Here is a 72089-nt window from a genome sequence, read left to right as displayed (position 1 = left end):
CTGAGGAGTTTTCAATGACAACAAAGCAGCTGATTACAGTACACAAGTACAGTACATACCTGTGTGCAGCAAACATCCTAACTTTTCTATTTGTTCTGTGCTTTGGGAAGGTATGTTTTTTCCCTAAAGTCAAGTTTATGTACACATGGATTCTTGTTGTTCTGTTATAGTATGTGGACTGTGATTGCAAGGTGCACAGGTTAATATGGACCAGCATGCCAGATAACCACTCACCTTGCTCTCATGTACAGCAGAGAGACCTCGCTTGAAATAAAATCTTACAGGGCTAGACTACAGGGGATTGTGGCCCATGTCTGACACTGGGGCTTCCAGATCATATTCCCCAGGAGCTCAGGAGACCAGGCTGGCGAAACAAACAGAGAAGGAGAGGCGGTTCCCAGAGATATCTGCAACAGAGGCACACAAAGCCGCCGCTTCCATCTATGATCCTCACAAATTTGAGGTCAATAAACAAGAGGATGAGATTTCATCTTATGCAAGGCACTGTTCAGATTTTCGAGAGGAATCACTGGTATGCTTCAGGAAAACTTTGTGACATTCTTCAGTGCCAGACTCCCTCTGTGAAATTGAGGATTTTATTCTAGAGAGAGCAGACAGAGATATCAGCTCCTGTAAAAGCAAAGTATCTGTGTCTTTATAAATTGTAGGCGTGTTGTCAGTACACAGTGAAAGGCAGAATATTTGATTATGATGCTGAGATTTTATACCTGACTGAGACCATTTTTCTTGCCTTGGGATTTTTGGATGAGTGCTGCTATTTGTTGTTTACGCTCCTAGCGGCAAAGTAACTAGAGCAACAGCTACTATTGCAGACTACATCCACATGCTGCAGCAACAACATCCAGACGCTCCAGCAATTGTTGTTGGAGACATGGACCATTGCAGATTGCAAATAATAATGGCAGGAATTGATCAATTTGTTAAGGGACATACAAGGAAGGCTACTATGTTTAACAAATGCTTTGTAAATGTGGAGGGAGGTTGTGTGGACTACCAAAGGCTAACTCAGATTATAATGTGGTTCATATTTTACTATCTTATAAATCTAAATAAACCAGGGGTAAACCAGAGGAAAAAAATAATGTTTGGTCTGAAAGCAAAGAAAAACCTAAAACATGCTTTGATTGTACCGTGTTGGAAAAGTTTCATCATCGCTCCTTGGACGAAATAACCATAAATAACAGACTATATGGAATCTTCAGTTGTCAACCAAAGAAATAAAGTCTATCCAAACAAGATGTGTTAAGTAAACTATCAATTTAGGAAAAAATGCCCTCAAGAAAAGGGACACAGGAGAATGAAAGCATGTAGAGTTAAGGGGGAATCATAAGCGAAGAGGGTACACAAGCTATAATTATAGAAGGCTTTAAAAGCAACACCAAACACTTTTTGAAATGAGGGATGAATTGTTCAAAATTTCTCTGGGCAGTGAGTTGTTAATGTAATACTGAGGCTAATTGGCTGAGCTGACCTTGTGATTTACCCATTTGTATTTTATTGATAAAGTAAATGAAACCACAGTAAGTGTTAAAATACAACTCTAGCAGTATGTGACAAACTGTAATTGTCATTATGGACCTCAAAGAGAATTATCACCCGAATCTGCAAGTTTACTCAGTTCTACTGAACTTTTTAGTGTTTTTCAGCACATTGTTTTGGTTTTTACAGGCCTTATCTTTACTGTTTTGGTTCAGTCTCACTGCTCTCATGAGTTTTTCCAGACACACACGGCAGCTGTTGGATATGTACAGTTAATAGGCAACTGCTTCCTAACACCTTCACCAGATCATCTTTATAAGGCGTTAATATGTTGCACTGCCCCCAAGTGGCAAAAAAAAAAAAAAATCTATTAATGCAGGTATAAACTCAAGTACTTGAGTCAATGCATATTTTAGCTTACCCTTCAATTTTATGACTTGCCCCTCTTCTCATGTTGGACTGAATAGTGGAGTGTGGAATACAAATTACAAATATTAGAGAGGAATTGGCAATTTGGTACATTTCTCTAATATATCATGCTCATACACACACATAATCAACAGGGAAACCAACACGGAATGTCTCCCTTGTGTGAGCTCTTGACTGGCAGCTCAACTAATCAGTCTTTCATCCTTTTCATTTTATTAGTTTGGGTGGACATCAAAATGTGCCCTTTGTACTTTTGTATGTTGACTGAAATACAGGTGGAATTAGGAGGAGTGTTCAATTAATCATCTATAATGCCCATTGCATGGCTCAGATGGTATCTATTAAGAAAACAACAGAATTGGTGGTTTTTGTTAGATTTTTAAAATTGAATTTCCCTAATTAAATTCACATCAGAAAGCCAAATACTATTGCTAACTTAACAATATGTGTTAATGTCAGATATTTCAATGTGATTAAAAATATTAAGTTTGCTGACTCTGAATGATACCTTATAGCTTGTAGCTTGTAAGCATTTGAGTCATCTTTTGGTCTGCTGATCAGACAACTCCAGCACATGCATTTAATCTACACATCAGATGGTGTGGCAATTTAACCAAATGATTCCTAGTTAAAAGACACGCACCACAGGCAGTGGATTCCCACTTAATTAGTTTATCGAATAAAATTCTTAGAGTAACTGACTAATGAAAAAAAATAATGTGTAAAATATAGCAACTTCAAATACATTCTAGTATATGGGGTAGAAAGTAGGAGGTAAAGTGCTCCAAAAACATTCTGCCGCTGATGCATAGGTAGCACTGCTGCCATCTCACATTCATCTGTAAGGCTTTAAAGAGTACACGTTATGACAAAAAGGAAGTGATGCACTATGTATACATACATGTTTACAATGCTGTAAAAATGCATTTAATTTTTCTTAACACTTTTTCAAATATTTTGCCATTTTAAAATTTTATATTTGAAAAACTATACATTTCAGCACCTCCATGTAGCCCTAATCAGTAGGAGAATGCAGTGGATCAGAACAGTTTGCTTATGGAAGCTGATGCAGGTAAAGCTGTATGCAATTTGGGGCATTAGAAATTAGTCAAATCATAAGTAAGTTTCAGCCTAATTATAATGTTTTTCAGACTTCCACACACTATAAACCAAACTTACAGTTTGCTGGTGAGAGCTGTTGGAAGGCAACTATACAGTCTGTGTGTGGGCCGATTAACCAAAACAATAAGCTAGATGTGGCAAAAACATGGGTTTTGCAGTACAGCGACTCTTTACTAGGTGGATGTACAGACTGGTATCAGAAACAAGGTATCCTAAATAAATGAGTAATTAGCACATTTGTCCTAAATTACATCATATACTATATGTTGGCATACATCTCTTAATGACAAATACAATACTGAACAAATACAATACAATTTCTGACAGGTGTAAAGAAAGCTTTCTATATTATATCAAACATGTCATATTTTCACAACTCAGATGTAAAACTGTGTCATCAGATACTATCAGTTCAAGGTACACTTACTAGCTTTTTATCAACTGCTAATAAACTGGTTTCATGGCAGCTATTAATGTACAGTGATACCATCATATAAACATTTTTGAGCTTTTTTGTTTGATTTTTTTGTTTGAAAACTGAAGTCATGACTGAGCCGTCTGCTGGAATACAGTCAGCCAACTAACTAAATAAAATCTTGAGTGAAGAGGAAGAAAGCAACAGCCGTCAAAACTAATCCCACAGACTTCTGGACCCCTGGAGCTTTGCTGATGGCCATACTTTGCTTTCCAAAGCATGCAAAAGAAACACACATGCTAACACACACACACACACACACCCACACACACATACACATAAAATAAATAAAATACAACTATACAATTTTATATATAAACAATTTTGCTATCTTATCAAGTTAAACTAACAATTCTGCTAACAGCAGCAATGCGCTTCAGGGTGTCAGCCCTACAAGCATACCACTGGATGTCTGATAACATAACAGCAGATAATAGCCCACATTTCTGTTGATGCTATAAGCATCCCACAATGTCTGGAGGGGAGGTGAGCCTAACAGCTGTGGTGCCAGCTAACAAGCCTGTAAGTAATTGGTGGCAGCGCTCTGGAACAATCCATACACACAACAGCAAACAATCGGATCAGATAAGCAGAATTTGTTTGTCCTCTGTGTGCTTTCAGGCCATAAAGCAAACGTTCACACACAGTAACTAAGAGATGTGTAGTATGATCCATACAACCTGTACCAACTTTCTATTTCTACATGGACCCATTTCTACATTATTATTTCCTGTAGCACAACAAATTGAAAGTGTTAATCACTCAAACATTTACTCCTACCCATGTAGTGCAACTTTAATAATTTAAGAAAAAAAATAAGTTCACGAAGTGGTGTCAAGTTTTCCATAAAAATTGGGTGACCTACACAAGGAATTGTTTGAAAATAATAAATGTTCTCTCTTCACTATGCATATAACTCACTGATAAATGATGTACCTTTCAGGTTGTCATTTTATTAATGACTCCATGTATTAGTTCCCAGACCTGCACATCTGTTGTTGAAAATGCATGTCTCAAAACTTCTGAATATGCATGTTGTCCTGTAGACCTAATACTGCCCGTATGAGCAGTTTGGTCTAACCTGTATAATACTGTAACATTAAAACAAACATTAAAACCTAATAAATAGGAATGTGTAATTACTTTACATATACTCATTTAAAAAGAATCATTAACCTTGAAGACTCAACCTGCCCAATACTGACTTAGCGGGCCCACATTTTTACTTTGGGCATGCTAAATTCTGATTGTCTGCTAGAACCCAGATTGTCTAAAAATATACCTGACTAGCGATTGTCGTAACTCAGGTTGTACTTCAGGTTCAGAACAAAGGTTTGAACAAGTAAAATATAAATAATGAGGTAGGTAATTCTCACATATCACATGAGGTTTTGGAAAGCAGGAGAAGAGGACAAAGGAGACGTTCTGTTGTACAGAATTTGGAGAAGACTCTGTCCTAAATCAGGACCAGGTAAAGCACAAAGAGGCATCATCTACTGCTTGTTGAATGTCTTTATGTTATCTTTTTTAAGGGAACGTCAACTGAATATCCATGTCATTTTCTAAAAATGTCCCGCTTCACACTTACGTAATGTCACAAATTCACACCTGTCAGCAGCAAAGTACAACTGCGGTATGGTGAGTGCCTCACAAGGAAAGAGGATCCAGGGATTTGAAATGATAACTTTCACTCACAACCCTTTGGCTTAATGGTAATGTAAAAGAGGAATTAAAAGGTTTACTTCAGTGTACATAGACTGAGTTCTACTCGTTGCTTCATTGGTAATATCAAGTGTCCGTCACAAAACATAAATTGATGTGGAGGACATCTCTCAAACCCTCATTTAAACCCTCATCTTAAACAGATAAAACACAACACTCTTTGATTTTCATCATGAAAGCTCATTGCTTGTCTATCCTGACTTGGATCCTGCAATAAAGACAATCTGCTAGTGAAACTGATCATGATTTTTGTGATATAAGGGCTACAACAGACTAATGCAAAATTCCAATGGAGTCACACTTAGACTGACTTATGGCTTTTTTAAATATACCATGTTTCTTTATACTCACATATATTCAAGAAATACCATGTAAAATTGAGCATTGCAAGAATTCAGTAATCAACCACCACAGTATAGCCTATTATAAAGAAAAATGAATATACAGTGCACTGCTTTTGGTGTACTAGAATAGATTATGTATCAACTTTTGTCAATGGATAACTTGTGTTTAAAAAAAAAAGAGAAAAAAACAAATCGACAAATGTTTAATATTTTATTTCCGATGAGTTATGCTAGTCGCAAGCACCAATCTAAAACTAATCCTCTCCTTTTGTTTTCCTCCAGGTTACATGGCTGCCTACAAATATTGAACCAAACAGCATTAAAGAGCTGAGAAAGGGAATGAGTGTTAATGAAGTGTGTTTGTCAATCAAGCCTAACACTGGTATGAGCATGGCTTTACATATCCTCCCCATGGGAGTATCATACCGGGGCATGCATTCTGTGTATTTGCACAGTGTAAGACTATGTGCGTTCACTGTTGGAGATATGTCTGTCACTGCCTCTCCTGAGGCTATATGCAGGAAGAGGCCATCTGTTTATTTTGTCCTGACATCAAATCTGCTTACAATACTTTAGAGGTCTATATTTTCTGAAAAGGTATAAAAAGACTTGTTATTTTTACAGAGATGAGTTTCGACCTTTTCATTTTGTTCTTACATATGACAAGTTTGTACCGTTAATTATAGTAAAAAAGCTTGATGTTCATATTTATGGCACAGTATATCAAAGGATCAGCCCATCCTGTGGATTGGCGGGCACACCGAATTGACAGCAACAGTTCATGATGTCTTCCTTGTCTTCTCTTTTTCTCAAGCCCACATGTCATGGTGTGACTGTGTACATTGTCACCACCATCCCACTCATCCTACTGTTGCCACTTGAACAGACTCAGACTTGCAAATTTCCATCGTAATTAAAACAAAATCATACTGTGAAATAAAATTCACAATATATTTCATAACACAAAATCTAATTATCTTTTATGAGAAGGGTGGCCACCACTGCAACAAACAACGGATTCAAGGATTTCTCTGTATTGTCAAGTGCAGCAGAAATTAAGCGTCCGTACTTGACTGCAGAAGGAGCGATGGTTTATCAGTCAGATTGTGATAAACCGACACTGATACTGATTTTGTATGCCTGAATTAACTCCTGAGCTGTTAATTGCTTTTAAGAGAAAGTCACAGTGTCAAACACAGCATTTGGAATATTATCCTTTTTATTATTGTTGTACCTTGTTAAAAATATGAATGATTATAATCAGCCAACACCATACACTGGCTTGTAAAAAGTCAAAGTTGGGTTCTTCTAAAAAGAAAAACATTTCTGCAGTCACCCAGATAGGCATTACATAACAAGTGGTTATCTTGAATTTGAAATGGTTGATGTCCCTACTCTTAAAAGACCTCTATTAGCCAGCCGAAAAGTGCAAAGATTGCCAAAGATGATGGAAAATGAATATCAAGTGCAATACATCATTCTTGTCTGGTCAGTGATATGGCAATCCCGGGTGGAAAATTAATTTGATTTCCACTACAGTCTGACATTGTGAGATGAGCAGCAGCAGCACTTTCTGTATTTTCTGCCAGCACTGATCATCACAGTGTCAAGAGTTCCAGATTTTGAATATATTTTCATATTTTTGTGTTTTGTTTTATTTGATATAATGTTATCTCATTTTCAGTCTGGACTGTCAATGGTTCTGTAGATGTCTATTAAGATTCTCAGTCATACAGATCATGGTTATCCAAGGTAGGTTGAATCGAGGGCAACTGGGCTTGGTTGTAGATACTTGAATACGTTTTGCCTCTCATCCAAGGGGCTTCTTCAGTTCTATCTGACTGCCGGGAGTCCCAGGTATTTAACATTTGTGGGGTCGTTATCAAGGTCATTGATACCACTTGGTTTGTTAGTGCTCCTGGGTGATGTAACAACAGTCTTTAAGAGTCACCTGAGGCCAGGTGTAAACGACAGTCATTGGAGTTGTCACATGAGGCCACATGTGAATGGCTGTTAAATCTCCTGGGAAGGGATGAAAGGACAGCATTGTAGGTTGGGAGTAAGTGGTCTCGCAGACCTCGTCCTCTGTTGAGAGATGGCTTCTGTACTTTGATATAGGCTCTTTCAAACCATCTGTCCTCCCTATAAAAATTATGTACATTGTTGTCCTTATAAGAAGGTCCCTTATCTTTCAAGTGTAGGTAAACTGCTGTGTCTTGACCTGAGGAGTTGGCCTTCCTGTGTGCCATGCGTTTGTTTAATGGTGGTTTCTTGTCTGGGTTGAGGTTGGGTCTGTTGTTAAGCGTATTGTCATGTAGCAGTCATTTCCTTGTGGTTTCAATGTAAACAATGAGGTCACATCATAGGACACCATGGTTTCATCTCGGTTCAGTTTCAAACCTCAAACCTTGTTCACAAAAATCCATGGTGTTTTGAATATGATGAGTAGTGTTACCAACCAAGGGGGCTAAGATGGTAGATATATGTCTAGCAATAATGTCAGTAACTGAGTTGATGCTGCTGATAATAGACCTGAGGGAGGCTCCTTCTTTGTGAATCTGGGAGCCCATACATGCATGGGATGGCTTCTCCAGGATACAAGCGATGATATTGTTCACGAATGATGGTTTTTTCCTTCTGTAGTCATTTTATGACCTTTTTCTTGTATCGACTGGTGGGATCTTGCCTCAGTGTTTCATATGTATTAGTGTGGTGACCCTGGCATGGTAGTCTGCTGTGTTTAGGACTACTGAGCATCTTCCTTTATCAACCAAGTAGGATGGTGATGTTTTGGTCCTTGCTCATTGACGTCACAGCCTTCCTTTCCTGGATGGTTGGAAGGGGGTGCCTTTGTGCTGGAAAGGGCCGCAGACACCTTTAACCTGAGCTGTTCTGCCTATGTTTCTGTCAAGGTAATTTTCCTTTATGGCTGATTCTGTTGCTGTGATGGGGTCTACTGCTGGCAAATGCTGTGGTGTGATGGCAAAGTTTAATCCTTTGGCTAGAACATCTTGCTGATTGGGTAAGTTCCCTGTCTGACAGGTTCTTCACCCATCTGTGGTATGTTTCATCCAGTGTGGAATTATCTTTCTTTTGCCCACACATGGGTGCTGGTGAGAAAAAAAAAAAATTGGCTGAACTTTTTCACTGGTGTCCAGGTTGTGCAGTAAAATGACGAGTGCTGAAGGTGCAAAGTCACCTAAGGAGGTCTGGGGCCATGCCCTCCTGGATTTTTTTTTTTTTTCTTTCTTTTTTTCAATGGTGCAATCTGGCCATGCTTTTTATCTCTAGCAAAGGCACCAATTTATGCATGAAAAGTATAAAATAAAACATTTTACCTTCAAAAAATATGCTACTAGTGATGAAGCAGTCCTATGTCTCTCCTCTCAAAAAACTTGTAGGCCTAATTATATTAACTATCCAACTATATTCTAGAATAAAAATAATACTAATATCTGTACTTATTATCTTTGTCAACTCTAAAGGCAACCAAACTCTACATCAGTCAGTAAAAGAAAAAGTTTTCTTGTGAATGTCATATGAATATATGTGACTGCACACTGTCATTTATTCCAACTGCACACGGTCAATAACTAGTCTTATCAATACTCCTTATCAGTTTGGTTCTTTATCAATGGTTCTTGTACTGGTACTTTTTCATTACTGAATAATTGCTTTTAATAATAATTGCTTTTTTAAAAAAGAATACATTCAGAACAGGATTAGAATTTATTTATATTTTAAATATGATTAAATGTTGTTTCTAGAGCAGCAACAGTTATGTTTACAACAGCAAAGTCACTATATAAACTCAATAATATCTCACTGGAAACAAATCTAAAATGTCAGTAAAATAAATAATAATGCTGGCATCAAAATACAGAGTGAAGTTTAGAAACAATGAAGAATGAAGTCATTCCTCCTGTCCTCTATCCTCCTCCCTCTGCTGCTGGTTGAGGGAGGAGGGCTGCAATCTCAGCCAGTAGCTAAGTTAACAAGAATTTGCCAAATTTTAAGATTGGTGGTAAACTAAGCTAAACAGTTACATACGGACAGCTTTTGTTTTAGCTTGTTTGTAACAATTCGCTATCAGCCAAGCTAGCATGCTGTGTAAGGCCTGGGCCACACTGTCTACCTCTACCTGAGCAGGTACCTGTGCATTGCTAAACTGCTGCAGCTCGCATGCGTGTGGTGTCTGCACAGACAGCGTTGCTGCTGCAGCGCTGCGACTGCCCAGCCCTATCATTGTACATAGAGTTTGACTTTGAAAATGGCTATCAATAATAAAATTTTTCATATCATTACATTATAAATTTAATTTATATTTAGTTTAGACAGAAAATGTTTAGAAGTGTGTGCTCAATTGTGAAAAATAAATAATATATGTGAGGCGAATGCGGCTCTCTTTCTGAAGGGCATGGTGGGGTCTGGTTGGGGCTACTTCTGTGTCAGCCACATACACTCCTCACACAGGACTTTTTTTTTAACATTGATTATATTGATTATTCTACCAGTTAAACCCCTGCTGTCACCGCTCCAAGTGAAGAAAATCCCTCCAGAGGACACCAAATTCCCCAAACGAGCCAAACACACTCGACAAACAAACCTCCAAACTAATTGTCAGGAGGGAAACGGACAAAAAATAAGAAAAATAACAACACCAAATCTCCGTCTGGAAGCAGGTTAAACAACAGGCAAGAGTCCCGGTTTGACTAATATCACAGAAAACGAGCAGGAGTCGTGAAAAGAAGCTCCATGAGTCACCGACTCTCCACACTTGAGTTCCCCACCAGAAAGGCTCCCTGTCCCAGTGTGCACTGCATAGGCTGACCTGCAGTGGTGACACTTCATATTTTTTTCATGTCTGTGACATATTCTACAGATATAGACATTGAAACTATAGTGAAAGGCGTAATGTTGCTCGTATGATGTCAATATGACTATACGCACTATGACTATACGCACTATAACAGATTTTCATCATCTTTTTTGCTGAGAACTATGTTCATCACACGGAAAAAAGGCAAGATGCTGAATCTCAGGCTATGTGGTTGCTCTAACCTGTTAACATGGGCGCCGAAAAAGCAAGAGACTCCACAACACACACGCTGCTCATGCAGGCAGTGTGTGTCCCTGGTATAAAACATAGTGGCGATGGATGAGAGACTGGAGACAGAGCAGATTGAAATATCGCTTTTCTACATGTTTATGCCTGTTTAACAGGTGTATTGATAAAGTATTGGCTTTTTACTTGAAGGTTTTATTGCACTTACAGTAATGGGCGTAGTTGTTGTCAGCTCGAGTTCTCTTCACTTCACCTGTGCCCTGCTGTTCGCTGACTTCACTCTGTGTGTGTGTATGTGTGTTTGTGTGTGTGTCTGTGTGTGTGTGTGTGTGTATATAGGAGCTCAGCCCCAACAGAGAGGAGGAGAGGCTGGAGCATGATAATAAATTACACCCGAACGTTAAAAAATACCGATAAAAGAACCGGTAATGTCAGAGCTTATCAATACTTCGGTCTTTAATAATTTAGCCCCAGGGCGCATTTTATACCAGGTTTCGGTACCCTTCCCTACAGAGAAATAAGTGCACATTAAATAAAAATGCCATACCTTTGATTATTTTGGAGAAAATAGACATATACATTGATGCATATACAACTGTGGGAAGCAGGAACAAGCATTGATGTCTGGCACGACAAGCATATCTTTCCTTTGCCCTTTAATTGTATACAAAGCGAAAAGCAGAAATGCAGTGGTAGAGTAAAATGTTTTTTTTTCTTTGCATTAAAGGTAAAATAAAAAGGACTATGACAGAACAAATATTTCACCTGTGACAGAAATCTGTCTGTAAAGAGGGCTCTTGCCTCCAGATAAGTTCTTCTGCTTTCCTAGTGTAACCAGCCCATGACTGTAGGTTTTGGATGTTCGATGTTTGTCTTTCCTTGCTTTTGGTATGTTGAGATAGTTGTGCCTTCTCAATGAAATCAGTGACCTTCCCCAGGATTGCACTGGGCAGATGTGATTTAAGTTTCTGGAGTAAGCCGTCAGCCTCTTTATTCAAACGCATTGCTCAACACAGGAAGGCCAACTCCTCAGGTCAAGACTCAGCAGTTTACCTACACTTGAAAGATAAGGGACACTCTTTCGAGGACAACAATGCACATATTTTGGATAGGGAGGACAGATGGTTTGAAAGAGGATTGAAGGAGGCTATCTACATCAAAGCAGAGAAACCATCCCTCAACAGAGGAGGAGGTCTACGACACCACTTATCCTCAACCTACAATGCTGTCCTTTCATCTCTCCCCAGGAGATTTAATAACCATTCACATGTGGCCTCATGTGACAACTCTAACAATGTCATTTACACTTTACACTGAAGAAGCCCCTTCGATGAGAGGTGAAACATCTTCAAGTATCTACAACCAAGTCCAGTTGCTCTTGATTTAACCTTCCTTGGAATGGTACTGTAGGCTAATGTGAAGATATTATTAGTCTTATACCCATAAACTGTGGCTATATCGCAAAATAAAGGACTGCAAACTGAACTACAAATCCTACAAAGCAGCCTGCCATGACAACACGAAATGTAACTATATGGAAAGATTGTTTGTGCGAAATGCTGACCATGTATCAATAAATCAGAGAAATTAGACTGGTTAATGTATAATGTGCACCAAATGGATTCAGCACAACAACCCCATGAATGGCAAAAAAGATCAGTATTTCACTGTGAGTATGCTTGTATTTGAGGCAGAGAATACACAGAGGACTGGTTAATTTAATGATGCCAACAAGCTGTTATAGTTTACACGATCTGCCTAAAGCTACTGATATAACAGTAAAAAGTATGTGTAGGCAACAAATACAGCATTACTGCCAATTCTCAACTAATTTGGAAAACTCACCTGTTGCAGCGCTCCAAAAAATGCCAACCATGGAGCTGATGCATTCAGCATTAAATCTTATTTACTAGTCTAGTTTGTGTTGTATTGAGTCCTGGCTCAAATTTGTACTGAATATAAATATCCTTATTCTTCCTCACTAATTTTATAGTGGAAAATTCAGTCAGATGGACAGGTTTCTCTTGTAATACTCCTTGCGTTGCTCAGCATTATACAGAGATCAAACAATTGCCATTCTCTCGTCTTTTAATTGCCTCATAATGATCTGTCAAACACCCATCAAAGTCAACACCCAGGAAAGAGTAGCAGTCCATATTTAGAGCATTCCTTTTCATCAACAAAACAATTGGCAACTATTCTAAACGGAATGTTCGAAACAGGAAATTTAATTTTTTTTTTTTTTTTTGAGCAGTTAACATATTCATATACCAGGCAGGTATATTCATGTTTATAAAGAATTCAGATCAATAGTATTAGTGAAAAAAGTATTGCTAAAGTGAAATTTGTTCCATTACTGTTCACTGAACAGTCTCCTTATAGTTATGATTTATGCTAGTGAAGATTTCTATTGGAATGACTCACCTCCTCATCCACTTTATTCAGCTGAAGAACATCAGTCATTTCAACCTGGTTATCTGGGACCAATTGTACCTTGCATATGCATATTATAAGTGGGATGATGGGCCAAAGGAATATAGCTTCTTAGGTTGAGTCTTATCTCAGTTTCAAGCCAATGGTCCTGTGCATGCTAGAATGATAGTAGGTGGTCATGCCACCATTTAAGGTAAATCATGAGTCTGCACATGGTGTTGGTGCTGCATCGTTCTATCAGTGTTTTTCACTGGTTCCAAAACCATTTTACAGATATGAAGCAAGTAATCTGCATTATTCAGATCTGAATTATGATTTCAGTTAGATTTCCCCATCAGTTATGTAGGTTAGAAATAGTATAATGAAATGATAAAAAGCTGTGTGCATGCGTGTGAGAGGGATGCCTATAATTATCAATTGAACCTTACTGTGTATATTTCTAAATTTCTAACTACAGAACAAAAGTAAGAACTCAGCTGTATATCCTTAATAACTGTGCATATTACTGGTGAAGTATGCTGGTTTGTGGCGAGCTCAAATGCATGATGAAAGAGACAATTAGTACTTGCACAATCAGAGGGAAACATATCAGCAAACCCAAGCAGAGCCTGATTGGAGAATTTATTTTTGTCATTAGAAGCTGGCAAATTAAATCAGTTCTTTAGACCGGTCCTTCTGACCACCTCAGAACCTAGTTCTCATTCAATAGACAACATCTAAAGCTCTAATCATGCCAGTCCCACAGCCTGCAGTTAGGGAAAACCACTCCATTCACATGGTTTTTAAACTGCATCTGTGACACTAGAATCCCCAGGGCATGCTCTCCACAGATGCTGCTGCCAGACTAGCTCTCTCGTCTACAGTCCCTATTTGGAAAGAAGAGATATGCAAGGAAAAAAGAACAGCGTTCTTTATATCTTTGACAGCTCATTACCACGGAAACAACCCCGGCCTGGCATCAATGGTCAGCCCCCCTCACTGGAGGAAACAGAAAATAAAAAGAAATGAGAGTGCAATATTACATACACTAACTGGACCTTTAATTAAAAGACGCTTAGATGCAGAGAGTGAAGGTCTGCTATATTTTGGGCTCCCTCAGCCTCCACTAGTGTGGCATTAGCACTCAAATATGATAGAGGGTAAGACCAGGTGCCAGAGTGTGTCTGACATAATAGGTAAACATGACTAATTTGGCATGAGTAGTATCACTTTCTGGGTCCTATCATGGTTTGGCCCACTCACCATTTAAAATGTAATTGTTCTTTATTCAGGCATGAAAATAAAGTGACAAGGGAATAGGGTAGACAGGTGGGAAAGCAGTAACTGGACTCAGTCCCAGCCCAGTGAGAGCACAGGTAGTTGCATATTCAGGTACTGTAACTTTAGCCTTGACTGTGTCAAAGCAAACAATGAAAAATATGTTTCCATGTTCAACATGAGCCCATAAGCATAATAAACAGCTGTAAAATGTTCTTCACAATATGCATGTGTTCTCACAATATATTAATTTAAAAATGGGACAGCTGACAAGGAGGAAGACCACCAGGAAAACTACAGAATATATCATGTTTAGACTGGTGGAGTGTCCATGGTTCTAAAGTCTCATCAGTTGCTTTTAGTTCCTTTTCTGAATCATGCTTAAGTTGAGCTGTGATTAAACCTATGACACTAGCTTGCGTACAAGTCCTCCTTCATAGATGTTTTTGAGGACTTTCCATTACTTTTTTCCATTATCAACCAGTTTGCTAATATTGGTCCATGTGAATTTTGTGTGGTGCTTAGTTTTTTACTTGCTGCCTGGATATTTTGTCTTCTTGTAGTTTCACAGGGCTCTTACGTCAGGGTTTTGTGGTTGATCCCTTAGATATACAGTATAAGGTGATAATCTCCCCACTTGAAAACTAAATTGACTCCTCTGACATTGTGCTTGGATATGTTACTAGCCTTGGATAATGTGGACATGGGACATACTTGAAGTTATTTCGAAGCAAACATTGGAAGACTCGCAAAGAATTTTTGTTTGTCAGTGGACTCTGCCAGAATCCAGTTTTAGCATCTAGACTTCAGAAAACAGTCCTGTCTGTGAGTTTTGGAAGTAGGTCAGTCTTTAAAGATCAACACATGCAAAGATTCGTCATAGCTTTGAGCAAGGAACCATGGGTGTACCGTTTGGTTTGTTCGGTTACATTTTAAACAACGTTACAACATTAAGTAAGATCTCTAGTTCTTCCTCTACCTTAACAAGCAGGACAACTGAGATGTGTTGTGGATGTACTTTACAGCGTGGGTGACATATGCTCATCTAACACTGAGTCAATACACAGATGCTACATGCATACATGCAGATGCAACACATTGGCCATATGGAGAAGTAAAACAAAAAAAAAAAACTAATCAGGTAGAAAAACATGTAATGGAATATTCTGACTATGATGGTCTATTCAAATTCCTTGCCTGACTTTTTTAGCTCTGCAATGTCGTTTAATGCCCACTTGTGGTGTATAGTGAATACAGACCATAAGGGGTAAGCGTAAAGGAAAAAAGGGCCCCAGCTGGAGTGACCGCTCACTTGTACTGAAGCAGGGTGGGCTGAGAAATATATATATATATATATATATATATATATATATATATATAAAGACCTTTTTTAAAAAAATGTTAAGCTAAATCCTAACAGATGACACACCCATAACATAGTGCATCAGTTAGCCTGAGGGGGTTGTCATAAAAGTGGGTAGGAGATTTCCCAAACTCCCTGTAGGAGCACAGGAAACAAGACATCAAAACAAGATCATAGTGGGCTATCGCACACTGCAGAAGAGTAGTTTGGCATGGGACACACACCTTAAGTAAAGGAAGAGCACCGGGGTGCAGGGACAGAGGCTTAATCTCTTTCCAACCTCTAAATACTCCACCTCCATTTGATTGTTAGAGTAATATAAATCTCATAATGTACAAAAAAAGGAACACTTTTGGTCCCTTTAGCTAAATATATTAGATTTTTCTTACAGCCATAAGCATGTTAGAGTTTGGTTTGGGAATGGGCCAGTATCTATCATTACTGACTATGTAAAATATGCTTTGTCTAAAATAATAATGACCAGTTGGAACTCACCATAGTCAGAGAATGCTGGAGAGACAAAGGGCTCCTGATGTGGACGTAGAATATTGAGAACAGGATCTGCATCTCATAGATAAGCTGAAGGTTGCTTGTGAGCCTCCTAGTGAGCCAGGTGATATGGTTATGGAGTAGATCTAACCTAAATCCTGGAAAGGTAGAACAAAAACACCAAGAACATCACTGAAGAGAGGGGAAAATAGAGTGTCGAGGAGGCTCCTCACAGTCCCACTTTATCATGGTATCCATGTCGAGTTAAGCTCCATGGCAGCAACAGCTGACAGGCGAGGACTCAGAGGTGTAATGTTTAAACCTTAATTCTGAGGGTGTGCCATTGGCTCATTTCTGAGTCAACATGTGTACAAAGAACAAGGTGGTCAGTTATCTCAGATTAGTTGCTGAGTTTTCCCATTAACAAGCAACAATACCAGTATGTTGCAAGAAGGAGGATGTTGAGACCTGAATTTATATAGGATTTCATCATTTCTTTATGTTTGTTGTCAATGTAACTACCAAAAGTGCTACCTTTGACTAGCACTGTCAGCAATGTGATGTAGGCTACACCTTCACATTGCAAAACTCCCACCCATATTTATGAGCCAAATGTCATGAACTGATGTCTGAATTTCACTTCATGGGGAGTCAAAATCGCTCATGTTTGCAGGAGGTTTTAATTGCCAAAGGGATATGTTTAGTAAATAGCTGGAGCAAACATGTGGTCCTCTCATTTTAATTAGCCTTAGATTACAGTCAGGCTTTGCTCTGTCTTGAATCATGAAATTTTCTTTATAAAATTCCATGACCTTTTTTTTTTTTTTTTTTTTAAAAAAAAAGGTCATAAAATGCCTGAAAGTGCCTTATTTGAGTTATTAAAATTTGAGATGATGCCCAGGAGCAGTGAGAAGTCTAATAATCCTACAGCATTTAATATAAAATCTCTGTTGGTTGTTGGGATTTGGTATTTGTTTTGTGTGTTCTGTGCTTAAGCCTTCATATATTTCTACTTTCCGCAGTAAGTGAGTGACTTTGGTTACCTAGGAAAAAAAGTAACATTTAAAATGTTTACTTGTCATTTCACGTATTCCAGCTGTGTCATATTCAGGAGCACCTAAGCTCATCTTGCTTTGGCACCTTCAACCAATAGCTCACCATCCTCACAAACATTAGTAGCATGATAGATTGATAGAGTACTTTATTAATCCCAAAGGGAAATTAAGGTGTTACAGCAGCCACTTGACATAAATTAAAATACAAAAGGAAGGTAAAAGAAACAAATACAATTAAAGGGTAAATTATGTACAATAGCTAAATAGACTAACTCAAATAGTTAAAAAAAAACAAATAGAATATAACTAATTGTAATATACTATTTGCTGAGTATACACTGATCAATAATGTTAATATCCTATAGTATAGTACACTGTACATTAGTGTAAGTCAGGTGGACATTGCTAAGGTAGTAAGGTACATGATTGTCCATGGATGTTAGAATCAAGTGTACGTTGATACTTGGTACAGCATAAATGTGTTTAACTTTGTAAAAGCATCATTACATGCTATATATTAATGTATCCTACACTCTAAGAAATGAAACTTGGATGTTGTTTGCATTGCATAGTTGTTTTATGGTGAAACTACTAAATAATTGCAGTTTTGACCACCAAAACAAGAAGGTTTCATTGCATTAACATAATAGTGTAAGGTATACAGAAATACTATGTAATCAAGATATTTAAAACGTACTGCTGGACTCGGACTGAATAAAGAGTGTCCCAACGTGCTTTCCATACTTCTCTGCAAATGTGCAGTATGTGCATGTTAGCAGCCATTTTCGCTTGCAACTGTAACTGGACCATGTGCTCACAGTGACCGTTGGTTGAAAGTTTTTATTGCAATCTACAGCCATCCATCAATTTTGATGGCAAGTATGTAAATTATTTCAACAAAATAATTTATGGATGCACTAACAGCAACAACAGATGATGCATATTTTTGACTTTTATGCAATTGGTCATATACCTCAATGTTAGATTTGAAAAGCCTTTTGTCACTAGCTTAACTCTCACACTGTTAATGCACTCCAGTACACCACCACTATCCGCAATACCCCAATAATCAACATTAAGTAGAATTATCATGTTTCTGACATCAACAAAAGCTGTAAATGTATAAGCTTTGTAAAAGTAGAATTCATTACAGAACTGTTGTATTGGATTGTATTAGATTGCACAAGTGTTCCTAATAAAGTGCTCAGTGAATATATTAGTTAACATTAGCTTAGCTCCAATTCATTCTTCATGTACTCATCTTTCATCTTAACTCATTGTTTTTTATATGTTTTTAACGCTGTAGCACTTTGAGATTCACAGCAAATGAAAAGTGCAGTACAAATTAAATGCATCATTATTTATTATTACTAAGTTACCTAACAGATGAACCACAGAGCTGAGCAGCAGTTTCTTTGGAAACTAAACTCAGTGACTCTGCAACTCACCGTCATAATACGGTGCTTTGTGATCAGTTTGTGATATTTAGGCTGAAAAAAGTTGCCAGGACCATGTGTAATGTGAACATGGTATAGTCTGTGTAATAGTGTGTAGATTGTCAAGGTTTTTTCATCCCCACAGAAGAATATGTCCTAAAAGGGCTTTGCTGTGACATCAGTGAAAAGCTTGACACCCTCATAAAGGAGTATTTGGTAAGATGCATCATAGAGTATGAACTATAGTCTAACCAAACATTTTTGATGAGAGTCATGACAACATAGAAATATACTGAATGAGACATTTTACAATGTGAAAATCAACTTGTTTGTGTTCCCCAGTTGACAATCTACATAATAGTATTTTTTTTTCTAAATTAGCTCAAACATCATTGTGCAACTTCCATGGTCACACTTGCAAGGAGGTGTGCTCTGCACAGTAAGTCTTGAATAACTGTAGGTGTGCTGAAATGTCAGCTTGTGGAATTAAGTCTGTGCTGCACAACTGTCAAAGTGCTCCTGCCTCTTTGCAAATTTTTATTCTTGTTCGCTGCCTACAGCTCAAACATGTCTTTGGAACTAATGCACTCCTATTTCTTACTGGTAAATCAACTGGGCACTTTTTCAGGCAGAATTTAGTGAGACCTGTTCCTACTTGTGTCCACTGTATTTGTGGGTTGTGCTCAATTGATTTCGCCAATGCTGACGGTGCAAGTCCAGATCTTCCATGTTCTAGTTTGAGATGAAACAATAAGTTGATTCATTTGATTAGTCGATAGACCACAGTAATTGGTTAAACTATTTTGATAATATTATTTAAAGATATTTGCAAGCAAAACTCCCAACTGTTGTAAATGTGAAAATTTGTTCCTTTTCTGTTTCTATATTATTGTAAATCCAACATCTTTGGGTTTTGGACTTTTGTCTTCAAATACTGTGTTGTCCAAATGTCTCAGTGGGCTTTGGGAAATTCTTATGGCCACTTTTTACTATAGTCTGACAATTTATAGACATTTGAGAAATAAATTAGAGTAATTCATATTGAGAATGACAGATTCTAATTAATACTATGTTTTTCTTTCATTTTGAGGATACCGATCCTGGTGCAAGAAGAGGAATGGAGGAAATGGTCTTGGGAATCTCTGTCATTTGACACGATGGAGCAGAGCAAACAGATCCCCCCTGAGGATGTTGCCATCATAATTCAGGAAGTGGAGGTGGTGAACAATCTTAGACAGTGTCCAAAATTAACAAGGGGCATGGGCAAAAATGCCCCAAGAAATCTCAGAATGCCCCTAAAAATTGTGATCGAGGGGCAAAAATTGCCCCCAAGATTTCAAAAAATAAAAATCATATTTACAATATATTTACAAGTTTAGGACTATATCCTAATCCTATATTAAGCCATGATTTTATTTTCATTAAACTCATGTCATTTCCATTTCCATCTCTAACACACGCACTCACACAAACAGTGCTGTTGTTCACACTATGCTGATGTTATGATACCTGGCAGAGGCTGTGCAATCCTGGACGTGCAGTGAAGTTGGCTGATGCGATGGACCGGTACCTCATTAAAAAAGCTGTTACCAAAGAAGGCAACCCAAATTCTGGTCTGTCACCAACACCACCCCCAGCAAATAAGATGGCAAAAAAAGTTGCCGCTTCTACAATTAAAAACTGGAAAATAGAATGGCTTGGTGTTGAAGAAGTGAATAAGATGACTCTCCTCTTCTGTATAGCATGTAGGGCTCACCCACCCAAACGTTGCCTTGGACAACTAAATGCTAATCACCACTTTGTTAAAGGAAGCGAACATGTTATTAAGTATTCAGCTCATTGTCACCAAACATGCAAGCGTCATGCTAACACGCTAACGCTAACACTAGAGATTTTAAAATGTGTTTGGTCTGGCACGTAAGCTAACATTAGTGTTAGCAAGTTGGCTAGATAACGTTAATGTTACAGCCTACATGTGGGTCTTGCCGACTTGTGGAATGATCAGTGCTATTGACTAACGTTACTGAGCTCAGTGCACCGAGTGAAGTAAGCTTTTTAGTCCAAAACCTAGAACATATTTTTTCAGTCTACTAACCAATAATGCAGTGCTGGATAGTCAAGTCTATAGTGTTATTTCATCCATGCTCAAAACGTCAGCAGGGCTAAATTTGGAGATGAAATAAAGCATGCTAAAAAAAACCTCAACTGAAGTTATTTCCAGAACCTACAATGATGAAAACATCAAAGTTAGACTGGTTTTGACTTGTAGGAGATCTGAATATGACATTATCCCCCCAACCAGAACTTTTGCTAAATCGAATTAGATCAACCCCATTAAATATTGTCATAATCATTATACTATGCTACCATCTAGTGGTTTATACTGAAGGCTCTTCCAAAATAAAATCTTAGTTGTTGAAAGGGAATCAGCCTGCATTGTTTTGTTTTTCATGAGCTTATTATTGTAGTTAAAAAATGTAGACAATTATTACAAATGAGACAGTGTTAAATTAAAAACAGAAACTTTATGCACTAATTACTGTTTTTTAAAAGTGACCCTAAAATTTTGTATGTGAGCCACTTTTTTTTAGGCAGTGGGGGCAAAAGCTGTCCCTCAGATATTTTTTTTTTAAAAATTCCCTACACTGATCTTAGAGATGTGGCAAATGGGTGTGCAGTCCAGCTTGGCCTTATCTACAGCCTAAACTTGAGCTAACCCAAGATTCTGAAATACATATTTGAATTTCTTCAAAAAGTGTTGATGGAGGTGGAGGGTGACAGGCTTTCCACAAAAGTGCAGGTCCTAAAAAACAGACTACATGAATAATCTCACCTGTAATCGATGAGACTGTGAACCTTGGATTAGTTTCAGTGAACAATTGTTAACTGAGTATCTTTGGACTCCTCATTGGACCAAAAAAGCAATTTCAACAGTTGTGACATTTATTTCCAGTTCCTCAGTTTTGAGCATTTGATGATGTTTTGTCACATCAAAGTGAACATCTTTGGATTTTGGACTGCTTTCTAGACAAAAGAAGATGTCTTAAGACGGAATATTGATGAACTTTTGTCATCCCTCAATCAAAACTGCCAAATATTTGCTGTTTGTAATTTGTTAGCACTTGCTGCTGCCTGTTTTCATATTACTAAAAACTGCTGGTTAGACAAAAAATACCTGAAAACAGAATTTTAATCTATTCTGGTCATTTAAATCATCTCAGCCTTAACCTTAAAATGTGCAGTTTCTAATTTGTTATTATTTGCTGATATTTGTGTTATGTCACTGCAAACTGAGCATTTTTACATTTTGGACTGCTGGCTAAACAAAAGATCTCAAAACACAGAATTGATCCTTTTTTTTTTTTTTACTGATTATTGTCATCCATCAACCAGAGCTGCCAAACATGTAAACTGTAATTTGTTATTCATTGCAGTTGCCTATTTTCATATCACTGTAAACTGAGAGCATGTGCATTTTGGACTGCTGGCCTGGCAGAAAAAAGAAATCTAGTTTTTTCATTTGTGAGCATTGGCTGATGTTTGAATGCACAAAAATGGCAATTTCATCAAATTGGGCTCTAGTAATTCTTGACTTTTTAAAGAATAAATAAATCAGACAATGCACTAGAGTATTAAAAAGCGCAATTATTTGTTAATTTCTTTGTATATTTTTTTATTATTTATGTCTTGCATATTTTTCTTTATCTTAAATATTATGTGATCTTAAGGGCAAAATGGTACAAAATGGTAAATCTTTCTGCATTTGCTTCTTTGGTCTCATAATGTATTATGGCAAATATATTGATGTAATTTTTGTGAAGCACCTTTCTCAACCTATTCTGACCTGACACTGTTAAATAAAGGCAGGTGAAGTAAGTTGTATTTTTTTCACTCACATTGATGGAGCATGTAGTGTTCAGTCATGTTTAATACAATCAACAAAATCCTACAATGTTAATTCAACTCAGCTGTGTTAGGTAAATTTAACATAACTGTGTTTAGTAAATCAAACTTAAATGTTGTGTGTGAAGTTAATTCCACATAACTGAATGATGTAGCATTTAATGAATAGTTTGGTGAGATTTGCTTGACAATATTTAGTAATGATCAATTCTCTGTTCTTTTTCTCATTTATTCAACTTAATTATTTAGGACCGGTTGACATAACTAAATTAAAGGTGCAGTGTGTGGAATTTAGTGGCAACTAGCACAATGGAATATAATATTAATAGGTATGTTTTAATTAGTGTATAATCACCTGAAAATAAGGATTGTTGTGTTTTCGTTACCTTAGACTGAGCCCTTTATATCTATATAGGGAATGGGTCCTCTTCAACGGAGCCCGAGTCCTATTCAACAGGGCCCGCCATGTTGCAGCGCCATGTTTCTACAGTAGTCCTGAATGGACAACCCAAATATGGACTCTAGAGAGGGCCTCTCACATTTTTCGCAAGTTTTCGCAGCCACCATAGGTTCTCCTACACGCTTGGAAGGGGAGGGTGAGGAGAGAGGTATTCAGTTGGCTGCAATATGCAACCTCACCACTAAATGCCACTAAATCACACACTGGTCCTTTAAGTAAATATAACATTTCATAGAGTGTATTGTTTGAGAGGTGAATTGTAATCAGGAAATTGTGCCCTGTGGACTTTTCATGTAAACAAAAGTTATGTTTACATTCAGTGTTATTCACCAAAATGCATTTTGTGTATCCTTGAGGTCTAATAAAAGTTTTAAATGCATTTCCATCCTCATAAAACATTTGCAAAGCAGTTTTCTTAAGTATTTTAAATTCTGCATCATTTACATCCATGTTTACTAGCTTGCAGACTTCTTCCCTGCCTTTGCTGTCTCATTGTAGCATTTCTTGCCACATCACAGCCACACAGTCAAACCACTTGACATAACTGTATCTCAGCTCCATAGGGCTACTAGAGGTCAGACACTCCACAGAGTACCTTGAAGAAGTATACCACTGAATTGTGCCATTTAACTGTTCCATATGGACATTTGTTTGGAAATGGTAGGGGAAATACAGGCTCCTTTCAATGCCCTGCAGCTTGCACAGGCTAGTTGACCTTTAGCAAAGCAATAATTAGCTACATACTGGAGATTGACAATACCATATTTTTTTTGGTGCCTCGTTATTAAAGTTGAGTTGCTCGCCTAATCTGCCATTTTGTTGTTTCGTGTTTAGGCCTCTGTCCATTTAGTGAATCAATCATCTACTGTATGTACTCGTGGAGGTATTGGTTGCCACCTTCCATCAGAGTCAGTTTACCCACCAGGACCATTTCCAATAATTGGAGAGGTTCCGTTACCTAGAGTAAAATGTATTAAAAGCTGACAAATTCTCCGTTGTCTAAAATACCACTTCTTGATAATATTCTTCTTTTTTTAATATCAGTTCTAATTCAAAAAACTACACTCAAAATGATGATAGAAACATTATCACAAAACAATCACCATGTCACACAATCACACTCCTCACTAAAAGGTCACTCAAAGCCACTCACCCTGTAACACTCATTAACTATCTATCACTCTCTCTCTCACTATCATTCTCTATTGAGTCAAAGTAAAATTAGTCATATGTCTGTGTAACCTGAAGTTTCAAGTGGTGTAATTGTAGGCCAGAAAGTTGGCTCACATTACCAAATTTCAATGTGCAATGTGTCTATTGAAGGGCACCAAACTTGATTACAGAAAGTGTGCCACAACCCAGGATTGCCTGTCAATATCCGGCATGTCATTTCCGCAAGGATATTGTCAAGGTGCTTCAGTGGTTTGAGTTATGGCAGCATTGTTTTAGAACATTGCATTTAACATGCTCCACCTGTTGAATGTCTATTAGAATGACCATTTTAGCTTGAAAAGCAATCGGCGGAAACAGCTGCAGGCTGAGATACCCACATTCATTTTTAACATTTTTTAACTTCACTAGCATCTGGCACCTACTGCGGTTTTATTTCCTTCTTCCCAGCCAAAAATGCCATTCATTGTTGTCATTCTTAAGAAAATACTCACATTCTGTGTGCAACAAGGCACATGATTCACTTTGGAACTGCATTCATTACATTCAGTGTCCATTGCCTACTGTTGTTGTTGAAATGCCTAGCATTATGTTGACTTCAGTGCATGTAGGAAATAATGCCTCAAGCTTGGAGGCTCTGAGGAAGAATACTAACAAGGGTAGAACAAGATGGACATACGTTAGTCCACCGCACAGACAACAGTATGATCCTATAATGTGTTTACATTGTGGGTACATTTTTATTGGAATTGTTTAAATGGGTCTTCTGGGAGTAAAACAGGCTCCTCTGTGTCTTTATGCTGTCCTCAGTCGTCCAGTCTTGGGACAAGTCTTGCTTTACCTGACATCTTTTCATATTGTCAGAGGCAGACACCCATTTTCATAAACATATGCACCAATTACAAAATCCATTAATATCCATCATGTTCTGTCATAAATCATATAGCTGGGCAGCCAGTCTGACTGTAATTATTGCTAAGCAAGAAGCAGAAGTCTGTGATTAGGTTTAGTCATTATTTCCCTCCATGTGATTAATCTCAGCTTTGAAATAATAAATGGGGAAAATGAACCAGTTCTATGTCACTGCATTTGTAATTGTGAATTTGAGCATGACATATTATTAAGCCAAGTTTGACAGAAATCAGTTTCTGTCTGTCTCTTCTCTCCCACTCCTCTCTGTGACAAATACAATGATCAATGCTTTGTCATGTTGTTGTTTGTATCAGAGCATCTAAAAATATCATGAAACCTACAAATGTCAAATTGAAATCCAACCATTTCCCCGGGTCTCTGTTCACTCTTAAGTATTTAGACTTCTTTTGCTGAACGTCAGAATAAGGAATAAAATATTCAGCCATAAGAACTCAATATAAAACTTTTTATATTGCGTTATATAATATTTAGTGAGATTTGTTCATTTTACCTGTAAAGAAAAAAGTACACCAGTGCTGATTAGCAATTCTTGTATGTATTCCCAAAATGATTCCCTCTACCAGAGGACAGTTTTATTTTCCTTTGAACGAGTACAAGTTTGGATGCATGCACATCATATTAATTCCTTGCTTTGTTTGAACATTCATTAAAGCAATTCTTTCTGCTCTTGCTGAAATTACACACGGTTTAGTGAATTATATGTGCATCACACTTTGCCTTCAAGCTTCAGTGAGCAGGGGATATCTTATATACTAATTGTTAAAGGTTCTTGTTTTTGCCACTTAGTACCAGGAAATCTCATTTGGGTGTTATAAACCCCACTCAACAGAGGTCCTAATTCAAATTCAGAATGTACATCTCTCATCATTGCGTATGGTTGTATACTTTAAATCTTATTGATCTCTTTGTTCAGCAATTTCTCTTCATTATAGGAATAATCAGATTTACCGAGGCTGCATATATGAGATTAAAAAATATCCCTCACCTTCCAACAGCAACATGTGGGGCCCTTTCTTATGTACAGCATTGGCTTCCAGACAACGCTGACTAATGTCTTCTGGCACATAGGGTTTTAGGGAAATCAATTTTTGCACAATAACTAGCCCAGGCAAGAATCTGCCCTGTGGAATGAAGGAAAGCATATTACTTCTAATGCAAACCCTATTATCAAAGACACACAGTCATACATTATTTAGTGAATGCCAGTTTCACAAGGCTGGTTCAAAAACAAACATGAATTATTCATCCATACCCAGATTTTCTTGGCTTTCTGAACGTAATTAATATTAAGAACAATCAGCTCATCACAAATCAAACACAGTAGCTTTTTATGTAATACAGTATGTTTCTGAGTTTGAAGGCAATGACAGAATTTCATACCACTATGCCTAATGGGTGTTCACTGATGGTGCTCATTCACAGTGAAGGGGGAATCCTGCAGATTTATCGATTCAAGTCCAGGTTAAAGGTTTAGCTATGATTCTGCAGCAGAAAGGGAATCACCCTTTTTTGACCAGAGATCAATGAAGAGCCTGCAGCTATAATTACCATGCATTTGATGATGTTATTATTACAATGGCATGCACTCGTGATATTGACTCCATAACCTCATCTAATGCATGTCAGCAAACCTTGAAATATAACCACTTTGTCAATATCCCTATCTGAATGTGCAGTAATACATACTAGTGCTCAAAATGTTTTCATCACAATTTTGGAGCTCATACAGCTCAACTAAGTATGCATGTGACATAATGTTTAATCATATTCACTCTAGTAAAAAGGTATTGCTGTAAACAGTCCCTGCAGCTGGCAGTGCAACTGCTCGTCAAATCAACACTAACAAGCAGCTGTTTTCCAAATTGTCTTAACAGGCCACCCCTCGAAAATCAACAATCATGATCACATGATCAGCATTTTAAAAAGCAATGGGATTTATAATACCTTGTATTATACTATACCAGTAATGGTTCAAATTAGGGCTGGGCAATATATCAATATTATATCTATATTGTGATATGAGACTAGATATCGTCTTAGATTTTGGATACTGTAATATTGTGATATGGCATAAGTGTTGTCTTTTCATGAACTTACTAGACTGTTCTACCTCTTCTATTATTTGCCTTCTTCATTTAGTCATTATATCCACATTACTGATGATTATTTATCAAAAATTTCATTGTATAGATATTTTGTGAAAGCACCAATAGTCATCCCTACAATATTGCTGCAATAACAATATCTAGATATTTGGTCAAAAATATTTATATGTGATTTTTTCCATATATGTTGTACCTCAAGCCCTTCAAACATTGAGCTGCAGACAAGTATTCAGACTGTATATATTGTCCCAATATTGATAGAGATATTTGGTCAAAAATATTTTGATATTTGATTTTGTCTATATCGCCCAGCCCTTGTTCAAATTGCCATGGTAATTATTGGCTTTTGAAAATGAATTATTCAAGTCAATTATTCAAGTCACTTTGAATTTGACACTTTAGTGCCCCTAAAAACTTAAAGGATTTGGCTGGCAATTTTCTATATTTTTCTTATTGTCAACAAATCAACAAATGTGCAGAGCCAAACCAACAATGAAGTCATCCTACTTACAAGTATTGTGTGTGCATCCAAAGCCTGATATATCTTATTCCTCTTTGCCGTAGACCTGTTGTTGTCCAAAAACTATGAAAAACACATGAATGAGTCACAGTGCAGTCCCTGAAATGAGTGACTACCATAGCAACCAACGACTCCAAAGAGTAATAACAGCGATGAAATCGTAACTCTCAGGAGAGAGGTTCCTTGTATGGCAGACGCCACTGTGCATACATGGGAACATGGCTCCATTTACAGAGCTTTGCTAGCTTGTTGTGCTACATAACACAACCTCTTGACTTTGTAGTGAAGTCCTTTGAGAAATTCATAATGTAATACAAAGTCAAGAGCTTGTGAATCTCTTCAGGGACGTCGGAAGATGTCAACCCAGTGCAGCGGTGTGACTCATTGACTTGTTTTTAATAGTTTTTGGACAACAACGGAGGTCAACGGTACAGAGGAATAAGATATATCAGGCTTTGAATACACAGACAATACTTGTAAGAAGGATCAGTTCATTGTTGGTTTGGCTCTGCACATGAGATTTGTTGACAGTAAGAAAAACAGCCAAATTCTTTAAGCTTAATCTTCTAATAACAAATCGCTATAACAGTGGTAAATATTCATGACTATAAGCAACATCAAACATCTTTAAGTATTATTTACAGAAGAATGTAACACTCAAAAATCATTTGTCCATGTAGGACCCATCACTAATAGTAAGGTGCTGATAGACAAAATACATTTCTCAGGGCCTTCAAATTCAACATATTGACATTATGTTTAGAAATCTATCCAAATAAAGAAGAAAGATTTACAGCAACAACCAGTGCTTTAATGGCTGCTGAAATTGCTCTAACTGTTGTCTAAATGTCACAGGCCACAATCCAGATGCAGACTCATTCCCACAAAGCCTGGAGGGAGCATGATAAAGGTTGCAAATGTCAATTATGTCTGATAGAGTAGATTCTGTTATCTTTGCACTTAAAGTTCTTCCACTGAAACATATGCACTGAAAAACTGGACCGATCTGACCACTGAAAGACAAAAATACAAACAAATGACAGAGGACATAAAGACAAGAGAGTCATTAGTCATCTCCTTCGAAATGTATTTACTTGGTGTTGTACATTTCACTTCATTGTTTAGGCAGTAGAGGTGTCAAGATTCTCCAAATCCATGATTCGATTTGACTTTTGATTTTAAGGTCACGATTTGATTCGATTTTTTTTCAGCACTGACAGCTATGCCATTGTTAGACTATCGAGTCTTGATTTGTAAAGATCAACAGATCTTTGGTTTAATGCCCTGACAGCTGTCATTCACATTTTCAAATTCTTCTTTAAAAGGATATGCTACATGGTATCAGGTGATACAAGTTTTTTGGAATGTACCACACTAAGACCATATGGCCAAATTAATTAATTTATTTAAAATGTAATAACAATAACTTATTTCACCAGTCAATTAGAAACAAACTGTTAAACACAAAAACAAAAAGAAGAGTCATTAGATGGAAGGAGTGTACTTTACAACAACAGCTTGAGTTTCCAAGGAAACTAAGTTGAAGTGTTGCACTTTGTAGACGGTCTCTGCACACTCCTCTCACAGCCGGCTTTACATAGAGACCAATGTTATTAGTCCAGCTCAGAAGACAGCTTGTTTTGGTGAAAATTAGGTTTTAGCTCGTTGTCTACCTTACTACGGTAGGAAAGAGGCATCGTTTGTGTTTTAACAACATTTCACTTGTGAGTTATTGATCCAGGAAGTTCACATTTTTTAATATATTTCCAACATTACCAAAGTGTGTAGCATAGCCTGCAAGCTGTAGTTTTTCTGTCAATCATGCCTTTGTTGTTTACACAACTCACAAGGAAGGCAAAATGTTGCCACGCCAGTGACTTCAGGGAAGCAGGTGGATTTTCTAATTCTGTTTTTCTACCATCTCCGACTCCAGCAGTGGCCATAGTGCCTCGGATATTAGATCAGATGTGCGCAAATAGGCGGGGGTGGAGAGAAAAAAAGACTGGGAGAATCACCGACCCCGCGTTCGATTTCAATTGTCGAAATTGAGTGCTCATTTTGATCTATTTTCGATTTGTAATTGAAATCGCGACACCCCTATTAGGCAGCTTACCAATTTCTAAGCTACACGCACAATTGCTGACTGCTGTCTAACCCGCAGATGGGTTTTCATCACAAGACAGCCTAATTTAGTTGTAACTATGTTTCTGTAGTACATCATCATTTTAATTAAATGAGTCAATATAAGTGAGTCAAATTTCCATAGCTGACTTCTAAATTTTTATTCTGACACATTAGATATGCATTTCAGTTAAGAAGTGCAAAATATACATTTATTTTATTTGAATGATTTCATTATTTTATTGTTATTTGTTTAAAGTACATAAATAGGACATATGGATATTGGACTGCAGATCATTTTAACATACCACAATATAAACTCAAACTAATTTTTTTTTTTTTTTTTTTTATTTAGCTTAAATAGCTTTGGTTCATGAACTAATGGGTTTTACGAATCAGTATTTGACATGCGATTTCACACATGGACATGTTATGTCTTGTCATCTCATTCCTCCAACCCACACTGTGTGGGCAGATAGGTCCAGCTTACAAATCAGATGAAGCTCTTCAAGCAGTTGAGATCCTCACACTTACTGAATGCTTCAGGCATATGAGCTCAGCATGAGCATCTGTATTATCTCACTGAACCTTGCCTGCCTGTTGTTTGCATATTAATCATTAATGAATAACTATAACTATTATAGGTTGTCATACTCCAACAACAGTAAGGCCTTGTCTACACAGGAGGAGTAGCATAGGCAGCATGTTGGTAAAGTATAAAAATTTGCTTCAGTTGCATTTATCTACAGTACCAGTCAAAAGTACTGGTACTTTTGAATTTGGTACTTTTTAAGTTTGGACATACTTTCTCATTTACTTGAATGAGAAAATGTGTCCAAACCTTTCACTGGTACTGTACATATAGCGCAAGGGAAATGTGAGCAGTTACATGGCCTGTGTAGACAGCTGTATTGATTAAAACAGAAGCACATCTGTTCCATCAGACATATGTCTGAAACTTTCTGTGTAGACTCAATGAAAGAGTCTACAACCATGCTAGCAGCACTATGAGGCTTAGTCACAGCAGTGCTTTGAGCTAAATGGACCCACCAGCATGCTAATGACAATGATGATGTTAAGCAGGTATAATGTTCACCATTGTTGCTGCCTTCACACCTGGGGCCAGATGCATAAAACTCTGTGTAGATTCCTGACTCAAACTGTGTGTTTGCACAAAGCCAGAAATCAGATTTATAGGGCCTTATGATCTCTGCATTGCAGGAAACACAGATGGAAATGCCGAATTTGATAATAAAAATGGAATCAAATGCAGAATACTCAGTATTTTGATGGCAGGAATATTATTTATTTTATTGACATTTTAGATTTGTTTCCAGTGAGATATTTAGTTTGTATTGTGACTTTGCTGTTGTAAACGTTATTGTTGCTGCTCTAGAAACAATATTTAGTTATATTTAAAATATAAACCAATTCTAATCATGTTCTGAATTTAATAATAATAATTTTAAAAAAACAAAACAATTCTTTAGTAATGAAAAAGAACCAGTAAGAGTATAAACCGGACTGATAAGAGTATGGATAAGATAAAGATAAAATCCTTAAGATAACCATCCATACAGCTGGTTAGTGGCTTCACTCTGACCTTGGGAGAATGAGCAAACCTCTGTTCAAATCCCTTCACTATAAGCTTCATTTTACCAATGTTATTGTGTGATAATTAATTTTTAATGGCACACAGTGTGATCACTCACAAAAATTTGAAGGATTACTTCAAGCCATAGCACCTACATATCTGTTTCACTTCTTCACGCTGATATCTGAGTGTACTGTGTATTGAAGCATTTTCTTTGATTAAAAAATAGTGCAGTGTTGTGTTGCATCATTACAAAAATCTATTTATATATATTAATTTCATTCAATAATGATTAAATTTTAAATACTTTCTTAGTGAATTGTTGAAATGTTATCCATCCACCACATGATTAGACACTCTTTATAAATTACATCATTTATGACATTTTGTTTGTTTCCAACCTGATTGATTTGTTCTTGTGTTGTATGTTGTGTTGTAATTATTCTGACTGTTTTGTTAAAAAAAGAAAAAAAGAAAAAACAGGAGGTGTGAGGGGGGGTTAGACTATAAAAGTTTTTAACTTCTTCCTACTCCTTTTTGAACATGTAATGTCTTATTTGAATTGTTTACTGGGATTATGCTTTTCTTATTTGTTTATTTTATTGATTTATAATTTTATTTTGTTTTTTTCTGTAACATGTTCAAAATAAAAACTGGAGGGGAAAAAAAAAGACAATCACAACAGATGTGTGTGTAGACATTTTAATCTGTTGTCATGTCGGAAAATTTAAGTGTATAACTATAGGCTTCTGTGTTGAATCAGTACATTTTTGGGAGTACTGGTCTGGTGTTGTCCAGGATCCTATGATTATAGACGTTTCTCTTCTCTATGGTTTCTCAAAATCACATTCAACTCTTTAATTGAATTTCTTTATAAGCTTAAACCAGTTTGTTGTCATCATTACACATAAAATATTAATTTGCAACATTCAGTGAAGAAGTAACACAAATCCCAACTCGGCCAAAATATACATTTATGTATTTTGTGCAATATACATGAATGTGCATGAAATATTGAATTATAACAATTGGCATTCTGTTGCTGGTGCTGCCTAATGAGACTTACAAAACCAAAACAGAAGTAGAACTTCTTACAAAAAGAGAAATACTTATGAGCGGTGCTTTGTGCTACAATCCAATTGTCCTTCATTCTCAGGCAAGTTTCTCTAATGAATTAAATCAACATTTAAACACAATTCCTTAACATTAGATTATAAACTAAAAAGATAAGGACACACTGTTTTGCAGACCTTTACTATGAAAAATTAATAAACCATTTTCTTATGCATTAATCTCAAATAATAAAGGAGATCATCTCAAAGCTCAGTGCCCAATAAAAATGACTGAAAACAAAAGTGTGTTGCTATGAAGCAGGCTTGGGATCAAATCTTAAACTGCTTACTGATTGATTAAAGAAGGCGGGTACATACTAAAGCCATGTTGCAATGGCTCTGTCCAAAGGCTAAATTGAGTTAGCTGACTGCTAGCTATTTTGCAGGAAGCAAAACTATCACATGATTAGCTGGTGCTAGGTACTACAGCTCAATGAGTTAGATATTTCTGTACCAACGTGTTTATGGTAACACCTTGTTTTCTTGATTAAAAGAGACAGGTTACAAACTGTATTGATACAGTAGCTGTTGGAACAGGCTGTACAACAGTTTTGTAATACTGAAATTTGAACAAACCAGTACTCACAAATTCGCTTCCCCAGCCACAATTTACTGCCACTTTTTTATTTAAATGTTGTGCCATGAATAGATATTAATAACATAAAGAGTAAAAAAACTGTCATGAAGAATGCTTATTCACAAAGTAACGACAAATGATGTTTATGTTTATTGCAGAATACCTAAAAATGCTGGGTAGCTTTCATTCTTCCGTTATTAGGTCAGAAAGTGTTTGAATTATTCCTTGGATTCTGCCCTTTTGTTTTTACATAGAACATACTTCTGGATATTAGGCTGCTTATATATTCTCTTTCAAGATTTTGTGCAAGAGAATGCCTTGATCACATGCTAGTTAATGTGGAGACCCTCCTTATTTATGGCATAAGATGCTGGTGCAGGAACAACACTGTGCTACTTATCTTTTTTCCCCGTCTTTGTGTTTGTGGGTAAGCAATTAAAATAACTGGGTCACTGATTATTGAACTTGTGTTTGCACGCAGTAGCACATTGGTATGATACAATATTGGCTCTTTCTTTTGATGGCTCACTGTGGAGTAGGCTTTACGTTTCTTGATGAAAGGGGGAGAAAGGATGGAAGGTGAGGAAAGCAAGTGAAAGCAAGTGTTGTTTATTGTTGTCCTGATTCTCCTGCAAAATAAATGGTAGAATGTATGGATGCCAGGTAAGTGGCCTGAGCCCCCATAAATGTTATCAGCAAGCAGACTGCATAGCAAAAAAAGAAGGAAGTTCAGTGATTGTGTCAAGCTGAAGAAGAGGGTTTCTGATTAGGATGCAGAGCTGACATACTGTAAAAGCCATTTAATCTAAAAAGAGTCATCTGAAGAGAGGACAACCAAAAAGAAATATTTTGAGTACTCGTACCATGCAAAACCAATCTGAGTGATTACTCATATAATCTCACCCACAAGCTCCAAAGTCCTCACCAGCATGAAATAAATAACCCATGGACCCCAACGGTGACTGGAGTTCGAGAAGACTGACAGCCAATGGGACCTGTAAAACATCCCAAGGCAAACTGATTACTGCCCCCATCAGTATATGGGCTGTCACTGTTATTGAGGGACTGTCAGACTCATTCTCAGTGCCATCCAAATCAAATGTGGGCATCAGTCATGAGGGGCTGCTAGGAGCATCAAACATCCTCTTATTAACCCATTAACCTTGCTTGATGTTAAATAATTATGGTCTTTGATCTCAAGGGAAGCACCACATAGTTCCTGTTCACTGCCATGATCCAAGGGTTTGTTTTTCGGTCTCTCTCCTTGTCTATCTACAGATAGACCATTAGATCAGTGGACGATTAAATCGACTAAAAGATAGATTGATAGACAAATAGATAGACATATAGATCAGACAGAAAGACTGACTGACAGAAAGACAGAACAACAGATAAATAGACAGACAGACACAGAGACAGGTATTTCACTGTATGCTTAAAATCTTCAAGCTAATAGCATATCCCCTAGATGCCTGGAGTCCAGGCAGCTTCTTTGCTGTTATCCAAACAAACAAGAGCTTACATCTCTTCTCAGCTTCCTGTCTCACAGCCTTGTTTCCTAGGTAACCATGTCAGATGAATTGAGAGGGGGACTGACGCCCTCCAGAGAGCCAATCCTCTCTCATCCAAAGTTTGTCTCACTTTAGGTCATGTGACACCTGTTCCCATGACAACCAGGTTGGAGGGCAGTCTGGATATCTCTTTGATCAAGGAAAAATACCACACATGCCAGCAAGCAACCTTGAAATCAAGGAGGGGATGCAGATATGCAATGGCTCTTTATAGAGATGCAATGAGCTCATGTCAGTTCATTCATAAAAGCCTTTGCTTCGTTCTAGCACAAGGATAGTAGTCTAGTTATATGAAACATTAAATATAATAAAAAATAAACAAAACACATTTGAGCAAGCCTATAGTGTAGCTATGGTGGCTTTCAGTCAAAGAAAACAACAAGCATTAGGCCTATATTATGAGTGACTGTTGATTTTCATCTTAAATATGGGCTCAATAAAAACCTTAAAATCACCACTTAAAAAGGTACAAGGGGGTAGGTAACATGATGTCCCCTGAATTAGTTGAAGATTGAGTAGATGCCTTTCTTGTCAGCTCACAGCAGCATTAATCACCAGCAGCAGAGTCACAAAACAGATTTTATTTTGTGAGCAGGTGGCCTTAAAGCCTTAAAGGTCTTTTGGTCTATGATAAGCATTTGGCCTTTCTAAGCCTTTGAGCTCTCACAAACAAAGAACCATCCCAAACCTCTGGGCTGAGGTAAATGGTTGACTTTTCCAAGCCTTTTAGTCTGCACAAAGCTGTTGGAAAGCGTCCATCAGATAAGAGGTTCCCATGGGCATCCTTTCAATAAAATATGTGACGGGCAACAAATTGGCTTTAGACACCTGTCGTAATAAAGAAAGGCCAGTCATTTTTCTGCTCTTTAGTTGTCTCAAAACACAGGTATTAGCAGTAAATTATTGAGGGCTAATAAAAACACAAAAATATGAAAAATATTCATAATAAGCAATGCCCTCTCTCATCTCATATACAGTACACTAAAGCATTAGCTCTGTATAGTTGCATCACATGATGGGGGATTAGCTCACATCTGGCCTAGAAAAACAAAAGGAGACATCACTCCAAGTATGTTTTGCTGGTAATGTCAAAAAGAAGCAAATTCAACATTTCAGCTGCAGTATGTTCAACAAACTTTGAAAAGGCAGGCCAAGAGGAAACACACTCTTTGATCTCAGCACTGCCCAGAAGAAAAGCTAAATAAAAAGTCCTGAGCTTGGGCAAAGTGCAAATTCAAATTAAATCAAGACCACAATAAACTCCTACAGAGGCCTCAAAGAAATCAGGCTTGCCTTTAAACGCATCCATATTTAAAGTCCCAATAAACAGAGATGTTAAATTGAATTTTTAGTAGCCTGAGGCAAGGCTATGCGAGATTAGGTCGGGTATTTGGCCTCTGCCTCTGGCCAATTTATCAAGTAGTGTGCCTGAACTTTGAGATAAAATGACCACTAATTTAGTGCAGTCTAACTTGTTGATAGTGCTGCCTTCGTCAATTCACTGTGAGAGGAATATTTTTAATTAAAAATCAAATACCAATTAATATTATAATTAATATTAATAGCGTAATGCCATTAAGGAAATAGTATTTGATGTCATTTTTTTCTTTTGGGAACAACAAAAGAAATTCATAGGAAATCCATAAACCAACAACTGTGCATACTGTACTGAAGGATGACTATGAGTCGCTCTGCTACAAGGCCATTGACGTGGTAGGCTATTTACCAGAGCTCTCTGGCAAAGACACACAGTTACCTCCACACAGCCCACATATTATATCACACATAACACACAGTCACTTAGGCAGGGATAATTTTTGGCTTTTAAGGACACCTGGGATTTAGAGAGGACTCTCGTATGGGAGGTTGGATGGTTTTTTTTGTTTCATTTTTTTTTAAATCTAATTTTAATCACTAAATGCACATTTTTACATACTTTCTTATCTTTATGCCATATTAGAAGGACTTCTAATTAAAACTTGGGGAAGTATCTATCAACATTCACACTACTGCAGAGGCAGCTATTCCTGAACGTATCTGACTTCCCGTGCACTAAAAGCTGAACAGTTACCAAAGTCTGCCTGTCAATAAACAAGTATTGTGTCTTATCTGTGTGTATATACAGTATGGGTTCTTGCCTGAAATAAACAGACACACTTTCTGAGCAAACTCATCTTTCCATTTTCTCTGAGCTTGGAAGTACCAACACTGGCCAGTCTTCAGTCCCTGAAATGATAAAGACTGCTCCCCTGGGCAGCACAGCCTAGTACCCTGCTCTACCAAAACAAAACTGCTGGCTGCATGTCACACAGTTCATCTGTTGAAACGCCTGAGCTGACCACAAGGCTATGGTGTAAAGGATGAAGCTCTTATGCTGCATTCCTTTTGAACTTGGCAGCTCATAGCTCCAAGATAGGAGCAAATTAGAGCAGTTGGTATTAACAAACACGCTAGGGAAAAGCTAAATAAAATCTACAGTATCTGCCATATAATATTAAATGAAGTTGAATATAGTCACTATAAAGAGCATTTAATCTCAAATGACCTAAAAGGGCCCTCTATTTAAACTGACAAGCAATGAGTCAAAAATAATAATAGATGTCAGTGGCCACTTGTAGAGCTTACTCTTTTTTGCATATCAAGGATGGGAGAAAATAGGCTCAAAAATCTCACAAGCTCAGTTTCACTATAAGACTTGCATCTGCCAAACATTGATCAAGAATCAATTCAACCCACTACACCTCAACATAGAAAGGGTTCACATTAACATCTGAGTGAAACAAAGAATTGTCATTCTATCATACAGCCTATTTGAAATTATCTGTGTCTTATGCAAATTCATCCCAGGGCTCTCCACAACACAATCAGAGAAGCAAAACAGTGGGTTTCTTCCACTATGAGTGTAAGAGGGAACAGTAAAATAGATGAAATGCAGTGACTGCCATAACCCACTGTGTTCCGACATATCAGTATCTCCAGTAACATCAGTTTCCTAAAACCTGGAAAACTGGAGCCTTGAAATGAACATTAACATGATCATTAAAACAAAACATCATCCCAATGTATCTTTCATGGTCGCAAAGAAAACAATATTACATGAAGACCACTAGTTCTCAAAGACAAAGCTTCAAGACAATAAAGACTGCTATTGGCAGCCAACAATAGTCATTTCACTCACAAAATTCCTGTTATTTCTTGTCTGACTCTAGTAAACAGAAACCCGTTCACTTCTCTAATTCTATCTCTCAAGATTCAGGGCAGATAAGATGGTCTGATATTTATCTTTAAAGATAAACCAAAACAATCACTACCAACAGGAACAAGAGAGCAATGACCAGATACTGCTCAATTGGTTCTTTGAACTAATGCTAGGTACTTGCCACATTTTAACATCAGCAGTGTAATAGTGCTTGGTTGTTAAATGTGGACAATCTCAGAACCCAATGGCTATCTGTCTAACGATTTAGCCTCTGGGGGCAACGGCCAATATTTCACGGGTTCCGGTGTAGTCAGCAGATATCGGTAATGGATTGATAATGGATATCCAGGCCAAGACTTCTTCTTCCATGTGCCGGTTGTTGTTTACGGTCCAGACGACATTTTGGCAAATCTCTACAAACAGATATATGCCTATGAATACAGATACATTTTTAAAAAACTACAAAAAAGTTAAACTGTCATCAGATGATAGCTGATGGGTTCCAAGATTGCATTTCGGTCAACGTGTTCCTCCTCTTTTGCTCTCCACACAGACTGTTGACCTGCATGCAACCAAAGCCTGCTCAAACGCGATTGGTCAATATTACACGGACTACAAATGAACTTTAAAAAGAAACCAGAATGCTTGCAATACCAAAATCTTATCCTGTTGCCTACAGATTCTGCATTCATATGCAGATATCCATTCATAGAGATTAAAATGTGGCTAACATACTATAGGTGCTAACAGTAGCTGGCTAGTAAGCAAATGTTCCTGCAGGACACTCTGCATGAAGCCTTTATTCTGTCTTGAGCTTTCAGTCCTCCAGCTCGGCTTAAAACCCTGTGGAACTGCTAATATTCACTGCCTAAGTGTAGACACTGAGACAAAATCCTTACTATGAACAGAGAGGGAACAAAGTTCAGACCCAACAAGCTACAGAACACGAGTCAGTAGCTCTATAGTTATCCAGAGAGAGACAGAGATGACACAAGCTAAAAAAAAAAGAAAGAAAGAAAAAAGCACCATTTCATGGATCAGCTGTAAGGCTGGGCGATTAATTGAATTTAATTTTCAATTATGATTTTGGATTCCAATGATTATGAAAACAAGATAATTGATATAAAACGATTATTGTGCCACATTCCGTTTCGCAATGATGCTCTCATTTTGTCTTGTGTTATAAACCATGCACACTCCTTTACTTTATGGCAATGTGCTTTTGCCCCTCCCTAAAAGACTCCAACCTGCGTTCAGCGTTTCCATCCACAGAACTGGCCGTCTGTCAGCAGCAGCTCCTGACCAGCGGCCGGCTAACCTGCCTTCACCAGGCTGACTGACAGCAGAAATTTACTGAACCAAAATAGTTTTCATGTCAGCTCCATGAGAAGAAATTGACAGTGTTTGTATTTATTGATTCACTGATTCTATTTCCCTGCCCACCGTAGAGAGTGAGGGGAATCTGCCTGGCTGTAGTGAAACAGGCTCACAGACAGACTGGGAGCCTTGATTAATCAATTTAGATGCTGTTAATAAGTTCAAAACTCATATACAGAGGGATATTTGTGTGAAACAGCTGTCTGTGCAGATTACTTCATTCATCATTACAGATTGCTTCACTAAAAGCAACAGAAACAGACTTGGAGTGTAAAAAAACACGGGGGGTCTCTGAGATGCTCAGAGTCAGTGTGGACTGATACATTTAATGAAATGGAAGCATTTCTGTGAGTCAATGATTAATCGTGTTAAATAATCATGATCTCAATATTGACCAAAATAATCGTGATTAAGATTTTTGCCATAAACAAGCAGCCCCAATCAGCTGTACCAGGAAATTGATTGTCTTGACCAGGCTTCAACTGAACTTCAACTTAAAATCTTATTATAAACTCATCATAATACCACTGTAAATGTCGTGATTTAATGATCAATGTGATTACATAATATATTCCCCTAGTGATACATGCCACATTCATTTAACTTTGCAGCTTTAGGCAATGAGACTGGACATTTAGTTCCTTGGTGAAAGAAAACCCAAATGATATGATTTATGCTGATAACATTCTGTTACTGCCCCTCATCCTAAAAAATGCTTGTGAAACAAGAATATTATGTTGAAAGAACAGGAATAATTAAAACAAACACCTCTGGTTAGTACAGAGGCAAAATAAATGCCACAAGCTATCCATAGGAAACTGTAATAAGTGTCATAAGTGATCAGCGTCACCCATGGCTTTTCAATTTCAGGCTGCCAGCCGAACTCTAAATGACCTACTGTATATAGTAACATGAGTTTGTGCAAAGAAAAAATATTTTTCTTAATTAATTATAAAAGACAGTATGCCCTCTGCAATTCCCTCCCCAAAGAGTTCGGTTACTCAGTTAAAATGGGTACCATTAGGCAATAAACAAACTATGCTTACTAGGGTGATACAGCCCTTGACAGAGAAAGGAGAGTTACTCTGTGGGTTCACTCTCTCAAGTACACATGATTGAGATTCCAGAACAAGTTCAAGATGTTTTGTGTTGCTTGACTTTAAAATTTCTTAAGCCTTGCTCTTAAAAGACACAATCCATGATCTAAAGGAAAAGGACCCATAACTGTATTTCAAAACAGAAGATTAAAGCCTGCTATCACATCCAAAGGGAGTTAAGTGTTTTAACGCTTGCATACACACTGAGGGTTTACATGATCGTCTATATCTATAATTCATTTTCAAAAAGTGTTTGTTTTCTCCTCCTTTCCCCAATTATGTACCATATGTGAAGATGTCTGTCATTTCTATCACAACAATAACTGAATGGGTCTTTTTAGCCTACTATTAAAATCAACATGTAGACTGGAAACTTTTACTTGTGATTATAAAATGGCTGTGATTAAAAAGGTAATTCTAAATACTGAACCCAACCTTCACCCTAATATATGCTCCAACCTTTTTCAGTGCAGACAAGTCTTGGGTACAGAAAGATGGAAACCCTAGTTTGCACACTGTTAAGGTTAATGCCACTAAAGTCAAAGCTTGTGCATGTGAGCTCCACTTGTTCATCTTATTACAAATGCCACAAGCGCAACCATCAACCAGGAAACCAGGCAAGGGGGGGGGTTCAGTCATTAGAAAGATGGCCCAGCAGCTGGAGGCTCTGGATTGAAACGCCTCTGTCGTCCAATATCCACTCTGCTGAAATGTCAATGAGCAAGGTGCTGACTCCTTACCACCCCTTCAGTCACTGTTCTATCTGTAGATTGTATGCATCATCATTTAAGGCTAGCAGCTTTTTTTTTTCCAGGTGCATGCTTTTTCCTGGTCATTGAAGAGAAAGGAGTGACTGGTAGAGGAAGGGACTGAAGTGTGACCTTTCCATGATTCCTCTACTGTTGACAGCTCTTCCTTTGCTCTCCCCAATATTTATGTGGCCCATGTTGTTTCAAACGAAGAGGTGGCAAATTGCACAGTTGCCAGTGTCTTCCTCTCCAGAAGCCAAACCACAATCTCCAGGACACTCTGTGATTCTGCAGAGGTAACTCCCCCCAGAACAATTTGAGTCTTAATAGAAATCATAACACCTTCAACAAAGTAAAGGAAAATGTACAAAATTTTGAGCAAAGGTTCTGATTTATCTTTCTGATATTCTTAGAAAATCAGAGTATCTGTTGTAACAGTATTCTAAGAAATGATTACCACTTAAAATCATTTAATTATTCTGCAATTGTAAAGGTGTTGGAATAATACTAGCCAATTTGTACTAAGAGAATATTATGATAAATCTGATTATTGTGAGCAGATTACCCCACTATTACCCTATTATCACCAAATGTTCTGCCATATTAGTAAAATAATATGTTTTCACCATTATTATCTATTTAATACTTCATGGCTACAGATTATTACCTAGTCAGTAGAATCTAAGCTGTTTTACTTAATTTGTGTACCATATAAATAATTGGATTTCTTCTGTAATGAAATAAACCACCATTTAATATTTTGGTAATATACAGTACAGAATTATTGCTCAAATCAATAATTGTTCAAATCATTTGTTTTTGTGTGTTGTTCTTTTTGTTTAATTATCTGATTTAAATTATAAAACATCATCACTCTCCTAACAAAGAGCATCAGTGGTCAGTAGTATCAGTGGAAGAACAAGTATAGTCTTAAAGTTCTAATTGAAGGACAGGTGCACAGTCTTTCCTAAAACAATAGTCAGATGCTCAAGTGAACATCGACACGTTTTTCTTGCTGTATTCATTCCTCATGTTCATACAGACCATTAAGAAATCCTTTCATAATGCACTTTCAGTGCTGGGGTAAAAAATACACAGCACTTTCTGTGCAAAAATGTATTTAAACATTTGTTTCTTTTTAGTGCAAATTTTCCTCTTTTGTTATGGTCCTTCCACTGCAGCTGAACAGGAAAACACTGTCCACTGAGACACAAAGGAATTTTCTTTTTTTTTTTTACTAAAAAGACTATAATTGTGGAAGATATCCACTTTGACTAACTCAGACTGCTAAAGCCTCATATTATCTTCAGATAAACTTTTAAATACATTTTTTCTCAAAACAAGAGTTGTGGATTTTGTCCCCCTCTATTTACATTAAAAGCATATTTGTGTTCTTCTGATGGTCAATATGAACTGGAGGAATGATTACAGCAAGCAAAACCAGTTTCAATGTTCATATGGGCACCTGACTATTGTTTTGACAGACTTGAAAAATTGTGAACCTCTCCTAACAAAAACTTAAATTAAAATGCAGTCCCTCCTGCAGGTTCCAGAGCTTCTTAAAAAGATTTAGCCTTCTACTAAGGGGTGGGATGCTCTTGTTAATCTATGATCATTCGTAAGAACGTCCTGAATTCTAATGCTTTTTGGAAACACTTCATGAACCTAAGATGGATTTTACAATCACCTTAGCTTTAAGATGCTTCTGGAAAACACAACCCAGGCCAACAGTCTGTGAAAAGTTAACCTCTAACTTACTGTGCAGGTGATTTGCCTCTTGTACAAGAGGTTTTAACAGTTCTACTGGATAGTGGGGAGATCCCCAGCTGTGTGAGATTCACACTTCGCTATCACATGAGTGTAAAATACAAGTGAGACTTCTCACTTGGGAAATTTTAAGTGTGAAGCAAAAAAATATAGCGCAAAAGTGAAGAACTACTGTCTATTTTTCCACAATTCTGCAGAAGAGTAAAGTAGCTGTCAGCTGTTCTTTTTATAAACTGTATAGTGACTGACGGCTAGGGCTGACTGTATTTGATGCTGAAAGATATCTGTTCAATTTACAACTCTAGCTAAGAACACAACAGGTCTGAACTGTGACATTCATTAGCTTCACTGTGCACCTGTTTCTCTGACCTAGACCCTCTCTCACACTCCTTAACCTCTAAAAGTAGCATTATACCACTGAACATGCTGTGATGTTGCAAGCATTGAATTACTAAAGTTGAGTCTATACTTGCTATATTGTCATCAAAATTAGAAGTGCATTTATTTTCCAGTATCCCGCTCATTGCAAGCAGAAAACACTGTTAACCATGTCCTTGTCATTCAAAGCTTCCTACAGAATTACTGAATGATAAAATTTTCTGTCATAATCATGCAATAATAATATTGTGGGTTGGGGATTGAGAGATGATAAATTCTTTGTTTTTTTCATTGAAGCTCACATGGAAATGCCAGTTTATACACATAGTGCAAAAATCTTTGGAAATACTACAAATGTATATATCATCAATTTGCCACTATGAGTAACATTTCTGGGTTTTTTTTTCTTTTTGTGGGTCTTAACATCCTGTAGAGAAATGAAAAAATGCATAAATCATCATCAGTTACTTTTGAAAACCATGTACCCATAATTCATTCTAGTCATAAAATAATGTCTTTCACTTACTCTCCTGAAGTTTACATAATGGCATAGAAAGGATGACTCATACAGATGATTAAAAGGCTCAGGTACTGCAAACAAAATGATGGGGTAAACTGTGCAAATGGGGCCTTTAAATACACAAAATGACACAAATGTACTTCATATTGAAAGGTTGTTTTGTTTTTTACATTAATATCTACCTTCAGTCTTTCCAGCATACCTCTTGTGCTGTAGTAGCATCAGGACCTACATATAAGTATGTTTCGCTGTGAATTAAATCATATGGCTGATAAAACAACACACAACTAATATGATAGCTTTACAATGTCTCAGCACTCAACATGCAGCTAAGACATGAGCTTGCCATGAGGCACTGAAACTATACTTCATGTTCTGTGTGTTTCTACAATCTTTGGTTTAAAGGACGGATATTTCATTATTGTTACCTATTCATCAGTATGAATTGAAAGCATGAGCAATCCAGTTTCCTGTTTAGAAACTGGAAATGAATATTTATAAGCTGGTACATTTAGCATACAGAAAGATACTTGCTTTAGAAGCTCAAAGTGCCATGCTCTACACATCCCCTAGCAACTGGAAGTCCCCTTGGCAGGCTCTAGCTGGGGTGTCAACAAGCAGCTACTGATTGCCAGTTTGGTGCTGATACTTATTTAGTCAGTCCATAGCAAGGCTCTGCACAAGAAGAGAAAGGTGGAGGGAGGCAGGCAAGGCTCTAGGGGGGATTTTTTTTGGAATGGGCACCCATACACCAAAAATATTTTGAATAGTAAAATGCCTGCTCATTGTCTTTCTTTCTCCTTCTGTCTCTCACACACATACCTGTACACCTGCTAATGTACATATTTTCCAAACATAATCTTTGCAATAACCTACAAAACCTGATATGTGTATAGAACTGTACATTACTGTATCATACTGCTGTATCAGTACTGATTAAGCTATAAACTGAGTAGTATAAAAAGGACTTATACTTGAATTAACCACACCAGACAAGGAATAACTTAATGAGAATTCAAGTCTGGCCAATGTTCGCATGTTAATAATTAATGACAAAAACTGTTCTCAAAATTGCCACACCCATTTATAGTATACTAAACAATTGAAGCCAAAACGTGAAATGATAGGATCTACCAATGTGGGTTGGTGTTGATGCTGTGCTTGGGACAACTAAGTAGGCTCAGTTTCGTGACATGAGTTGATTGGAAGGGGATGGAGTGCAGGACACAGTTAAAATGCTTAAATGGGATTTAATGACACAAAATTTGTCCAGCTGCCAATAGGGAGGGATGGCTGGCAGGGATTTGAAAGAAGTGTGAGATTTAGGAACACAGAAGTTATTTGGCCCATAGGGACAGATGAAAGGGGAAAGCAATGGATTGGGAAGAATGATTGTTCGTGCTCAGGTAAATGGCAAGGCTTGCTAATTCAAAAGGACAAAAACAAAACGGTACTGAGATTTAGAGAGATTAGGAAAAGAGGAGGGAGGAAAAATAGGATTTTGACTCAACGTGGCTTTCTGATCTGAGAATAAGAGGTTGAGGAGCTGAATTAATGGCTAGTGGAAATGCAGCATCATCAGCAGACCACAAAGATTTAGCAATTTCAGGGGGACTGAGAATAAACCAGAGTTTATATGACAATAAATGTTACCCACAGAGTAAATCTAAATAGTGGGATCAGACAAATCTGTGTCTGGTGTTTAGAATAGCAAAACCCATTCAAGAAAGCCAAATGGAGAATGTTCTCCACATGACAACTGACAAAGCAATGAATCTGACAAGAAGCCCTGCTTCATCTTTGTAGTGCAGTAATTACAGACTTAGAGCTCCAGCTTCTCCTACGCCAAGTACTGTAGCTCCACAGTGTTTCTTAGGGCCTTTTCACACCCGAAAGTCTGAACCAATGTTCATGTGTTTGTTACATTGTATACATTTGATCTGGTTAGTTTTGGTTTCACATTGCAATTATGTGAGTATACTAAAGAACTTTACATGACATACCTACATGCTGTTATCGTCACCTACATGGGCTGTCTCTCCCTATACTTGACACTCATTGTTTGTAGATGGGTATGCGTCTGATGTCAGCATGTTTTCATTCGGCAGGTACTTAGCCTTCTACCACCATTTGAATTAATGGAGAAAAATGAATGAACAGATTAATTTAGTTGCCACTATAATATTATTATTATGGTATTACTTTATCTTCAGGGGCCATTGCTCTCCTGTCCTTTCATATCCTTTCTCTCTCATCCTCTCCGAAAATACCTGGAAAGTGTTGGCATTTTATTTCCAGTTTACCTTTTATAACGTTGTCAAACCATATTTCAGTTAAAAACTTGGTCTCCTCCTCTCCCCATGTCCTACCACGGCTCATTTTTCCTTTTTCCAGTTTTGACGATAGCCTGCTGGAACTTCTTGTAATTGGTCTGAATCATACAAAAAATGTTTTCACACTAGAAACGAACCAAACCAAGGTTAAGTTTGATCCACACCGAGACCACCTCTTTTCATTTCACACCTCTAATTTTGGTTCAGATCAAACTGAAAAGTCCGAAAGTCCGGACCAAATGAGGTAGGTGTGAAAGGGCCCTTAGAGTGCTGAGCAGACCAATTCCTCTCTGCTAATGATCAGCGAACCGGAGGGAATGACGTCAGAGTGAGAAAAGGGTCAGGAAGAGCTGTCACCATTCCTGTCCACCCTAGATATTATCTGTACCAGACTTTCCTCTGGGAGGATCATCTCAACACACATCATCTCAACAGTTTGTTCCCATGAGATGTCACACTTCCTAAAACTCACCCAGAATCTCTTCCTCCCTTGAGTACCATCTAACTCTGTCTTATACCTTTATACCTATTCTTTTGCCATTATGATTTCAGATTTACATTTTTTTTCAGACTCAATAAATTGGTAATACCTACACATCTTAAAAATCTTACAGTTTTAAGTGCTGAAGATAATCTTAAAGATCTGGTATTATGGCCTTTTTTAACACATTTACTGAGTCTATTTTATACATATCTGTGACATTTTATTCACCAAAAGTTTTTTAGTTTTTTCTAAATCCATCTTTCCGTACAACCCAGATTCCCCTCTGTCCTCCAGCAGGCTTTTTCAGAAGCTTTTTGCATCGCATTCTTAATGACCACCTACTCTGATTGGCTGGAGGTGTGGCCCCCATCTTGACCCCAAGCCAATCAGAATACTACCTAATGAATAATGCAAATTCCCTTATGTCATATCTCTACATGGAGCTGCAGCTGGAGACATAAAACACTATATAGCAGTCTATGAACCGGAGTCTGATCATGAATGGGAAGGGGAAGAACTTACTGTTGCACAGTTGAGATTTCTTAAGGATGTTTCAGAATGGTAAGATCGTGTCTAAGTTTCCTAACAAAGTAAAAGTCTTTTTTTCAAACGTAGTTGGAGGTTGCTAGCTTAGCTTTAGCACGCTTCCAGTTTCCTGCTTTGCTTGTCATCTGGCTGAAATGCAAACTCCCACTACAGAAGTTAGGTACGCACTCAGTGTAGCACTGGGCAGCGGTGGGCTCATCCTAAAGCTTCCTACATATTTGTAGATGATTTGACTGTCTGGTGTGATGTAGTGACAGGTTACGCCTCAACACCGCTAGTTCTTGAGCTGTAAATTTCAAAATTTCAAATAACTTAAAAAGACAGATGAGATAGAATTGAGTCATTTTACAGCACAAGAGGGCCCCACAATCACCCTAATCATCTCTAAAGCTATTTTTTCTTGTTTTTCAGCCCTTCAACAAGTGTAGCTTGTTGCATTGTCTGAAATTTGCAAGGAAATTATTACATTAGTATCATAGGACATTACAATACCTGTTTTTCATCCCTCTAACTAATCCAAATTACACTGCACAAATGCACAAATAAGCACATTCTGTGGCAAAGCAAAGGGGCAGAAGTGCATAGACCCAGCTTGGGAGATGACAGGGTTCATCTACTGCCATCTCCTGGAGTAAAAATAGGACTTTAGATTCACTCCTTTGTAGCTATATCAAAACGAAGGTAGGGCTGATTTATTTTAGGGTAATATTTCGTGTTTTTTTCCTATTAATTACATGTGGGATTTGCAAATGAGCACATCATTGTAAGATGTTTAGCTGTATGTGTATGCCCACTGGATGCTTGGAAGGTGTTTAGGGAATTGTATTTTAAAATCTGGTAGCTCCACATATTTGTCCCTAAAGGGTAAATGTATGAGCATGCATGCTTTTGCTTTTCCCTCTGCTCGTCAGAAAAACAGATGCATTGGTCTGTTGATAATGAACTCCCAGCATCTTACATTTTATAAATGTTTTGTACAACGAACTAAGGTGAAAGCCGCTCTCCTTTATTTTTACTCTGAGGTAGAGCAATCCATTTCTCCATTGTTAGAAATTCTTTATTGGTACCACATAAGCCACAAAACTCAATAGAAAACATTTTTTTGACATTGGAAAACTATCATTTGTTCCATCTCAAGGAACAACTGTCAAGTTTTATCATGTACAAATTAGGGGTGTCACGATTTCGATTCTATATTGAAAACTGATCAAAATGAGCATTCGATTTTGACAATCAAAATCAAAAGCAGGATCGACAATTCTCCCAGGGTTTTTTTTCTCTCCAACCCTGCCTACTTGTCTATATGTGGCTCTGAAGAAAAAAAAAAATTTCAAAAATTACACGGCGTAGCTTACCGGTAGCCTGCAGTTGCATTACTTTTCAAGACACCGTGGCCACTGCCAGAGTCAGAGATGGTGGAGAAACAAAAAAACTGGAAAATCCTCCTGCTTCCCTGAAGTCACCGGTGTGGCATTTTGCCTTCCCCATGAGTTGTGTACACAACGAACACGTTGACAAAAAAACTACAGTTTGCAGGCTATGCTACACACTTCAGTAATGTTGGAAATATATTGACAAATTCGAACTTCCCGGATCAATAACTCATAAGCGAAATGTTGTTAAACCAAATGATGCCTCTTTCCTACCGTAGTGATGAGCTACAACCCAATTTTCACCAAAATGAGCTGTCCTCTGAGCTGGACTAATAACACTGGTCTATGTATAGCCAGCTGTGAGATGAGTGCACAGAGACCGCCTAAAAAGAGCGACACTTAGTTTCCTTAGTTTCCTCACCTGAAACTCAAACTGTTGTAAAGTACCCATCTGCCATCTAATGGTTCTTCATTTTGTTTTTGTGTTTAATAGTTTGTTCCCAATTGACTGGGGGAATAAGTTGTTGTTACATTTTATATAAATTATTTAAATTTGACAATATGGTCTTATCGTGGTACATTTCAAAAAACGATGACAGTTATATCACACTTGATACCATGTAGCCTATCCTTTTAAAGAAGAATTTGAAAATGTGAATGACAGCTGTCAGGGCGTAAAACCAATGATCTGTTGATTTTTACAAATCGAGATTTAACAACGGCATAGCCGTTAGTGCTGAAAAAGAAAAATGTTTAAATCGAAAATCGAATCAAATTGTGACCTTAAAATCGGAAGTCAAATCACTATGAATTGAGAATTGTGACACCACTAGTACAAATGCAGCACATCAAAACACATGGGCTGAGAAATGAAAGTCCTCCTAAAGCCCCCATGTAAAATTTTAGTACTTTAACATACTCCAGACGCACAAGCAAGCAAACAAAAACGTATCTATATAGCCTACTGCCTGTTACTACAACTGATAGTCAGTATAGATATACTGACTATTAGTAACAAGATGATCGCAATCATGGCTGGTGTATTTTAACAGCATCAATAGAGCCTTGTCTTTGTTCTTGTACTTACGAGGATGCCTTTAGAACACAAAACAGAGGCAAACAAGCACAGTTGTAATCAACTTCAAAAGTGGTAGTTGGTGCAAAGCAGCACATAGATTAAGCACAGTCGAGTCAATCAGTAAAGCAATCAACCAGGCTTAAGCTGAAATAAACCACTTCAAAACATGTTTTTGAAAAACTGCATATTCTTGTCCATCATTTGACAAATTGTTATGCATAGTGTCATTATTTTAAGTGAGTCAAATATCTGAACCTGCAAAATGTTTGCAAAACCTACAACATGCCATGTACACACTCACAAAAACTGACATATCCAGCTAAACAGAAGCACTTTCACTTATTACAATCCTATTTAATTACATGATTAGTTATTACAAAAATCCCATGATTTGATCTGTTTATATTTTCTTTATCCTTGCATACTGCTTGTAAACAATACAGTACCTCTGTGAGGGAAATTATTGTATGAATATGTATAGGCTAAATGCATGTGTGAACCTGTGAAAGGTTAAAAATGCTTAGTGATAGTCATAGAAATCATGTTTGTGCATCTGAACAGTATGTTCCCGTGTGAAAAAGAAACAAAGAACACCTGTTTCTTCTGAAATAGATCCTGCCATGTCTGTTTGGGTATAATCATGCATAGAGTAGTAGCAACTCACTTGGTGTGAAACAGATTAAGAAGTCTTCGCCCCACTGTTCAGGGATCACTCCTCTACAGCAGCTCATATGTCTGTATCATGTGTGAGTGTGCCATGCTCTCAGCATTAAAGAAAGTGTGACAATACTATATTAAGAGTTGTCTCTTTGCTCGTTCAAGTCATGCACAAGAGGTAAATTGCCATGACATCTCACATTAAATTGAATTATCTTCTCCTTTATATGTGCTTCCTCTACCTTTTTAAAAAAAAAAAAAAAAAAAAACATGACTTCTGTTTTACAAAATCCCAAAGCAGGATAATAAATGTAAAATATATGTAAAGTCAACATTTCATACATGTAGGCTGATTCTAACCTATGTAATACCCTCTGATTTCCCTCCTATTTGTCATAACTCTAATTGGGTTGGAGACATCCACCTGAACAAGATAATTCACTTCTTAGGCACTCAAACAGAGAGAGATATCCTCACAGACATATAAACCTCCCTACCTATAGGAACTGAACATACCACGAACCTCCACCCGCACCCTCAGATCTGCCAGCAGCTATCTCCTCCGGGCCCCCAGTACTAAGCTCTGCACCATGGGGGATCGAGCCTTCTGCTCCGCTGCACCACACTTGTGGAACAGCCTTCCTAACCATCTGAGGGCAGCACAGACCCTTGTCTCTTTTAAAAAAAAATGCCTAAAAACCTTTCAATTCAGAAAGGCTTTTTCATCTTAACTCGTAATATTATTTTCTTTATGTTGTGTGTTCTATGTTATGAATACTGTAGCACTTCACTATTTCAGTTTCACTATGAATGAAAAGTGTGGTACAAATGAAATGTATTATTATTATAATTAGAATCAATAAACCATTTACTCCCCCATTACACACCACCCTTAGCAGGGAGCTAAGAGATCGTATAATCAGTAATTTTGCTCTAAATAAATACACAGGAATAACTGTGTATTCCTTGTTGTTTTTCTGCCTGTAAAAAGTAGGTGGTAGAGCATAAATGTGAATGCCTTTTCCATCAAAGCACAGGTACAAGTTTTGGGCATAACTGCAAATGTACTCCCCTTTCTCTCCGCACTGCAGAGACTATGTCCGCTTCCCTAAAACTCCCAACATCCCACATTTCATATTTTCACAGGTGAAATATACAAGTTACAGTAAACAGTTGTTCCACCAGCTGTCTCAGATTCTTCTTCACTTTAAATTTATACTCACTAACTCATTTTACAATTATACAGACACATGGACAGAAATGTGATCCTGGCTGTTAAGAATTGCTTGTGTAATGAGAAAGTCATGAATAATACAGTACCCAAGTAATAACGTCGTCCTTATTAAGCCCTAATGCCCATTAGAAGCTGTTCTAAGTTCTAGCACTGTGTAATACTGCTAATGCTGACCACAAAGGCTCACCAACAGTGAGCAGACTTTGTCCTGACCTGTTTTCTTCTCGCATAACAATGTGCCTTATTGCATCCAATTTCTTCTCATTTCTGTCATTGATCGATGGAGATTAATATCACTTTACTCAATAGTTATTCAAAGCTTGATAATTTCAAGATATACCATGATAAATGATGTGCATTTACTCATTGTTTTTATAATCATAAAATACAGTCAGTGGCTAAAGATCCTGTGATATTTGACATGGGGCAGTCCGAATGAAAGCTGCTGCCTTCAATAAATGCCTTTTTTAACCATGCAGGAAAGCGGACCGAGCCTTGGTAATTTTCAAGAGCTGTGTAGGATTTGGGAGTGACTGCTGATGACATATGTAGTTTCTGACCTCTCAGATTGATATGCGACTTCACAGCGTTCAGGTCTGCTGCCATGGATACTAGGTATCACATCTAACCAGAGATCAATATAATTCAGTTCTCAGCACCCGGTCAGTCATTAATCTTAACATCAAACGTGTCAGTCGCTATAGAGTTTCAGAGTGACATTATCCAATGAGGCATGGCCTAATGAACAGAGATATAATGATAGAGAGAAAGTGAGCAGACATATTCCTCCCACCTTCTTATGCCAGATTCATTTACATTACAGAGGCTTTGGTATAAATCACTTCAGTAGAACATTTTCAGTTTTGAACTTACACACATCTATGGTTGTGCAGGATTCTTTTTTTTTCTCCTGTTCCCACTGTCAAACACTGCACACAGGCAAAATTCCTTCCTAAACAGTATGATTCAGATTAAAATATTGTTGTTGTGTCCCTTTTATTTCTTGGTGTTTTAGATATGTGACAGATGCAAGTATGTTTTTCAGACTATGACAAATACTCAAGTTTAATGGTGGACCATTCATGGACTCCTGTGCTACAGTATGCAAATTACAATGCCAAAGTAAAATATATTTTACGAGGTAAAATAGTCTGCTTATACTCAGAATAACCTGCAGCTGATGTTTGGCTCTACCAAATGCTTTGGAAGATACTGACACAAAAGAAAGTAAGAATTTTTTAACTTGTTTTTCCAAATAATAAAGCATTTAGGAAAAGTTATTTCCGGACTGTCATTACTGACAAAAAAAGCACAGTCATAAAAACAAACAACAATAGATATAATCTTAATCTCCTTTGGTTGTACAATATACATTGAGCTATCATCTGCGAGTTCTGCACAACTTTCTCTAAGCCTTTGTAATAGATGTTTGCTTTACAGCTCAGGGCAGCTTACACAGAGTACACATGCTCACATCTACACCCATGGGGATAGATTTGGGTATGGACAGTAGGCATCTCAAACAATCTAGCCTCTTTAACTCCACGTAATGATAACGGTAAGATCTCTGCAGAGTTGCCTGGTTTGTGTGTTTTCTGCAAAAAAGTGTGCTATTATGATAAAGAGTAAAAGAGCAGGATATGTGGATACTTGACCTGATGATCTGGCAGCCCTCAACTTCAAGCTGTACACATTGTCGACTAGCAAGCAGCCCAGCAGCAGCAGCAGTAGTAGTGGAGTCAGTGAGGTGGAGAATCTGAAGCGGTTAGGATTTATGGTTTAAACGTTCCAAACATCACAGAACTGAAAATGACTTCACTGGACAAAACTAAGATCATTTGATATTTCATTTAATTCCAGGTGTTAGGTGTTAGCTAATTTGTGATTGTTGTTCAGACTTACTGTTTAATTAAACAAAATGTTTCAGCAAAACGTCATTACTGTTGGAGAAAATTCCTCCCAAAAGGAAATTAAGATATCAGGTCCTTTTTAAATGAACCAAAGTGTCAGTGAGAGTTGAGTTTAGTTAATAAGAACGTTCTGTAATCAATCCAAACATTAATCTTTGAAATTAGTGGGAGATATATTTACTATGTAATGTCATCTCTCCCTTTTTCCATGAGTGGATCAAGAGCAGAGTTATTATTGCATAGGTGTCATTAAGACATGAACATTATTTATAAGATAATTAGCCACAGCTTGTCCAACGGATTTGTTTGTGACTGTCAGGCATCAATTTATTACAAAAATCCAGTCAGCAGCAGTCTGAGCAGCACAGAGACACACAGACAGGTGAGCTCTGATGTCACAGTGAAAGATCTCGCCATATGTTCAGAAGTTGAATGAAAAATAATAAAAATAGAAGTTTTTGAGATGATTTAAAGATAGGTTTGAGCATCACTGTGGCTCTGTCATGAAAGTCTGGACTAGTCGACCAAATCCACAAACTGAAGGAAGGACAGAATCTCAGGTGAGGTTTGAAAACCTTACAACAGCAAGTTACAGAGCAGCACATTACCGGTTTCTATACATTTATTTTATTTTAACATTTATTGTGACAGTCTATATTATTTTTGTTGAATTTTGGCCTCAGGTTTATAGTTAAGTAGTCTATCAAAAAAAATTTAAATGTAAAAATCTGAGAAAAAAATCATGATAGTTCAGTTTCAGGCAAGTCAACAAATGCATATTCAGTAAAGTAAACATTTTGCTGAGTCAGGCTCCTTATGTGTGTGCACACAGTTATTTTGGCCGTCTGACAAAAATTTCCTACCAAAGTTGAAACCAAAATTGTCTACACCACATTACAACTCAAACTTTAAGTGTCTTACTGAGACATGTAGTGCAGTTAAACTTGATTATGATCGTTTATGGAAAAGCCGAAGTTCTGTGTTGACAAAATAGAATGATGACAACCATGACAACCCGGAGTTGAGACCAGGAGGCAGAGCTGCAGTCCCACATACTTCTCTGTGCTTCCATTAGAGCAGTTACCCACCCAAACCCCCATATAAACTGTGTCTTCCCCCAACCACTTAAATCAGTTAAATCTAAAGTAAAAAGAAGAGTTATACATAAATGTCTAATAACTAATAAATTAACACCATCACTGCAATAGTACAGCAAAATAGGAGAATTAAATGTGGATTCTTAAACACACAAGTTGTATTAATAATCAATCTAATATCAGATTATCATATTGATTTATTTTGTTTTACTGAAACTTGGCTGTGTCATGAAGACTGTGTTAGCCTAAATGAATCCACTCCCCCCTGTCATATTAATACTCACATTCCTCGAGACACTGGCTGAGGAAGTGGAGTTGCAGCCATTCTCAACTCAAGCCTAATAAACAACCCTAGACCTAAACTTAATTACAACTCATTCGAAAGGCTTGTTCTTAGTCTTTCACACCCAACCTGGAAAACACAGCCAGTTCTGTTTGTTATAGTGTTATAGTGTACCGTACTCCGGCCCCTTACTCTGATTTTTATCTGAATTCTCAGAATTCATCAGCGTTGAATTCAATGCTATATCTAAATACAACAGAAGACTCTTATGCTAACTTTAGTCCCTCCCAAATTGATCATCTCGTTGACAGTTCCACAGGGTCACTGCAAATGACACTTGACTCCATCGCCCCTTTAAAAAAGAAGATAATTTTTTTTAAAAAGAGGTTAGCGCCGTGGTATAAGTCCCAAACCCGCAAATTAAAGCAAACATCGCTACTTTGAAAGTATTTGGCATTCCACCAAACTGGAATAATCTCACTTAGTCTGGCAAGATAGTCTTAAAACATATGGGAATGCCCTGTGTAATGCTTTAGCCACCTATTACTCATCATTAATAGAGGAGAATAAAAACAGCCCTAGGTTCCTTTTCAACACTTTGACCAGGCCGACAAAGAGTCAAATCTCTATTGATCCATGTATTCCTATAGCTCTCAGTAGTAACAACTTCATGAGCTTCTTTAATGATAAAATTCTAACTATTAGAGACAGAATTCATCACCTCCTGCCCTCAACAGGCACCGATTTATCCACAAACACGGGAACCTTAGAAACAGCTGTAAAACCTGATATATATTTAGACTGTTTTTATCCAATCGACCTTCCTGAACCAACTTCAACGATTTCTTCATCTACACCATCAACCATGCATGTTACTAACTTGGCTTCTTCCCCAGAGTTTTTGTACTTTCTCGTCTCGCAGGTTTCTATTGATCATCATTGCAAACCGCCTGGTTATGGATCTCAGGCTTCCATGGACTGTGGCTGCGGACCCTGTGCTGCTGTGGTCTTGCTTGACGCCCACACCTGCTACTTTTATTATCATTAGTCATATTTCTATTATTTTTATCGTTGTTATTGTTATTATTATTGTTGTTGTGCTTCTCTGTGTGTCTCTTGCCCCTTTCCATCTCCTCCTTTCTCTCTCAACCCAACCGGCCAAGGCAGATGGCCACCCACGTAGAGCCCGGTTCTGCTCAAGGTTTATTCTCATTAAAGAGGAGTTTTTCCCTTGCCGCTGTCGCCAAGTGCTCGCTCATGGGGGAATGTTGGGCCTCTGTAAATTAAAGAGTACGGTCTAGACCTGCTGTGTGCAAAGTTCCCTGAGATAACTTCTGTTGTTATTTGGCGCTATATAAATAAAATTGACTTGACTTGATCTGATTATTTGCCATCACAGAAGGTTAAAACTAGGGGTGTAACAGTACACCAAGTCCACGGTTCACTATGTACTTCGGTTTTGGGGTCATGGTCGGTACTATTTCAGTACAGCAGGGTCACAGAGAGGGAAGGGGGACTGGGAGGCACAGTATCATTTCACTACGGCGATAACGGAGCATATTTTAATAATAGTGTCCCACTCGGTCAGTGTTATGGTTCTGTCATTCATCATTCTGACCGCTGGGTAACCCAGGCACCCTTGGCTAAGCCAGCTAACATACCCATGAGCATGCTAGTGGTGTGCTGCCAAAACGTTCTGGCTGGAACTCTAGATTTGCTCTAGAATTATTGTTCCGCACGTCGGACTAAGTGGATTATTGAACTATTTTAACAGTAATTGTTTGGGTCACAGAGTGTATTCTTCGGGTCACAGAGTGTATTCTTTGTACAACTGCATGCACCAAATCGTAATGTCCGTACCGTGGTGGTTCAGGACAAATAACAAATACAGTTACAACCTTAGTTAAAACCAAAATAAATTACTTATTTAAAGTACAGTCATAAAATATCTTTCTTTAGTGAAGTTAATGTGTAGCCTGTGTTTTTCTACACATACGCAGCTTGCTTAGTTAAAGCCCTCGGAGGTTGTGAGAGCATCTCACTCATGCTGTTCTATCTTGGAGAGAGCTGTGTGAGCCCCTCTGCTCTTGGCATAGTTTCCTTCACAAAATGTAAACACCTGCATCACTGCTGTGCTCCCACTAATTAAAACTCTGTCTGTCTAATGAGAGCCGTGCCTGTCAGGCCCCACCGCATAATAAATCACTGCTCTTCAGGACTGCTTTATACCAACGTACGGAGAGGGATGTGTGAGTCTCTCGGATATATGCAACTCAGATATTCTCTCCTGCATTCCTGTTTGTTCTCAGCATTCTCCATGAGAATTCATTGTCTTCTTCACTACATCCGCTGAGTCATAACATGTGCAATGTAGAGTGGCAGCTAAAACTAAATCTTCTGTGTTGGTGGCCATAGTTGCTAAGCACGATTTCCGTTGACCTAGATGCAATGAGACAGCTCATGCAACCAAACTAGAACTGTCCACTTAAAAAGGTATACTGTGTAAGATTTATGTAAAATAGTACCCCTGCCGTTTCCGTGATCAGTGATAAATCTAAATCAAAACAAAGGAGAACCTCCATCCACGACCCAGACAACTAAATACATTCTCCCATCAAGCTCAACACTGAATAGAAGTAACATATAGTATACTGAGTGACCAGAGCAATAGAAAACGCTTTATGTTGTAAGGCAATCCAATTCAATAGTTCTGTAATAAATATTATTTTATAAACAGCACTTTTAAATGTTACTTCAAACTGTTGTTGACACATGGTCAGAGAGATGTGGATGATTCCAAAAATTACACCAAACAAGTGATGCATACAGATCACCCCCCACGGATCAGCATGCATGTGAACCGCGGATTAACTGCAAAATTTAATGTCTCATTGGAGACAAAGTAAACAAACTGCTGTAGCTACAAGTCATGGACAGACAGCGTGTCACTAACAGGGATTTTGAAGAGCAACAACCAAACCAAACCTATTTTACATTTTGTTTAGCAATCTAGCTGCTAACTGACATCAGCTGTGCACTTTTCCCCGCTGAATGTTTGTTTGGTGACTCATTCAACAAGCTAAGCAAGACAAGACATGTGTTCATGTTTGTAAGTTATAATCAAGTTTTGATGATGTGGATACAGGCTATTGTTTTATTCACTACCACGATTAAAGGAAGAAGGTGTCATGCCAAATATTGCACTTTTTTATTTAATGTTGTTTTCATTTAAGACCATGGGCAGAAGTTCCTTCCTTTAAGTGTTTTACAGAATAAATGGAAAGCAAAGTTATATTTGTCTCCCTTTTTTTTTTCCTGAACCAAAAAATCTGATCTGATCCATGAATAAAAACCATGATACAATCCAAACCGTTTTGTCATCCGTTGTACCCCTACACCAAACCGATGCGGTTTCACATCACCTGGTAAGTGTGGCAATGGTCTCTTAAATTTCATTATATTACCATATTATTACTGCCAGATAAACACTAAAAGTTACTGAAAACATAGTGTGGTTGATATATTTTATGCTGAAGGCGCACCTCATATTTGATGGTTACAAAATTCATGACAAAGCACAAGAAGGTAATGGGCCATTTGAGATGTTTGTAACCTATTATCTGACAGCTTGAAAAAGACTGTCCTTAATGCTAAGAAGGAAAAGATGATGAGGGACCAAACTGGATTCATTCACCCACAGTAATGGCTAAGTGTCCAATTCTCTTATGTTGGACAAAGCGGTGGAAATAGCTCATTCTGTTCAAATAGCAAAGGTGCAACTAAAAACATTTGGCAGTGCCAGTAACCCATATGAAGACACCCTACATGAAATCAGTAAGCAGTCTTCAGTGTTTCCCCTATATTCTTTCAACAGCGGCGCTGCTAAATGATGAACGCAACTCCAAAAATTAGAGGTTGCACATAATAATCACAACAAACCTTGCACACCTCTTAGCTTTGAGGAGCTGACCGGAGCCAGTGGGGAGAGAATAGGAACTGGTAACATGTATGGTCACGCAGTAGCCTCTCTGTCTTCTCCTCTGTTCTCCGTGTTTGACCAAGGGTGGTGCTCAGCTCTCTCACACACACACACACACACACACACACACACACACACACACACACACACACACACACACACACACACACACACACACACACACACACACACACACACACACACACACACAAAGCAGAGAGGCCACGGTGGAGATAGTGAACCAGGTGAAGTCAAAGAATTGACGACGACTACGCTGGTTAATGTAATTGCAATAAAACCTTCACAAGAAAAAAGCAAATGAGAGTAATTTATCAAACCACTTGTTCGACAAGCATAAACATGTAGAAAAGTGATATTTTCAACTGCTTTGCCTGTAGTCTCTCATCCACCGCTGGTATGGACTAAGCCATTGTAATGAACAAGATAAAACAAAAGCTGTCTATAAGTAGCTGCTGTAAATGTTTAGCTTAGTTTGCAACATATACTGAAACCAGTCAAATTCTTGGAAACTTAGCTAAAGGCTGAGACGGCAGCCTACCCTCCCATACTAGCCCCTCCCCTCTCTACCAGCAGTACCTGCAGTGAATCCCAGCCTGTTCTCATTCACAACTTGTCAAATATTGATGCTTTGTCACGCCCCTCAGTCTCACTATTAAACACACTGGGTACCCCTTAGCGTCATGTTTTAACGTGCAGGGTAGTCCAATAGACTTCTATAGAACTCCCACAATATCTGAAATAGGTGCCATGAGACCAATGAAATCTGCATAAAGTGACAAATGTCCTTATATGAAAGATATTTCCAAATTTCACCAACTGCCGTGATACTGCACATTGAAAAATTGTGTCTAACCAGATGGGTTCATATTGGAATAAGTTGAAAGCCCGGTGCGTCTCATACAGACACTAGAGGATGCCTTTTGCGTCAGTATCAGATGCCAAGGGGTGTAACAAAGCATCGGTATTTGACGACCTAGGAATGAGAACGGGTCCACATCAGCAGCAGAGGGAGGAGGACAGGATGAATGACTGATACTGACTGATTTCTGTGTTCTTCATTCTTTCTAAACTTCACTCAGTATTTTCATGTCAGGAATATTATTTATCTTACTGACATTTTAGATTTGTTTCCAGTGAGATATTGTTGAGTTTATATGATGACTTAATTGTTGTTAACATTACTGTTATTGCTCTGGGAACAATATTTAGGTGTATTTAAAATATAAAATCAATTCTAGTCCTGTTCTGAATTAGGATTTCAGGTCATAGTGCTTACTTCATCAGTGAGCATATTGGTTTCACTTTTCTTCTTGCTAATTTCTGAGTGTACTGTGAAAAACTACAATCTGTGTTTTTAATAAATATTGTAATGATGATGGTCTGCATAATTTTATAATGCATAATTTTTAGTCAAATAACATCAAATTTTTTTCCCAACTGTGTTCATTTTTTTTTACATTTATTACAATGACACTTATCTGGACCTCCAGAGCCATTCATGTGTCAAAAGCTCCTGTAAATTATCACACACGACTGTGTGGACATGGATAAACCTATCTGGAACAAATCTAAGCTAGTTTTAAGTTATTCCACTGCCAGTATGCACAAATACAGGTCCTGGTGTCATGGGCTCAGCGTGTGCACAAAAGCACCACTGCTGAAAATAATCCTAAGGGAAACACTGGTCACTTGTCTTCAGTGAACTGCCTTTCTCCACAGGAGGGGTTCCAATCATGATTGTCAATTTTACATCTTACACACGTCTAACTGCAGAGACATAATTCTATTTTAATCAATAATTTACACAGGCTGTGTAACGGCTTGCATTTCACTCGTAGTCTACGTGCAACCCACAACAAAGATTTGTTTACACTTAAAATTTATTTTCTTCCATTTTACATGTGTAACTACAGTTATTGTGTATTGGGCTCCGGGCGCTGCCAAAATGTGTATGAACTACACAGCATTATTGTGCCTGAACACATCCTGTGTAAACACTGAGGACTGAAGCTACTGCTGCACTATGGACCTGCTGTTTTCACTATGCCACTATGCCACCTGTGTAGACATGGTATGAAACAAAAAAAAGACAAAGCATACAGTGACAAGCCAGAAGAGGTAAATGATTACTGTGGTAATATAGCAAATGGAGAGTGAAAAAATGTTGAGCCAAGGACAAGCAGAGCAACATGTGGCAAATTGAAAAGTTTAAATTCTAAGAAGTATGCCATTATAAACAAAGTAAAGGTCCAGAATGCAAAGTAATCCATTGCATTCTTTGACTTCTGAGGTCTGAAATTTGGACTCATTCATTGGTTTAGCCTGATGCACAGTTCATCTTGACCCCAATGAGTACACTTTGCACTATGAAGGGTCTACTTAACATGGTAAACCTGCAAATCATTGCAAAAGTCATAGAACCTACCAAATGGGTTAATTAAATGATAGCAGCAGAAGAACCCTGACAAGGCCAGCTCAGTCTATCTCAGCACTAGAGAGAAAAAAAAAAAAACACGTCTAACAGCCACATTAGAGGTCGACCGATGTCTGTGTTCTTCATTCTCTCTAACCTTCACTCAGTATTTTCATGTCATAAATATTATTTATTTTATTGACATTTTAGATTTGTTTCCATTGAGACATTATTGAGTTTATATAGTGACTGTGCTGGTGTAAACATTACTGCTGCTGCTCTAGAAACAGTATTTAGTTGTATTTAAAATATAAATCAATTCTAATCCTGCTCTGAATTAGGATTACTTCAGGTCAAAATGCTTACTTCATCAGTGAGCATATGGTTTCACTTTTCTTCTTGCTAATGTCTGAGTGTACTGTGAAAAACTACAACCTGTGTTTTTAAGAAATATTGTAATGATAATGGTCCAAAATGTTGTGAAAATGCATAATTTTTAGTCAAATTTTCTTCAGGGAGAACCCCAATTCTAATTCTGTACTGAATTAATTCTTTTTTAAACTGATAATTTTAAAAAACCCAATTCTTTCGTAATGAAAAAGAACCAGTAACAGTATTGATAAAGAACCAGGCTGACAAGAGTATGGATAAGATAAAGAAAATCCTAACATACACATCCCTACAGCTGGTTAGTGGCTTCGCCTTGTCTTTGGGAGGATGAGCAGGTTTTAGGTATTTATTTTATCTCAGTTTCTAATAAAGTAAAAGACTGTTAATTTCCAACAGTGTCGAAATTTTTCACACATGGGGGGTGTGATATCTGCGGATTAATTGCCTGTCAGCTTTTTCCTGCTCCAAACTATCGTTATTATATGCACCATCGTCCAACCTCTGGGCCATCTTACCCTTTACCAACCCTCCTTGACATCATAGCTATGCTGGTAAGAGCATCATTTCTGTTTTATTGATACCATTGGGCCCATGTACCATAAAACTAAATAAAGGAATCATTCACACTAACCAAATCTAACAGCATGAGTGGATGCTAGGGATGGGCATGATTAATCGATGATCGATTATTGATTAAGAATTTTTTCGATCACGTGGAATTAAATTGATTTAACATTCGTATCAAAGTATGTTATGTATGTGTACGTGTCTTGAAGTTGCAATGAATTTCACTACGTGCTGCAACCAGCTGGGGGCACAATTTAAATTTAAGAGGGAAAATTAATACTCAGTTGCCGGCGAGCTGCCGTAGAAAGTAGACAAAAGTAAACATGAAGAGAGCCAAGCGAAGTTAGGTGTGGGACCATTTCGAGCTAAAAAACAACAAAGCTCACTGTAAACCTTGCAATGCCGTGTATTCCTACAACACAACAACAACCCCAATGATGTACCACTTGAACAACGTACACCCGACACTGGTTAATGAATCCTCTCAACCTACCATCACCTCAGTGTTAGGAAGGAACTGCGATGCACAGTGGGCAGAAAAAAATCACCCAAGGGATCTGCAAACTGATTGAGACGGATATGCTGCCCACAAGTGTTGTTGAAGGCAAAGGTTTTCGAGATCTGATTAATTTTATTGAACCAGCACACTGCATTCCATCCCAAAGAACCATCACCAGGCTCATAGAAACTCGCTACAAAGTACTGAAGCAGGAGCTGTTAAAAAAGCTAGCCACCGCTGACAGGGTTGTTTTAACCATAGCCTGCTGGACCGCCTTAACAGTAGAGAGCTACCTCACCATCACCTGCCACTACATCGGCGATGACTGGCAAATTAACTCAGCAGTCCTGCTCACTGAAAGCCTGCCAGGCCGGCATACAGCCAACCTTCTCGCTGAGAAGATGAATGAAGCTGTAGAGCAGTGGGGATTTGAGGGCAGAGTTATCGCATGTGTCCACGGCAACGCCACCAATATCATCGGTGCCAACAGTCCTACCAGAGTTAGCTGGGTTTCCGTTGCCTGCTTTGCACACACCCTCCAGTTGGCCATCAACGACGGATTTGCACTACACCTGCATCGGGTAATCTCTGCGGCTGGCAAACTCGTTAGCCACTTCAAGCACTGTGGCAAGCAAAGCGCTGCAGAGAAAACAGGAGCAAATGGGCCTGGCAACCCACCGGCTTATACAATCATATAAAACACGGTGGAACTTCGTCTGTGAGATGTTCAATCGGCTGGTGGAACAGCGGTGGGCTGTTGTCACTGTCCTGTCGGATCGAACGGTAACCAAGCTTCAAGATGCCAGGGTCCTGGAGCTGAAGGAGGAGCACCGGAAGTTGATGGAGGACACACAGCCTGTGTTGGCAGCACTGAAGTGTGCCACCACCGTCATGTCTGCAGAGAAGGACGTCTCCATATCCAACATTTATCCCGTCACCTTCAGCCTCATCAACACCCATCTCAAGCGCAGAGAAGGAGACGGGCCCAGAGTCATCGAATTCAAGGCAAAAGTGCAGTCGTCCCTCAGCAACCGAATGAAGGTACGCTAAACTATTTGGTTGACATTATTTCCATAATAAATAATCAATGATGACTGGACTGGAGTAGGCCAACTTACATTTACATACATGTCTTTTATCTGCTTTGCCTAATGAGATGAGGCATTTTTTCTCATAATTTATTTACAGGTTCAGCGTGATGAGTTAGTGTCTTCCATCCCCATGATCGCATCAATGCTGGACCCTCGTCACAAACATCTAGGTTTTCTTACACCATCACAGAGAGCGGCTGCAAATGCGAAACTGGTTGAACTTGGAGAGGCGGTGGGGTTGAGACAGTCAGCTATCCCGCCGGCTGGGGGAGATGAGGCCGCGTTGTCCGACACAGACACAGGCAGCTTAAACACCGGAGCCGCAGCTACACAGGCCTCTGCTATGGCACTACTCCTCAGGGAACAATACTCCACTCAACGCAACACTGGCATTGAAACAGAAGTTCTGAACTTTCTGAGGGAGACTCCCCCATCCCTTGATCGCAACCCTACAGACTGGTGGAAAGTGAATGGAATGAGGTTTCCCAGGCTTGTAAAGTTAGCACGTCAATACCTCTGCATCCCCGCAACGTCGGTCCCTTCGGAGTGGGTGTTTTCAGCTGCTGGACTAACTGTCACCAGGCTGCGTTCGTGTCTCACTCCTGAGCACGTTGACATGCTCATCTTCCTCAACAAGAATCAGTAGGCTGTAGTAACTTTATTCTTTCGGCTGCGTGCCTTTTGGATTTGTTCAAGTTACATTTAGGTAAAAATTGTTTTTTTCTATGTTCCAGACTGCAAGGATTCAAAGTCAGTCTAGAAAGGAGCATTATCTCTTTTGTAGTCAGCCACTGTATTTTGGACATCACCTCACAGCTGATAGCATAAACCCAGGATTGAAGCTGTAAAAGACATGGAACCACCCAAAGACAGAGGTGAGCCTGGGAAAGGTTCACTACAATGTATCCGTCCAAGTTTGCACCCTGCCTCTCTGACATAAATACACCAACTGCACCATTTTTTGAAGAGAAGTAAGTAAGTTCACTTGGGATACACAGCACAATGTATGAAGGAAAATGAAAGATCTCATTACTAAAGAGCCCAGACCAGCTCTATAATATTTAACCCCATCAAAGAGCTAAGTTGATATATCAAAACGGATTAGGCACAGCCTTATGCATCCAAATCACCGACTGACTGTGAAGTCAACTTTGTAGACTGAGAAAGAGCTTTATGCTATCTTGTTTCATTCTACATGTTCCTGCCATGTTTAAGTCTATCATGCCCTTGTGGAGAGAAACTTTTAAACACTTGACTCTATCATGTGACAGCACCATGTATTACTACTGTATAGGTAGATTATGTGCACAGAAAAGTTTGGTCTGTGTTGTGCTTCTTTCAATAACAAATGAGAAGCCTACAATGTGTTGAGAAGGCAGCTACTAAATCTTTTCTTCTTGGGGGCTTTTTTCCCAAAATAGTCACAGACTGAAAAGTTACTGGTGCATTGACTAGCTTTTTATCATCATTTTAAATTCTACTTTTTATACCAGCCAAAATCATAGCAACTGCAGTCATATCAAACAACCCACCCATCTGGTAGATCTGAAGATGAAGAGATCATTATATGCGTTTGCCTCCCACTCTTCCTAGAAGTAGTAATGAAGAGGCAATGCACTGTAATGGAAAAGGGAAAACAGTCCACAGTAAAAATCAATAATTAGTTATGCGATGAAGTGATATGAGAAAAAAAACTTAGGTACACATACTTTTGACGGTGACTGATGTTCTGCTATTCTGGTACCATTGGGCAGAATGCACAGAGTGAGTCACTGGTTTAGAAAATGCAGTGACAGTTTAAGTTGCATAGATTTATATATCTATAACAGGGTTAGAAACCCCATCCCAACACACAGAGTCAACAAAAAAAACCCATTAGAGTGCAGCTGCAAATGGAACAGGAAATACCAAATTCTGATTATGAGTATAGACTTGTAGACTTGGCCGAAAGGCCTTAATACTACACGCATTAGATAAGAAAGGCATGAGATGCATGATAAAATCTGAAATACAAATTATTTAGTGTGTAAATGATACAAGGCAATCATATAATAGCTGCTTTGGTACTTTTTTTTTTAATGTGTTATATAGCCTTTTCATCACCTTTCGATTCTCATAAAATTAAAAAGATACACAAGTCCCATATTGGAAAATATACGTTACAAATATGTCATGCAATATAGAGTGATAGGAACCAGCACTTTTGCAGTTGCAGCACTGTAATGGCTGACATTTAATGTTTTCCTAATGGCCTATTGTTTGCTATGTTGTGAGTATATATTTTGTATGCCAAAATGTATTGTCAGTCTGTCTTGTACATGGAGGCTCAACCAGGATGAGGGAAAATGCACTCTGGAGAGAACTCATTTGATTATTGAAAACAAAATCCATAATCAAAGGAACTGAACTCAAACCCAGCCAACATCTACTCCTAGCCCACTCCAATTATAGTCAACACAAACCACAGCATAAATAAAGGGTCTCGGTGTGCTTGTGGACAACAACAAAGGCCAAAGGGTCAACGTAATATGCCTGTCAATCACACAGCATGGTGTTCAGCCCAGGCTGGGTTTAATAAAGCCCAATGACTCGTGTACTGAATAGGATACGACTCCAGGGGCGCATCTGTTATGGATTACCAGGATTTGTTCCGAGTGTATTCAGTGAGGGACTGTGCTGGATAAAACATTTTGATATAAGCATGCTTTAAAATCACCTAAACATCTTTGGGCAGCAAATAATAATAACAGACAAGTAGATGCATCCATAGACAGTTCAGGGTTGATTTTATTCTATTATTTATTTATTTATTAAGTAAATAGTAAATTATTTATTCATTGATGACTAATAATGTTTTTGTCTCTTGTCTTGTGTGTAGCAGTTATTTCTCATTAGCCTAACAAATTTAAGTGTAGGGCTCTCCCCAGGATGTCTGAGTATAATAGAGAGAATTATGTGCACCTACAGATTATGTTTTTAGTATACAGAAATTTTGCACAGATGTTTTTCACCAAACTCTAAGAACCCTCTATGGTTGCTAGCTAAGTCCTCTCACAACACTCTCCTGGTTGTTTCATTTGAATGATGTTAACTTGCTACGATTTGATTTGGACAGTGTGGCTAGCTACCACTTAACAAGTGTATTCCAGAGTCCTGACCAATCACAGCTAAACAAAAAGTCAGGCAGGATTAAAGTTAAAAAAAAAAAAAACCCACTTGTTTGGAAGGTGGATAATTACCACAAAAGTCAATATAACCTATGTAAGCACTGGACTGCTGCCACTTTTGGCTAGGAACTAGATTTTAGTAGGTAAACAATATTGTAGCAGGTAGTAGTACAATGTCAGGTTGAACTATGTACTTTACTTGTAGAGTTAAGGAGGATAGAGGATATGCCTCTGAATAGCTTCTTCTGTTCTACTGGTAGGCAGAATTTGCCTTCTGCCACAGGAAATGCCACATCCCCTTGTGAATGGGGATGTAATTGCAGACACCTAGAGGATATGATGGAGGTCACTTGTGCAGTATCCACCAAAGGTGGTGTGACTTCTAAATATGATGAGTTTTCCAGGTGATGTTGGAGAAATGCAGAGGCAGTGATGTTACAGCAGCAGACAAATTCTGTTGCACCCCCACTACCCTGGGGTATATGGCCTCTTTTTCTAGTATGCACGTTGTGTCCCTCAAAAGCATGTTTGTTAGAAACACAGATGTACAGATCAGTACACTCTGTGTTGCACTTACTACAGTACACAGACAATATTACTGCATGGATGTTTAGGTATATGTTTTTTTTTTACTTGTTGCCAAGTTAAAAAAAAATAATGGAATATTTTGTTTTGCATAATCCCTCTGGTACTTTTCAGGAACACCAGCAAAACAATGGATAGCAATCAATGTTTCTGTTTTGTTTTGCGTTGGGGTTTCTTTATAACTACTGCTCAGTGGATCCTTTCATTCCTAACTTCTTTGGTAATCTATGAAAAGTTAGAGTGAGGCATTACCATTTCTGTTTTACTCAAGGTCACTCTTCTGTATTAGTACTGCACAATTCTGATACTTACATGACTAAGAACATATTTACAATAATGTTATTTCCAAGATGATTCATGATTTGTGAATAGTTATGTAAACATACATTCAACATACACAACACAATTCTGTACCAATAAAAGACATAGTAAAGCATTACGCAGTACAGTATACTGGTGTAAAAATTAATGGTGTGGGGTCATGGTGTGCCGTCTCATACTAGTTGTTAATGTTAATTGTTGTACTAGTGAATGCACGCTCTGTGCATGGCCTTTCTCGTTTAGTATTCCAAAGAGCATTACGAACAGAAAATGTGAGAATACACTTACATCTGCTTCCAGGACAGCTTCTCTCAATGCAGTCAACAAAGGCAAATCACACAAAAACATTAGACAAGACAAGGGAGACTGAGACGAAAGACAGCTAAATATGGAGATAGTGCAGGTATACCTCTGTTCTGACCGGATATCTTTATTGTATAATGACATTTTCTCTGCTCCAATTCACCATAAAACATTTCAAACTTATGTTGATCACACATATTTACACTGTGAGGAATCATTATAACCCTTTTAACGCAGTGGTAAGACACTTGCCTGAAGACAAAGAGACACAGCAGAGTAGTGTCTTTAGCCCTAAAGACTAAGAAAGTAATACACTATATAATGTAGGATATTGACAAACTGTTCCAGAAAGTAAGGGAAAAGGTTGCCTCCAATGTGTTCACAGGGGAGAGGGAAGCCATACAGTGGTGAAAATAATGATGACCTTAAAATAAAGACATCTGGCAATGGTGGTGCTGCTGTTATCTGGTGTAAGAAACAATATATTGATTAAACACACAGAGACCTCAATAAGAGGCAATTCTATGACCTTCTCTCCTGTAATACACTACAACTTATCAAAACTGAACTCAAAAACATATTTACCTCTGCTCTGCTTAAGAAACAGTTCACAGGAAAAGAGTGGGATTTTTTTGGTTGCCATACAGACTTGCAATGGCTACTTTCTATCTACTTTGTAAGACCAGAAGCAGACCTATTATTAGTATCCCATTTGGCAAGCTTGGGATGATCAATGGACCAGATTCAAATACATACATTTTCATATAAAATGTAAAAGACACTCTTTACCCACCTTCAAAACATAACCGATTTTCAAAAGTAATAATAATAATAATAATAATAATAATAATAATAATAATAATAATTAAGTTACTGTAGATATTGAGGCACTGCACAAAACACTGCACATAAAGAAGGGTCAGAAGCAAAAACAGCAAGATTTTGATGTTTCCCCCTGCATTTCATTTTTTGCACTTTAAAATCTCTGTCAATCAATATGAACATCTGCACAAATCTACTATATCTACAATGAACACTGTTTTCACCTCAGGGGCTTTTTTCTAATATTCCTTTTGATATACAGAAATACAGGGCAGATTTTTTGATATCCAGGCAAGAGATGAGCTATCAGGTTGAACTAAGGGGTTATAAAATAGAAGTGTAAGATCAAACTTACTGGAGGGCTAAATCACTGAAAATGAAAAGTGAAAATCTTCAAATAAAAAGGAGTCCCCATAATCAAACCCCAACAGAATGTCTTTTCATTACATAGTACAGCACTCACCAGTATAACATCAGACCAATTATAAAGAAAAATTTGGACATCATTCTCATTAACCCCGCTGTCACCTCTTTAAGTCTCCTGTCTACTGTTTTACAAGGGCTCCCACAATAAAATAAAAACTGGCAAAGAGCCATTTCAATTCCTCCACAGCCACTTCCTTGTTTCCCAAAAACCCATGAGCAGCTAATTCTTCAATTGTGATAACATGGCTAGTGACACCTCTCTAAATAATGATTACCTGAAACACAACATTGTTTCCTTTCCAGAGTTTTGAGTGTGGTTGTTTTTGCTGTAAATTGGCCATGCAAACCATACACTCAGAGATGGATGTACAAAATATATAAATATGCATTTGGATCCCAGAATATTCACAGATGCAGGTCACAAAGTTCAGGTTATTGAAGTAAGTCGGGGGTGGGGATTGGCAGACTCAAACATTTCCTCCAGCTGGAGACCTATTGATAGAAACCCTCAGGGCAGCTTATCCTCCAGGCTTGAATGAGGGAGTTGAGTTTTGTCTTTTGATTTTATTTTTTGTTTCCACATTTGGGTATGAAAAAATTTTGGTATGTGACTTCTTTTGAGTGATGCATATATATTTACCTTCTAAGTGTAGATATTTAGGAATCCTAAAAACAAAGGGAATGAAGACATAAACTGGGTGGCATTATTTCCCCACACAATATATTATGGTAAACATAATTTGTAGGATATGTATATATGGTAGTTATTGCACACTGGCTCAATCCTTAACTATGGCACACCATTTTACAGTCTGGGACTTTCAAATCTTATCATATATATTCAGAAGGCAATGTCCCACTCCAACTACCTCACCTTGTCATAAGTGTTTAATGGAGACATTGTGATGTGACCTGGAGTTCAGCCTGTTTCAGAGTCCCACAGCTTGTGTGACATGTGACAAAGTAAATCCCACAGCACTTCTTTCAATAAAGTCATATAAATAGATTTAGAGAGGGGAAAGAAGATTGCCTGATGATTGCCTGATGGGATGTTAACATCAGGTAGACAAGCCATTTATTGTGCCACGGAGAATTCATTGTGGACCTCACAAGATAGGAGATACACTGTTTGTTATTGCTTTGAGCTACAAAGCAAAGCTGCCAATGTCATTTTCTCCAACTGTACTTTGGAAAGACACAGTGAATCAGTCACCACTGTCCCTTAGCTCAATCCAAGCTGTCACAGTCTATGAAAGTATAAATGAGTTATGGGAACATATTAGAGCAAGTATTGTGAAAGCAATCATCACTGGCCAAAGAGCCATCTTTTGAAAGGGGCTTTAGGAGGCAGTGATGTGTTTCTTCACAGTCTCAAATATATAGAGATTAAAAATAAACATCATATAAGCTCCATACACTTGCTGGTTCAATTTGTCTGCAAATCTGATGGGATGGAACAGTTAACAGGAGAAAGAGAGTTGTTGGTGACAGAATGTTATTTAAATGGATGGAATATGGTGGTATAAGATTACCTACCGACCACAGTATTTCTCTGTATAAGCATTGCAACAAATAACAAAAAGAAATAAAATCATAATGTGAGCGAATTTGTCATTTATGACCCATAAAAAAATGGGTCATTAGTTAAATCATTAGTTAAATGTATATTTTTCAATTGACAGTGAAAATAAGTAGGACTTCAGTGTTGAAACTTTTACTTAATGAAATTACATACTGGGCTGCTTATAATGAATACATACAACATTAACATACTGTACTGGAAATTCATTGATTTGTTAAGCACGCTGGGTGATACTGTAGGTTATTCATGTCTGATCCTACACCTCAACTGCATGTGCCCCAACCTGCTGATCACAGGAATTATGCTTTAAGGGAAGAATGGGCAATGGGCCTTGGTGAAAAATCCTCACCCTTTGGCAGTGCCCCATGAAAACGCCCCAAACGCTGTACGGATTCAAACATATCAGGGATTATTAAGAGACCTGAGAACAAGGTCAAAGACTTGCAGAAGAACACAGAGCAAGTTAAACTTAACTTCCACTTCATCCCTGAGGCTCTGAAAATACTTAGGAGATAGTTGAGGCAGGCTCTGTTGAAAGCTCCCCCGCCGGCACGCAAAGCTTTACTTTTGATGTTAATTCCTTGAAAGCTGTTTCTTTAGCTGGGGATTAGTGCATGAAGAGCTAGGCTTACCATGCTCTGGCTAATAAAGATGAAACATCTAACACAGGTACTAGTACATACACTCGCCTGGGAACAGTGCCTATAAAGTTGCCTTAATTATAGGGAACTCACTTCGCTTCAGTAACTATAAGAATAGGACGACATTTGTACTTTGAAAATACTGTGGTATTAAATGTTGAAAATCCTCTATTTTCTTTAGACACAAGTCTTGAGGTAAAATAATGAGTATATAGGCACATCACTTTCTTAGCTCATGTGATCAAAGCTGCCTGCATTTCATAGTACGCTCTCAGTCTCACCAGCTTAGGTCTCCTTACCATACCACAGAAGACTGACAATTATGAAGTGTGTCCATTACAGCTGCTGATTAGCCTCCATGTCTGTTCTGGCTTGAGCGACTGTTGTAGCTAATGATTCTGTGGCAGCTGCATAGAAAACCGACACCACAATTCATCTGCATGG

The sequence above is a fragment of the Thunnus thynnus genome, chromosome 13 (genome assembly GCF_963924715.1).
Source record: "Thunnus thynnus chromosome 13, fThuThy2.1, whole genome shotgun sequence".
NCBI lineage: Eukaryota > Metazoa > Chordata > Actinopteri > Scombriformes > Scombridae > Thunnus > Thunnus thynnus.
Note: the sequence above shows the minus strand (reverse complement) of the source record.